This window comes from Zea mays, chromosome 1, assembly GCF_902167145.1.
Source record: "Zea mays cultivar B73 chromosome 1, Zm-B73-REFERENCE-NAM-5.0, whole genome shotgun sequence".
Taxonomy (NCBI): Eukaryota; Viridiplantae; Streptophyta; class Magnoliopsida; order Poales; family Poaceae; genus Zea; species Zea mays.
The window spans coordinates 68,039,769-68,111,328 of record NC_050096.1 but is presented as its reverse complement, the minus strand read 5'-3'; the positions used below and the strand labels follow the sequence as shown (position 1 = coordinate 68,111,328).

At 48.8% G+C, this 71,560-nt stretch overlaps 2 protein-coding genes across 2 annotated transcripts; one reads left to right on the top strand and one right to left on the bottom strand.

The window, feature by feature from the left end:
* Positions 1-34,168: 34,168 nt before the first annotated feature.
* Positions 34,169-35,384, top strand: LOC103644698 (uncharacterized). Its single transcript, XM_008667863.2, has 3 exons — positions 34,169-34,295; positions 34,375-34,755; positions 34,834-35,384. The coding sequence occupies exons 1-3, from the start codon at positions 34,187-34,189 to the stop codon at positions 35,382-35,384; spliced, it is 1,041 nt and encodes a 346-aa protein (XP_008666085.1). The 5' UTR covers positions 34,169-34,186.
* Positions 35,385-39,325: 3,941 nt separating this feature from the next.
* Positions 39,326-42,361, bottom strand: LOC100192746 (histone H3). The gene is made up of 5 exons (NM_001137945.3): positions 42,070-42,361; positions 40,676-40,747; positions 40,486-40,562; positions 40,319-40,409; positions 39,326-40,236 (listed from the first exon to the last, which is right to left on the bottom strand). The coding sequence occupies exons 2-5, from the start codon at positions 40,745-40,747 to the stop codon at positions 40,066-40,068; spliced, it is 411 nt and encodes a 136-aa protein (NP_001131417.1). The 5' UTR covers positions 42,070-42,361; the 3' UTR covers positions 39,326-40,065.
* Between the last annotated feature and the right edge of the window lie 29,199 nt (positions 42,362-71,560).

Sequence of the window (71,560 nt, the reverse complement as noted above, 5' to 3'; positions counted from 1 at the left end):
CCTCGATGCCTACTCAGGGTATCACCAAATCAGGATGAAAGAGTCCGACCAGCTCGCGACTTCTTTCATCACACTTTTCGGCATGTACTGCTATGTTACCATGCCGTTTGGTTTGAGGAATGCGGGTGCAACATACCAAAGGTGCATGAACCACGTGTTCCGCGAACACATTGGTCGAACGGTCGAGGCTTACGTCGATGACACCGTAGTCAAGATGAGGAAAGCCTCCGACCTCCTTTCCGACCTTGGAGTGACATTCCAGTGTCTCAAGGCGAAAGACATAAAACTCAATCCTAAGAAGTGTGTCTTCGGGGTCCCCCGAGGCATGCTCTTGGGGTTCATCGTCTCCGAACGAGGCATCGAGGCCAACCCAGAGAAACTCACGGCCATCACCAACATGGGGCCCATCAAGGACTTGAAAGACGTATAGTGGGTCATGGGATGCCTTGCGGCTCTGAGCCGCTTCATCTCGCGCCTCGGCGAAAGAGGCCTACCTCTGTACCGCCTCTTAAGGAAGGCCGAGTGCTTCACTTGGACCCCTGAGGCCGAGGAAGCCCTCGGGAACCTGAAGGCGCTCCTCACGAACGCGCCCATCTTGGTGCCTCCCGCTGCCGGAGAAGCCCTCTTGATCTGCGTCGCCGCTACCACTCAGGTGGTCAGCGCCGCGATCGTGGTTGAGAGACGAGAAGAGGGGCATGCATTGCCCGTCCAGAGGCCAGTCTACTTCATCAGTGAGGTACTGTCCGAGACCAAGATCCGCTACCCACAAATTCAGAAGCTGCTGTACGCGGTGATCCTGATGCGGCGGAAGTGGCGACACTACTTCGAGTCTCATCCGGTGACTATGGTGTCATCCTTCCCCTTGGGGAGATCATCCAGTACCGAGAGGCCTCAGGTAGGATTGCAAAGTGGGCGGTGGAAATCATGGGCGAGACAATCTCGTTCACCCCTCGGAAGGCCATCAAGTCCCAAGTCTTGGCGGACTTTGTGGCTGAATGGGTCGACACCCAGCTCCCAACAGCTCCGATCCAACCGGAACTCTAGACCATGTTTTTCGATGGGTCGCTGATGAAGACAGGGGCAGGCGCAGGCCTGCTCTTCATCTCGCCCCTCGGGAAGCACCTACGCTATGTGCTACGGCTCCACTTCCCGGCGTCCAACAATGTGGCCGAGTACGAGGCTCTGGTCAACGGGTTGCGCATCGCCATCGAGCTAGGGGTCCGACGCCTCGACGCTCGCGGTGACTCGCAACTCGTCATTGACCAAGTCATGAAGAACTCCCACTGCCGCGACCCGAAGATGGAAGCCTACTGCGATGAGGTTCGGCGCCTGGAGGACAAGTTCTACGGGCTCGAGCTCAACCACATCGCCCGACGATACAACGAGACTGCGGACGAGCTGGCTAAGATAGCCTCGGTGCGGACAACGGTTCCCCGGACGTCTTCTCCCGAGACCTGCATAAACCCTCCGTCAAGACCGACGACGCGCCCGAGCCCGAGAAGGCCTCGGCCCAGCCCGAGGCACCCTCGGCCCCCGAGGGTGAGGCACTGCGCGTCGAGGAGGAGCGGAGCGGGGTCACGCCTAATCGAAACTGGCAGACCCCGTACCTGCAATATCTCCACCGAGGAGAGCTACCCCTCGACCGAGCCAAAGCTCGGCGGTTGGCGCGGCGCGCCAAGTCGTTCGTCTTGCTGGGGGACGGGAAGGAGCTCTACCACCGCAGCCCCTCAGGCATCCTCCAGCGATGCATATCCATCGCCGAAGGCCAGGAGCTCTTATGAGAAATACACTCGGGGGCTTGCGGTCATAACGCAGCACCCCGAGCCCTTGTTGGAAACGCCTTCCGACAAGGTTTCTACTGGCCGACCGCGGTGGCCGACGCCACTAGAATTGTCCGCACCTGCCAAGGGTGTCAATTCTATGCGAGGCAGACACACTTGCCCGCTCAGGCTCTGCAGACCATACCCATCACCTGGCCGTTTGCTGTGTGGGGTCTGGACCTCGTCGGCCCCTTGTAGAAGGCACCCGGGGGCTACACGCACCTGTTGGTCGCCATCGACAAATTATCCAAGTGGATCGAGGTCCGACCCCTAAACAGCATCAGATCCGAACAGGCGGTGGCGTTCTTCACCAACATCATCCATCGCTTTGGGGTCCCGAACTCCATCATCACCGACAACGGCACCCAGTTCACCGGTAAAAAGTTCCTAGACTTCTGCGAGGATCACCACATCCGGGTGGACTGGGCCACCGTGGCTCACCCCATGACGAATGGGCAAGTAGAGCGTGCCAACGGGATGATCCTGCAAGGACTCAAGCCACGGATCTACAACGACCTCAACAAGTTCGGCAAGCGATTGACGAAGGAGCTCCCCTCGGTGGTCTAGAGTCTGAGGACCACGCCGAGCCGAGCCACGGGCTTCACACCGTTCTTTCTAGTCTATGGGGCCGAGGCCATCTTGCCCACAGACTTAGAATACGGTTCCCCGAGGACGAGGGCCTACGATGACCAAAGCAATCAAGCTAACCGAGAAGACTCACTGGACCAGCTGGAAGAGGCTCGGGACATGGCCTTACTACAGTCGGTGCGGTATCAGCAGTCCCTGCGACGCTACCACGCCCGAGGGGTTCGGTCCCGAGACCTCCAGGTGATCGACTTGGTGCTTCGGCTGCGACAAGACGCCCGAGGGCGGCACAAGCTCACGCCTCCCTGGGAAGGGTCGTTCGTCGTCGCCAAGGTTCTGAAGCCCGGGACGTACAAGCTGGCCAACAGTTAAGGCGAGGTCTACAGCAACGCTTGGAACATCCGACAGCTACGTCGCTTCTACCCTTAAGATGCTTTCAAGTCGTTCATACACCTCGTTCACACACAAAGTCTAATCATCAAGGAAGGGTCAGCCTTGCCTCGGCAAAGCCCGACCCTCCCTCGGGGGCTAGAAGGGAGGAACCCCCTCTCGTCAAAATTTTCCTCGAAAAAAGTCTTCCATCAAAAAGGCTTTCGCGTCTCCCAGCTATGTCAGTAGCAAAACCTCAATAAACGAATAAGGGCGCATGTAAGTGGCAAGGCCGACCGAGCCGAGGGACTCCTACGCCTCTGGGATACGGATACCTCACTCGTCGCCTACCACGAAAAATGACTCTTACTTGGGCAAGCTACCCTGCTACAGACGAACGGGCCCGGATACGCAAAACGGAAGGAAAAGGAGCACAACCTTATATTACGATAATAAAGTGTTTGGCCTCGGCGGCCGCAAAAGACACATATTCATTCAAAGAAAACTGCTTCGGCAGAGTCAGGCGTCGCCCGGAGAAGGAGCCGCGCCCTCGGCTTCGTCCCCACCTTCGGCAAGGTCCACCCCGGCCTCAGACGACGGCGCAAGCGGAAGGATCTCTGCCTCGAAGGTGGTTGCCAGCACCGCGCTTGGGCCCGCGACGGTCGCGTCGAGCCTCTGGACTTCGGCCAGGGCGGCTTCATCTTCATCGGGGAGGCAATACCCCTCGCTGACCTGCTCCAGATCCACGACATAGTGGGAAGCAAGCACGGCGAAGGCCCGCCTGACGCTGTGATGCAGCGCCTCGTGGAGTCTGCCACGCGCATGGTCACCCAAGGCCTGTAGGCGACTTTGAGGGGAGCTTCCCGAGGGGACGTCGTCGAAGCCAAAGACTCGACAGAAGGCCGAGATGGCCTCGGACATGGCCGCGTGGTCGGCCTCCCTCTGCTCGGCCGCCTGAGCGAGCGCCTTGGTGGACTTATCAAGGGCAGACTCGAGCTCTGCGGACAGCCAAAGCGGAAGACCTCAAACACAAGTTGAGGAACCGAGCTGAAACAAAAACTTAAAACAGCCAAGACATACCTCCGGCTTGGGCACGCTGTTTCGAGGATGCGGCTTGGGCCACGGCTAGGTCTGCTGCGAGGGCTCTAGCCCGATCAGACGCCTCGGCTAACTGGACTCCAAGAGCCTCAGCCCGGCTTTCGGCCTCGGCGGCCCGGCCCCGAGATTGGTCCCGCTCGCCGGTGACCCGGTCAAGCTCCGACTGCCGCCGCTGCGCCTCTGCGCGTGCCGCTGCTGCCTCTGCTCCCAGATCGACACAGAGCAACCAAAGGTCCGCCACCTCGACGCTCTGTTGGGAGAGGCGCGCGGTAGCCTTGGCAAGCGTGGTCCTCAGGGACCGCAGCGAACCCCAGACATCAACCTCGCGGTGGATGAACGACGACTTGGCAGCGCTCAGATCCGTCAGATCCTGAGGGAAGGAAGCGGGGCGTCACAAAGAATGCCTTGATCACGAGAAAGGTATGCCTGAAATCATTACCTGAAGGATCTTAGGAACGTCCCTGCAAAGGACTTCCAAGGTCGACCGGAGCGACCCCACCGTTGCCTCGGCACACTCACGAAGCCCATCCCAAGACTGCTCCTCCCGCTCATCGTCAAGAACGAAGAGAGGATCCGAGGCCCCACGGGTCCAGAACCGAAGCAACTGGCGCCGCCCCTCGGAACTGCGCCGCGCGGGGACAAGGCTGCCGCTCGATGGGATGGGCCGCGGTCCCGCGCCCCCCTCCTCCGAGGCACCAAGTAGCGATACCTCGGCCGTCTCAGCATTGGCGGCGATGGGTGGCTCCACGGCTAGAACAGCAACGGCCTCGGCAGCAGCCGGCGCCAGCGCCGGCAGCGTGTCTGGTGGGCCCAAGGCCACGGCCGCGCCAGCAGCCTCCCCCAGCGCGACGGCCGCCTCGACAGAAGAGCCACCCTCGGGAGCTCGCTCCACGGCAACTGGTGCCGCCTGAGCCCCCCGCTGTGGGGCGTCTTGCGAGGAGGTCAGCTGGCCGGCGAGGCCCGGCGCGGCACTAGCTGCGGAAGCCGACGCCGTCTTGAGGACCTTCCGGGGAGCCAGATCGGTCGAACCGTGACTCCGCTTGCTAAGGAGAAAAGGAAAATCAGGGTCGGGACATACGAAGGAGGAGCCAGAACGAAGATATCCTAAGATACTTACCCACTCTAGACCATAATCAATCGTGCCTGTGGGGAGGTCTCTCGGACCTCAACCCCCGAAGGTACCACCGAGGTCTGCCTCGCTGCCAGCCTCGGTACCATCCTCGCCTTGGGCGCCCTAGGCGCCCGAGAGACGGACTGCCCAGGCGCAGCCACGACAACCTGAGGATCGCCCTCCCGCGCAGTCGGCATGGGCAACGGTTCTCAAGGAACCGGCAGCTCGGCCTGACTCCCCGGGGTCACCTCAACTTCCCCGGTCGAGGGGTCAAGTACCCCCTCGGTCTGCCCCCGCTCTTCGGACTGGGACCCCGACGTCCCGGCCCCGGATACCGACGGCGCCAGCCCGCTCGGGGGCTGGCTTGACGACCCCTGGCCCAGCCTCAGATCCGGGCTGAGGCCAAGGTGGGCAGCCATATCGTCGTCTTCATCGTCGTCTTCATCGTCGTCGTCGTCAGGCGTCTCCGGCGACGGCTCCCTCGGGAGCCCATCCCTCTCCTACCGACGACGGAGCCTTTCCAAGGCGTCCCGAGCCCGCGTCCGCTCGCGGGCCCGAGCCTTCTTCGCGTCCTTTTTCTCCTTCCTCTTCTCCGCGGCAACTATCCGCGCAGCTCGGTCCACCGCGTCCTCCGGGACCGGTGGCAGGGAAGGCTTGTGATGCTCTACCTCCTGGAGACAGATGAAAAGTCTCGGCTGTGAGGACCAAGGGCAATCTGACGCAAGGAGAAAGAAGGAGCGGACACTCACCAGGGACACACATCCGCGGTCAGGACGCATCAAGGGCTGGGAAAGGGCGCCGGCGTCCGGCTTCCCCAACGTGACGGCTACCCGCCTGTGGAGGTCGTCGACAGGAAGGGGATCCGAGGACATCCGCAAACCCTCTAAGTCGGCCCTCGGCGTCATCTCCCAAAGCGGCAGCCGCCGCTCCGACAAGGGAAGCACCCTCCGGCGATGAATAGCGGCGACCACTCCCGCAGCGGTGAGCCCTCCTTTCCGCAACTCCTCCAGGGCCTTCAGAAGGGGCTGGAGATTCTTCTGTCCGTCGTGCGGGGTCCCGTAGCGCCAGATATCGGCGGTGGCGGTCACCACTCACTGAGAAAACGACGGGAGCCTCCCGTCGTCATTTCGGAGATAGAACCACCGGTGCTGCCACCCTTTGTTCGAGGACGCAAGGATGGCGGGGATATACTTCGGCGCCCGCGCCTGCCTCAGCTGGAGGATGCAACCACCAGCCCGCACTGCCGTGCGGACCCTTCTCTCCCCCGTCGGTGAGGCAAAAAGCTCCGCGGAGAAGAAATGAGTCCACAGGTCCCAGTGAGGGTCAATCCCCAAGTATCCTTCACAAACCGCCGCGAAGATGGCGGCTTGCGAGATGGAGTTAGGGCTGAGGTTATGCAGCTCCACCCCATAGACGTGCAGAATCGCCCGCATAAAACAGCTTGCCGGCACTCCGAACCCCCGCTCGTGAAAGGAGACGAAGCTCACGACATACCCCGGCGGCGGGGACGGGGCGGCTCCGCTCGGAGGGGCCATCCACTCCGGCTGCGGGTCACCGGAGAGAGGGCGAAGCAAACCCTCAGCAACAAGGGCCGCCAGGTCATCCGCCGTGACGGTGGAGAAAGGCCACGGGTCGCGCGGCGGAACAATGGTCACCCGGTCGGCCATCACCAAGCAGAAGAGGTGGCAGCGGAAAGGACTGGGTGAGCGGTTTCCTTTCTCTTGCTATTCCCTCGGGTTGCGAAAACCTAAGAAGGAGGCAAGTAGCAGAGTAAAAAACCGTCACTGGTCCCTCTCCCGAATATATATAAAGGCCCAGGCGAGACCCATTCAACACTTCGCCCGAACCCGCCGCGGATTCAAAACTCAAAGCGAAACGCCCGTTCCTTGAACGGCTCACGCACGCGCAACGGCCGCCCCGTGAACCACTCGTCCCGTCGCATTAACTCTGCGGCAGGACGGGCGGCACCTTTGGCGGGCGAAGCAGGCGACGCTTCACCTCTGCCGTAATGACCGCATCAAAAAAGGTGCGCCACGTCATTCGATTTTGTACCCTTTTCCTTTTCCCCTTTCTCTCTCTTACAACAAGGACCGGGAAAGGGGATACCCCGAAAGGGATCCTTCTCTGTGAAGGAAACGGGCCCCAAGCCCCCCTACTGATCAGAGGTTCGAAGGCTGGCCCCTCGGAGGGGTTCAATAGCCGCCTTAGAGCGCTCGGGCTCCGCGCCCACTACTGATCAGAGGTTCGAAGGCCAGCCCCTCAGAAGGGTTCAACGGCCGCGTCAGGCCACTCGGGCTCCGCGCCCACTACTAATCAGGGGTTCGTAGGCTGGCCCTCGAAGGGTTCGACAGTCGCCTCAGACGCAGAGCGAGGGATGACCCTAGGTACGTTCGATACATAACCAAGGCTCGGGCTACGCTCCCGAGGTACCCTAGGACATTTCTGAGACCAACGGGAACGATTTTGTAATGGAATCCCATCAGAGGGAGGCATCGAGCCCTCGGACCCCGTCAAAAGGGGACCGGGTCCGGAAAATCACCCGCAGGTACTTTTGGAGCGCGCCTCCGGGCCTCTAGCCGACCCCTAACAAATGGGGCACGGGCGTCCGCTCGGATTACCCGTCAGCAGCTCACTGGAGACACCATGTTCGGCACCCTCCAAGGGCAACATGGCGCTTTCCCCCCCCCCCCCTCCTCCTTGCGGAAAGGCGACGCAGGGGCGTATGTAAAAAAAGTCGAGTCTGTCCTTGACCGTCCTCTCGCTCTGTGCGGAGGCTCGGGGGCTGCTCTCGCAAACCCGGCTCCGGCCAAACCGTTGACAGCGTCAACATACCAGCCCGAGAACTTGGAACCCGACCGTGCACCCGGGCTACGGCCAACTCGCATGAGGGAACAACCAGACCGGCCGAAGTATCACGAAACGCATTAAGACCTCGAAGGAGTCAAACCACTCCTCCGAGGCCTCGAGGGCTACACCCGGCGGGTGCGCTCGCGCGCACCCACCGGAACAAAACGCAACCGAGAAAGGCTGGTCCCCTTGCAAAAAGTGCGACAAAAGCCTCCAAGCGAGTATTAACACTCCCTTCGAGGCTCAGGGGCTACTGTCGGGGACCATAATTAGGGGTACCCCCGAGACTCCTAATCTCAGCTGGTAACCCCCATCAGCACAAAGCTGCAAAGGCCTGATGGGTGCGATTAAGTCAAGGCTCGGTCCACTCAAGGGACACGATCTCGCCTCGCCCGAGCCCAGCCTCGGGCAAGGGCAGCCTACCCCAGAGGATTTACGTCTTGCCCGAGGACCCCCTCAAGCAACGGACACACCTTCGGCTCGCCTGAGGCCCAGTCTTCGCCAAGAAGCAACCTTGGCCAAATCGCCACGACGACCGACCGTATCGCAGGAGCATTTAATGTAAGGATGGCCTGACACCTTATCCTGACGCGCGCCCTTCAGTCGACAGAGCCGAAGTGACCGCAGTCACTTCGCCGCTCCACTGACCGGCTTGACAAGAGGACAGCGCCGCCTGCGCCGCTCCGACTGCTGTGCCACTCGACAGAGTGAGGCTGACAGCAGCCAAGTCCGGCCTCGGGCGCCATAGGAAGCTCCTCCTCGCCCGACCCTAGGGCTCGGACTTGGCCTCGGCCCCGGAAGACGACGAACTCCGCATCGCCCGAACCCAGGGCTCGGACTCGGCCTCAGCCCCGGAAGACGACGAACTCCGCCTCGCCCGACCCAGGGGCTCGGCCTCGGCCTCGAAAGACAGACTCGACCTCGACCTCGGAGGAGCCTCCGCCTCGCCCAACCCAGGGCTCGGACTGACCACGTCAGAGGAGGGGCCATCATTACCCTACCCCTAGCTAGCTCAGGCTACGGGGAACAAGACCGGCATCCCATCTGGCTCGCCCCGATAAACAAGTAATGATGGCGCCCCGCATGCTCCATGACGGCGGTGGCTCTCAGCCCCCTTATGGAAGCAAGGAGACGTCAGCAAGGACTCGACAGCCCCGACAGCTGTCCTTCCGCCAGGCTCCAGCGCTCCTCCGACGGCCACGACATCACACGAACAGGGTGCCAAAACCTCTCCGACTACCACGACGGCATGTACTTAGGACACTAGCTCCTCTCTGCTAGACACGTTAGCACACTGCTACATCTCCCATTATACACCTGGACCCTCTCCTTACGCCTATAAAAGGAAGGTCCAGGGCCCTCTTACAAAGGGTTGGCCGCGCGGGGAAGGACGGGACGGCGCGCGCAGGCCTCTCGCTCCCTCCCGCGCGGACGCTTGTAACCCCCTACTGCAAGCGCACCCGACCTGGGCGCGGGACAAACACGAAGGCCGCGGGTTTCCCCTTTTACGCCTGTCTCCCTCCGGTTTTTCCCCCCTTCGCGCTCCATCTCGCGCCGACCCATCTGGGCTGGGGCACGCGGCGACAATTTACTCGTCGGTCCAGGGACCCCCCGGGGTCGAAACGCCGACACATGTGGAAATAAGTTTGAATGTTGTCAGGTTCGCCAGACAAAATGATCTAACCGTCATTGATTATTATAAATCAATGATGGATAATATTGATGAGGTCACCGACAAGAGAGTGATGGCTTTGGGAGCAATAGGAAAGGACAAGATCATGGTAGCCAGAGCCTACAACAAGAAGGTCAAAGCAAAGTCATTTCAAGTAGGGGACCTGGTGTGGAAGACCATCCTGCCTCTAAGGAATAAAGACCGGAAGTTTGGGAAATGGTCGCCAGGCTGGGAGGGTCCTAATAAAGTAAAACAGGTAATGTCTGGTAATGCCTATTTACTACAAACATTACAAGGCAAGGATTTACCCAAGGCTTTGAATGGGCGTTTCCTCAAGCAGTACCATCCTAGTATGTGGCAAGATGCTTAAGAAAACCGATGTAATCATATCGAGTTAAGATGCTTTTGGTTTGCTCAGCTCCACCAAAAGGCAGGGGGGCATATGTTGGGCGCCAATTTGAGAGGGCGGACGGTCCGACCCTGAGGCCGAACGGTCCACGGTCCGTACGGTCCGCGCCTGTGGGTCGGACGGTCCGCGCAAGCGCAGAACAGATTAGGGTTCTGAGTTTCTTGCTATGTTTGTTGGCGAAAATCTCGAGATAAGCTCGGAATTTTGTTGGTAATGGGTTCAGCCCCACTCCTCTATAAAAGCAGAGGAATACGACCGATTTAATCAATCAATCGAACCCTCAATCAATACAATTTACATTTATTCTTAGGAGTAGTTCTAGGGTGTGTTTGGTTTGACTTTTGGCTTTGGCTTTTGCCCTCCTAAAAGCCAAAAGCCAACCAAAGGGATGGATCCAGGAAGCAGCTTTTCCTAAAAGCCGACTTTCTCGTAGTGCAAATCTGAAAGCACCTCTGTAACTGCTTTTAGTGGCTTTTCGGATGGAACTATGAAAACATATATAGAAGAATTTTTAACGACTTTTAGTGGTTTCCACCAAACGGTTTTTAGCTTTTTAACCGCTTACAGCCTACAACAGCTTTTTCCGCAGCTCACAGCCCACAACAATTTTTTCACAGCCACAGCCCAACCAAACAGACCCCTAGTCTAATTCTAGTTTAGCCTCTCAATCCCCAAATTCTCCGCTTCTCTTCGACTCTACATCGATTAGAGGAGTCTAGGTCGGTTTGCCCGAGCCTAGACATCACCTAGGATCTCTCCTCCCCGACGGGGTCCCTCCCGGGAGCGAGATCCAGGCGCCGTCGGCGATCTTCTGCGCACGCACGGACCGTCCGGCCGTCAGGCAGGAAACCCTAGCCTCGCACCAGGCCGCGAACCGTCCGGCCCCTAGCCGCGGGCCGTCCGCCCCTGTGCAGAGAGCACCACCGCTGGTTCGTGTTGAGTGATTGGCGCCCTAAAAAGGTGTCAACGCAGGGCCTTAGCAGTTGTGTACTATAGCGAACATGGTACCAACTTGTAAATTGTACTTCAACAATTGTGTTTCTCTCATCGAGACAATTAAAAGGAGGTGTTTGGTTTGAGGAATCACTCTGTCCAAAATAAGGTGGTGCATTATGGATCCATTCCTCAAAATTGGTGGGATGACCCCATTCCTTATATTAGTACTAAGTAACTAACTATGAGGAATTGGGTGGTGATGGATCAACACATTCCATTCCACAAACCAAACAAAAAAGTGAGGAATGAGAAGATGATGGACTAGCTCAATCCTCAAACCAAACACCCTAAAAATGTATATATAGAACGGCATTTCCTGATCTGACGAGAAAATTACAAGATCAAAAACCATCGAAGCCTGTTATGTTAGCCTAAAACAAAACTAGAGTTGCTTTTACACGGATTTGTAAGTTTTTTTACCACTAATGGGAATTCAAATTGTTCAATCCAATTACACAAAAGCAAGTCATTCTATTATTTTTAAGCTATCTCCGGTAGCTTACTCGTCCACATCTTTTATTTAAAATTCCATTCTATAAATAGTGCAAATAAATATGTAAGAAACAGTGTTTTTCATGACTATATATAAAATATGATGGCTATATATATAGCCTTACCCTTATTCTCTTCTTCCGACCCTGTTACATCGTTAATTCTCTAATCTAGAAGACCTATGCTTGTTGGCCGACCCACGAACTGTTTCCCCGAAATAAAATACGGCAACCTAAGAGCTGCGGGACTCTGATTAAAAACACACAGTTGTTAGAAACTTCACAGGTCTTCTCCGCAGGAGAGTTGAACTACCTAGGAAAGGTTCGATGTGTTACAGCAATGCAAGAACACAATAAATTTAAAGATTAAAATACACAAGAGTTGACTAAGATCCAGACTGCTGCGTTGACCATGGGGAGCCTATTCAATCACGCAGTTGGACATATACACTGTATGTGTTATTGCATTTTCGCTGCCTGCTAGGTACAAGTACTACGTAGTACTCAATTCAAGTATCTTATTGGCTTGGGTTTGGTTGTTATTCTAGGATGCACTAGTGCGCTTGCAATGACCTGGATACCCTTTTCTCCCCTGAAATAATGCACTCCTAACTCTGTCGGTGCGGTTTAAAATAAATAAACTCTCTGCTTCTGTATCATGCAAGATTCATAAAGCGGTCTGACACTAGCTCACGGCTACAAGAGGTCAACTGCGATCTTAGCTGCATAATTAAACGTTTTTTTGAACCTTAGCACCTTGACTTTGACTAGATGCATAATATGGTGTCAGTCTCAATGGTTCGTTGCTAAGAGCATGTACAACCCACGTAAAAATACTATGTATCTTAAGTGGTATCAAGGTGTTAAGTGTAAAAAAAGCACGAGAGACGATATCTTGGTAAATGAACGTCTATAGCACGGTTCTCTAAGGTAGTGTTTGGTTAAAGAGTCAAGTAGAACGGAGTCATTCTGTCTCAGTTTTGTTGTTGTTTGGTTACAAAGTAATTAGAACGGAATGGCTCCAATTAGAAAATATTCTCCTCAGATCTGGAACCATTCCGCTCCAAAAAATCAACCGGACGGAGCCGCTCCGTTCCCATCCCGCTCTCACAGTCACGCTCCGTTCCGTTCACTCTGCAACCAAACAAAAAACAGAGTCGCTCCGTTCCAGATTACCAAACACAGAACAGAGCGGCTCCGTTCCTAGAATCAGGGATGGAACGGCTCTGTTCTACTTGGCTCCTCTAGATGCAATTTCACCCATATAACGGCGTATTCGGTTGTTCTTCAATCCATGTGAGTTGGATGGTATTAAGTCGGTTTAAATCCACAGCATGTTAAAATCCATCTCAATCCTACTCCAATCCACATGGAATAACAATAACTGAACAAGCTCTAAATGAGTTGTATCTTAAAAGATTCTAGTGAATAAGATAAGTTGGTTTGTATGAAGGAATTTCTTAGAGTTGTTCGGTTGGGCCTGGAATGACCTGGATCAAGGCATGATCCATGGGTGTCATCCTGGCACGGATTCAATACAAGCCCGCAACGAAGTAGTCGTTCGTTTAGCCCACGCGTGTTCAGAAACCAGGCCCAATCCACGCGAAAACACTGAATCCTGGCCTGGAATTGATCCACTAATTAACAGGTGTGGAACTCCTCCTAGCGCCTGGGTGTGGAAGCGACGACGCGATGGAACCGCAAGCCCCCTTCCGCCGCCGGCCGCCGGCATCTTCACCCGCAACATTTTCTCCTGTGAGATCATTGTTCCCTTCCTTCCCTTATCTCTCGTGTCTGTGATAGTGTCCCAGACTCTCTCCCTTGCCTCCACCTCCACCGTGTCGCCTGCCATGCCCCTGTCCGCGGTCGGCGACGTGGACGTCACTATCCTCCACCTGCGTGCGGCGGATCCCGCCCTTGCCACCATTATCGGCGCACAAGTCTTCTTGCGTTCAAGTGCCTGTACCGCCGGATGCACTGGCTCGTTCGATTAATCCTATACAAGCACTGGCTCGTTCGATTTATCCTATACAAGCAGCACACCTTCAAGGTTGATGCCTCCATATACTCCTGTAGTCCCGCTTCCTGGCACTTCTTGACAGAGAGGCTAGTGTGATCCTCAGCATCGTTCTCTTTGCGTGACTTCTCTAGATCTGCTACGGTCCCTAGAAACATGTTTGTCGTTATGTAAATCTAGATTGAGGTCTTCTTGAAACGTGCTAACGGGAGCAAACCAGCTAGCAGCTATACACGTTCGAAACAGATTTTAATCGTCATATCTAGTCACCGTGATTTTAGCAGCTAGCAGATTTTAGCAACATGATTTTAGCACAGATTATGATACTACACTTTTTAGCATCTAGGAGCTAGATCAGCTAATTGATTTTAGCAGCTACATACAAATCTAGACATCGTTATTAGTTTGATACTACTGTTTGAAATAAATACTATTTTGATGGAATATGCAGCAATGCCATATGAACATTCAGTATAATACTATTGACTGAAATAAATATTCAGTCTTATTTTTTTATGAAACACAGAGCAACCCCTATACACTCCATACGCTGATCAATTTGACTAAGCACCATGGAGTTGAGTCAAGACAAAGAGTTCAGTATAATATTAGCTGATGATGAGTGGTCTATCAACATTGAATATTACTAATTTGAATATTCAACTTTTTCTTTGTAGATTTTACCCGCACCGGTTAGAGTTGGAGAAGACCAACCCCCACCATCTTGGGACCCGGTACCATCCCCGAGAGGTACATTTTGGGACCCAGTGGCCCTTATCTTTTTGCAATGAGTACAGGGTTAATGGATCGCATTAGAAGGAGGAGACAAGAGGATGATGATGATATGGTGATGTTCTTCCTTCCCGCATTACACTTGTTGCGTTCTAGCTCTCCTAGAGGGAGGAGGTTTAAGAAGCGGCGACACACATCCAAGCTAAGTGGCGAGGAGCATGTTTCGGAGTTGCTTGAAGGGCATGTGAAGAACTGCCGAGTAGCATTTAGAATGGAACCTAGAATTTTTAGAGCCCTAGCCAACTATCTTAGGAAGGAAAGGTTGGTACGTGACACAAGGATAAAAGTTGAGGAAAAGCTCGGCTTTTTTCTATACATGATAAGCCATAATGCATCGTTTGAGGACCTGCAAGAAGAGTTCGGGCATAGTGGTGACACTTTTGAAGCCTCCTTCTCCAATTCAAGTGCATCCGAAAATTGAAAGGAATCCTAGTTTTTATCCTTACTTCAAGGTGATGGCACTTCTATTCTTGCCCAATATCTATCCATTTTCTTCTAGATTTTAGAAATTCACATATAGTTTTTTTTGCAGAACTGCATCGGTGCAATTGATGGCACTCATGTGCCCATTACATTTCACCTGACAAAGCTGCTCCTTTTAGAAACAAGAAGGGAACTCTTAGCCAAAATGTGATGGTAGCTTGCGATTTTGACCTAAATATCACTTTCATATCTACTGGGTGGGAGGGATCTGCCACAGATGCTAGAGTTCTAAGATCTGCAATGAATAATGGATTCCATGTACCTCCAGAAAAGTTCTATTTGGTTGATGGTGGGTATGCCAACACCACGTCATTCCTTGCACCTTATCGTGGAGTTAGATACCATCTAAAGGAGTATGGGCAAGGTCACCGTAGACCTCATAACTACAAGGAATTATTTAACCATCACCATGCCATACTGAGGAATCATGTTGAAAGGACTTTGGGGGTTGTGAAGAAGCGCTTTCCCATCCTCAAAGCTGCCACATTTCATAAAATAAGGAATCAAGTGAAGATACTAGTAGCAGCTGCTGTACTTCACAATATTATTCGATCACTCAATGGGGATGAGATGAGGAATGGTTAGATAATCAACCAGATAATATCTCACCGCAAAACTTAGAGATGCAATAGCACAAGAAATGTGGAATAATTACCAACAAAATAGAAATTAGTGGCACATGTGTTGAATGTTGAATGATTATCATTCGTAGAAATTAGTGGCACAAGAAATGTGGATTGATTATCATTCGTAGAAACTGTCTTTGTTTAATGTTGCTTTCTAATGAAAAAACATGTTCCCCACTCATTGTTGTTCTTTTAATTTTATTCCCTGTATTAGGAAGCATAAGTTGCATAATTTAAGTTCATGTTCTTCTCAAAGAACATGTACATGCAGTTTAGGTGCTATTGTTCTCAGAGATGATGTCGTCTAATGTTGTTCAACTTTTATATGACCATTTCACTCTATTCTTTAACATTTGGTGAAAGGGAAATGTGCCCTTGGGCCAATTCTAAGTATTTTGGTGGTTTAGTGCCCAACACAAGTGCCTAAGTGTAAAGAGGTGGACAAAGTACAAATCAAGGATAAAGGTATGTTTCTCAGACTTAGTACATTGTTTTATAGACTAATGTATTGTGTCTAAGTGCTGGAAACAGGATAAATCCAATTGGAAATGTCTTGGCTCGAGCAGCCAAGAATCTGCTGAGTCTGGGAGCACCGGACTGTCCGGTGGTGCACCGGACAGTGTCGGGTGCGCCAGACTGGCTCGAGCGAAGTGGCCGCTTTCGGGAATTCGCCGACGACGTACGGCTAAAATTCACCGGACTGTCCGGTGTGCACCGGACTGTCCGGTGAGCCAACGGTCGGCCGAGCCAACGGTCGGCCGCGAAATCCGCGTGCGACACGTAGCCGAGCCAACGGTCGGAAGGGGGCACCGGACTGTCCGGTGTGCACCGGACATGTCCGGTGCGCCAACGGCTCCAAGGCCGCCAACGGTCGGCTTCGCCATTTAAGGAAGGAAATCGGGCACCGGACACTGTCCGGTGCGCACCGGACTGTCCGGTGCACCCGACGACAGAAGGCAAGAATGGCCTTCCAGAATTGCTCTCAACGGCTCCTAGCTGCCTTGGGGCTATAAAAGGGACCCCTAGGCGCATGGAGGAGATACCAAGCATTCCTACAACATTCCTAAGCACTAAAACATCGATTCCGCGCATTTGGTTCATTGTGATAGCATCTAGAGCTCTTGTTAAGTTGTGAACTCATTGAGTGGTGTTGCGAGCTCTTGTTGCGACTTGTGTGCGTGCTGTTGCTCTGATTTTGAGTCTTGTGTGCGTTGCTAGTTTCTCCCTTACTCCGTATTTCTTTGTGAATCTCAAGTGTAAGGGTGAGAGGCTCCAAGTTGTGGAGATTCCTCGCAAACGGGATATTGAAAGGCAAAGCAAAACATTGTGGTATTCAAGTTGGTCTTTGGACCACTTGAGAGGGGTTGATTGCAACCCTCGTCCGTTGGGACGCCACAACGTGGAGTAGGCAAGCGTTGGTCTTGGCCGAACCACGGGATAAACCACTGTGTCATCTCTGTGTTTGATCTCTTGTGGTATTGCGTTTTGTTGAGACTCCTCTCTAGCCACTTGGCGATTATTGTGCTAACACTTAACAAGTTTTTGTGGCGATAAGTTTAAGTTTCACAGGATCACCTATTCACCCCCCCTCTAGGTGCTCTCAATTGGTATCAGAGCCGTTCTCTTCACAAAAGGGACTAACCGCCCGAAGAGATGGATCCTAAAGGGAAGGGAATCGTGATCAACGACAAGGAGAAGGAGTCCTTCGTCAACGAGCCAAGGGATGACAAGTCCAATGACTCGGGCTCGGGCCACAGACGCAAAGATGGGAAGAAGAAGAAGACAAGACGCATCAAGGAGATCGTCTACTACGACAGCGATGAGTCTACTTCCTCCCAAAAGGACGACGACCACAACGAATACGAGAGAAAGAAACCGGTCAATTCGAACTTTTCTTTTGATTACTCTCGTATTCCTCAAAGTACTAGTGCTCATTTATTATCTATTCCACTTGGTAAACCTCCTCATTTTGATGGAGAGGACTACGGATTTTGGAGTCACAAAATGCGTAGTCACTTGTTCTCTCTCCATCCTAGCATATGGGAGATTGTAGAAAGTGGAATGCACTTTGATAGTACGGATAGTCCCATGTTTATTAATGAACAGATTCATAAAAATGCACAAGCTACTACTGTGTTGCTAGCCTCTTTGTGCAGGGACGAGTACCATAAGGTGAGCGGCTTGGACAATGCCAAGCAGATCTGGGACACCCTCAAGATCTCTCATGAGGGGAATGATGTCACCTTGCTTACCAAGATGGAGTTGGTGGAGGGCGAGCTTGGACGGTTCGCAATGATAAGGGGCGAGGAGCCAACTCAAACATACAACCGGCTCAAGACCCTTATCAACAAAATAAGGAGCTACGGAAGCACGCGATGGACGGATCACGACGTCGTCCGCCTAATGCTAAGGTCCTTTACCGTTCTTGATCCTCATTTGGTGAACAATATTCGTGAAAATCCTAGGTACACCAAGATGTCGCCCGAAGAAGTTCTGGGGAAGTTTGTAAGCGGGCGAATGATGATCAAGGAGGCAAGATATGTGGACGACGCGTTGAACGGTCCTATTCATGAGCCTCAACCCATTGCTCTCAAGGCAACGAGGAGCAAGGAGGCGCTACCAAGCAAGGTGGCGCAAGTTGAGGCGGCCGGGCTAAATAATGAGGAGATGGCCCTCATCATTAAGCGCTTCAAGACGGCGCTTAAGGGTCGCAAGGGACAGCCAAACAAGACCAAGACAAAGGAGAAGCGCTCGTGCTTCAAATGTGGTAAGATTGGTCATTTCATTGCTAACTGTCCCGATAATGAAAGTGACCAGGAAAAGGGGAACAAAAGGGAGAAGAAGAAGCATTACAAGAAGGCCAAGGGCGAGGCACATATCGGAAAGGAGTGGGATTCGGATTGCTCCTCCTCCGACTCCGACAATGAAGGACTCGCCGCCACCGCCTTCAACAAGTCATCCCTCTTCCCCAACGAGCGTCACACTTGCCTCATGGCAAGGGAGAAGAAAGTAAGCACTCATGATACTAGTACTTATGCTTCTTCAAGTGAGGATGAGTCTAGTGATGATGATGAGATAGATTACTCATGCTTATTCAAGGGATTAGATAGATCTAAAATTAATAAGATTAATGAGTTTATTGATGCTTTGAATGACAAGAATAGATTACTAGAAAAACAAGAGGATCTTTTATATGAGGAGCATGATAAATTTGTTAGTGCACAAAATTCTCTTGCTCTAGAAATTAAGAGGAATGAAATGCTCTCTAGTGAATTATCTACTTGTCATGAATCCATTTCTAAGTTAAAAAGTGTTAATGATGATTTGAATGCTAAGTTAGAAATAGCTAGTAAATCAACATCTTGTGTAGAAATTGTTGAAACTTGCAATAGGTGTAAAGATTTTGACATTAATGCTTGTAGTGAACACCTAGTTTCAATTTCCAAACTTAATGATGAATTGGCTAGTCTTAATGCTCAACTTAAGACTAGCAAGAGTAATTTTGATAAGCTAAAATTTGCAAGGGATGCCTACACAATTGGTAGACACCCCTCAATTAAGGATGGACTTGGCTACAAGAGGGAAGCCAAGAACTTGACAAGCCATAAGGCTCCCATCTCCGCCAAGGAGAAAGGGAAGGCCCCTATGGCTAGTAGTGTGCAAAAGAACCATGCCTTTATGTATCATGATAGGAGACAATCTAGAAATGCTTATAAGAGATGTAACGCACATGATGCTTTTGATTCTCATGACATGTTTGCTTCTAGTTCTTCTTATGTGCATGATAGAAATGTTGGTAGGAGAAATGTTGCTCATAATATGCCTAGAAGAAATGTTGTTGTTCCAAGGAAAGTAATGAATGAACTCTCTACAATTTATCATGCTTTAAATGCTTCCTTTGCTATTTGTAGAAAGGATAGGAAAATAGTTGCTAGGAAGTTAGGGGCAAAATGCAAGGGAGACAAAACTTGCATTTGGGTCCCTAAGAATATTTGCACTAACCTTGTAGGACCCAACATGAGTTGGGTACCTAAGACCCAAGCCTAAATTTGCCTTGCAGGTTTATGCATCCGGGGGTTCAAGCTGGATTATCGACAACGGATGCACAAACCATATGACGGGGGAGAAGAAGATGTTCACCTCCTACGTCAAGAATAAGGATTCCCAAGATTCAATTATATTCGGTGATGGGAATCAAGGCAAGGTAAAAGGGTTAGGTAAAATTGCAATTTCTAATGAGCACTCTATCTCCAATGTGTTTTTAGTTGAGTCTCTTGGTTACAATTTGCTATCTGTTAGTCAACTATGCAATATGGGATATAATTTCCTTTTTACAAATGTAGATGTGTCTGTCTTTAGAAGAAGTGATGGTTCACTAGCCTTTAAGGGTGTAATAGACAGCAAGCTTTACTTAGTTAATTTTGCAAAAGAAGAGGCCGGTCTAGATGCATGCTTAATTGCTAAGACTAGCATGGGCTGGCTGTGGCATCGCCGCTTAGCACATGTGGGGATGAAGAACCTTCACAAGCTTATAAAGGGAGAACACGTGATAGGTTTGACTAACGTACAATTCGAAAAAGATAGACCTTGTGCAGCTTGTCAGGCAGGTAAACAGGTGGGAGGAGCGCATCACAGCAAGAATGTGATGACCACATCTAGACCCCTGGAGCTGCTACATATGGACCTCTTCGGACCCGTCGCCTATCTAAGCATAGGAGGAAGTAAGTATGGTTTAGTTATTGTTGATGACTTTTCCCGCTTCACTTGGGTGTTCTTTTTGCAGGATAAGTCTGAAACCCAAGGGACCCTCAAGCGCTTCCTCAGGAGAGCTCAAAATGAGTTTGAGCTCAAAGTGAAGAAGATAAGGAGCGACAACGGGTCCGAGTTTAAGAACCTTCAAGTGGAGGAGTTCCTTGAGAAGGAAGGGATCAAGCACGAGTTCTCCGCTCCCTACACACCACAGCAAAATGGTGTGGTAGAGAGGAAGAACAGGACACTAATTGTTGGGGACTTGTTCTCAAATGCTTCGAATTAAGAACAAGGCAACACGGAAAATGTTAGGTATTAAGGTCCTTCGTCCTTCATAACGATATATCCCCTCGGGATATATAGCATCTCGGACGAAGGTTACAAAGAACATACCTTCGTAAGCATAACAATGAAGAATAAAGCATTCACATAAATCATGAAATAAACATGTAAATATTATCATAGAATTATCTATACTTGTATTAATGAATATAAATGACTTTGAAGTACAAATGTACCTTCGGTCTTGCGGAAGGCAAAAAGTACGAATGTGATGCGAAGGCAAAAAGCAGGTTCGCGTGAACAGTACAGAGGTACTGTTCATCTATTTATAGACACAGGTCGCAGCCTGTGACAAATTACAATTATGCCCCTTGCGGAAGTTTACAACATTGACTCGGACATACATGTATAAAAAGGTCATTCTGCCTCTATGTCGGTTTAAAACGCCGAAGCTCCATAAAAAGGGACCTTCGGCCATCTCTTAGAAACGACTTTGGCCGAAGCTGCTTCTTCGTGTGAGACCTTCGGCGTACCGAAGCACAACCCCAACAGTAGCCCCTTTCGCGGTGCTAGATCGTTCTTCGTAACGAGCTTGGCCCGTGAAAAAAAACCTCTTCAGCTTCGGGAAGCCGAAGGTCCAAAAAACACCTTCCCTGAGCTCGTTGCGGAGAAACGATCCGACTTCCGAGCGCGTGCCAAGCCCACTTTGTAGAGTTACTGTTTGGTCTTTGCGGTCCACTGCACAGCGGGTATGAGTTACTGCGCGCCTGGTGTAACAGTTCCACCGCTTCGCCTTCCTACCTGCAGCACTATATAAACAAACAGGTGGGTGTGAAGTTACCACAGCATTCATTGCTATTTGCACTGTTTCGCTGCCAAAATTTTTCACCATAGCCGAAGCTTAAGTCTCAGAATCGAACGAAGGTGCTTCTCAACGTCCGCTTCGTCAGAAAGAAGAGCTTCGGAGAAAAGAAAAAAGGAAAAAAGTTTTTGACTTCCCAAACTTAGAATCAAATGGCGAGAATACGATCTACTGCCAAAGTTGTACGTGAGGGAGACGAAGCCGAAGGTTCAGACACTGTGCCCATCTCCGAAGCAATGCAGCGTTCCAGTCTACTGACTACAGAAGAAATGCCTGCTGCTGAAGCAGGCCCAACAACTGCCGAAGGAAAAGAAAACATTGAAGGGACTGACTCCGAAGATGACTATCACCTTGCTACGCCCAGCAAGCCCAGTCACCTGGATTTTGGGAAATCAACTGTTTCAAAAGCTGACCTTTCGAAGATGGTGAAAGCTGGTTATTTCAATGAGGACCAGAAGAAGCTACTCCGCTTCGGGGAAGAAGAAACCACCCCGAAGCCAAGGAAGGATGAGATTGTTATTTTCAAGAGTTTTTTAAAAGCTGGGCTTAGATTCCCTCTCCACGGTATTGTTGCGGAGATACTAAGGAGGTTTGGTATCTTCTTTCATCAATTGACTCCTAACGCCATCGTTAGGCTCAATGTTTATATCTGGGCCCTCCGAAGCCAAGCTGTGGAACCATTTGCTGACAGCTTCTGCCGAGCTCACGAATTACATTACCAAACAAAAGCCAGAAAAGATGGGCTTCATGATAATTTCGGTTGCTATAATTTTGCCTACCGGAAGACAACAAAGTGTCCTGTCATCAGCTACCGAAGCAAATGGCCAGCAGGTTGGAAATCTGAGTGGTTTTATGTAAAAGTCGATGAAGACAAAGAAAAATTGGTACAAAGCCCTCTGGAGTTAATCTTCGGAGAGACAAGGCCACAATGCCACATTGGCGACCTAAAAGGTCCCACCTGGGCTGCTCTGGGTGAATTTGAAATTATCTCAGAACACATTGGCACCAGGGATCTAGTTCAAGAGTTCTTGGCATTCAGAGTTTTCCCTACTCTAAAAGAGTGGGAGATGCCGAAGCTGGAGGGAGAGAAGAAGAAGGGGGAGCTTGTCCGGCTTCCCTATTACTTCAAGTTCAAGAAGTTCTTCAAAAAACCCTGCAAAGAATGGTTAGACACTGTTGAGGTGATGTGCAACGAAATCCTGGGGAATTACTCCAAAAAAGAGGATCAACTAATGACAGCAGCCTTCGGTGCCCGACCGAAACGAAGGCTGAACCGAGTGCTTGACGCCCTAGGCTTCGAATACCCAGACTACGAACAATTGAACAAGGGTGCCGAGGGCCTCAAAAGAAAAAGAGTAGCCGAAGCTCTGATCAGGGATGAAGAAATACCAGCAAAGGAGAAGAAAGTTCTCAAGAAAAGAAAAATATCTGCTCCGAAGCGCAAATCACCCGAAGAAGAGGAGACCCCCACACCGCCTTCTACCAGCGACGTGGAGGAAATTTTAAAGGTAATGACTGAACCCATGCCTACGAAGCTAAGTCCACTAGGGCTCCAACTGACGAAGCTTTTTGAAAAGGTGGACGAGCCGGATCAACCGAAGATAAACAAACCCAAACGGCAAAGAATTATTGCGGTAACTGAGGTTATCGACAAAACTCCACCTAGGTTGTCAATTCAGAAAACGGCAGCTGCTGAAGGTAGAGCTTCGGAAGTCGCGGCTACCGAAGCTGCCACACCCGAAGATGTAAATTTAGAAACTACTCTTGAAAATATTGACAAAATTTTGACGGAAAACATTGAAGAAGCTGCCACCGTTACTGAAGAAATCCTGGCCACAGTGCCAGGGAAAGGGAAAGAAATAGTCGAAGAAACTCCGGACGACGAAGCCTATTCTTTCCAGAATCTAATTGGGCAGAAACTGACGAAGGACGAAATAGAAGAACTCAAAGACTATGCCAAATCTTGCGGCTACAAGCCAGGAGCCCTTCTATTTGGGGGTGTAGATGATGAAAAACTAGGCTGTATTCGAGACCAGACTGGAGCTAAGGTAATCAGTACTCTATCGAAGAGTATCGGTTTTCCGAAGTTAGAGACAGACATCAGCCGCTACCGACGACAACATATCGTCGGCAGCTTGTTTTATTCTAACTTCAAGGTAAACAACCTTTTTTTCTGGTTTTTATTGCCGTTAACAATGAAAATATTACTTAACATAAGTTGTTTCTGTTCAGAGCATGCTACTGAGCAAAGCTCTGAAGATGCAACAAGACTTGGAGGACAAAAAGCACGAAGCTATAATTGAAAACTTGGAAAGCAAAATAAAAGAGCAATCTGCCATCATTGAAAAGAAAGACTTCGAGCTCCAATCGACCGAAGGCTTGCTGGCTGAAACTGAGGCTAAAATATTAGAGTTAAATTCGAAGCTTATCAATCAATCAAAACAATTTGATCAGGAGAGGCTAGAACTGAATTCGAAGCTTAAAGCCGAAGTCCAGACCAGCTCAGAATTGAAGAAAGCATTAACAAGCCTTCAAGACAAATGCTTGAACTTTGGCAATAATTGTATTGGACGATTAAAGAAGATATTTTACTCTGTTGGAGCCAGCAGTGTGAAATTTAACCCTTCGGCGGAAAATTTACCCCAGGCCTTCGATCATATTGAAGCTGAAATCGAAGAGCTTGACGAAGTTATAGCCGGGCACGGCGACTTCTGTGCCTGGGTAGCTTCTCGGGGTACCGCTGCTGCATTTCTGAAGGCCGGCTGCGAACATGGAAAGGTTGTCAACAGGCCCAACTTCACCTTATCTTCATCAATCCTGGATGATATGCCCGACCTCGCCCGAAGTATCTCCAATAGATTTATAAAAATGGTATGGACAAAGGGCGGGCGAGAGAAGGCTGGAGACGAAGCCCGAAGTCATCTTGAACCAGTAAGAAATGACATTTCGTGCTTACCTTTTCCTTTGGGCTTGATTCTTATGATTCCTTGACTCATGTAGGATGACGAAGGTGAAGATGATGCCTAGGATATGTCGCCGAAGTTGTCGTCGAAGCTGAAGCTTAATGAAGACTAGCAGAAGTGTGCTTTAGAAAAACTCAGGATAATTTTGTAACAACTCTTGTAAATAGAATTAAACTGTTCTTCAAGGAACTTTGTACATACCTTGTAATATATTCTTACCCTTCGATTGAGGTGCTTTGATGTGGACGAAATCAGTTTTTTGAGCCGAAGACGAAAAAACACCTTCCCTTCTTTTCGTACACAACGAAGCATAAAAGGCCGCTTCCTCTTTTTGCCGAAGCCTTTCCTTACATAACAAAACATAAAAGACTGCTACTCTTATCTGCCGAAGCTTTTATTTACATAACAAAACATAAAAGACTGCTACTCTTATACACAACGATTCATAAAAAACCACTTCTTCGAAACCTTTCTTTTACATAACGAATCATAACAAACCATTTATCCGAAACTTTTCTCTGTGCCGAAGCAACCATTTAGGAACACAAATGCTATGAATGAATGCTTATGCATGCAAATGCCATGATGTAATGTGCAAATGAATGTCCGAAGCGTATGTCCGAAGCCACACTCATCCATCATTTTCTTAGGAGCAAACACACGTCAGCTCTGCATTCCCTTAGGAACGACTTTGGAGCATCTTTGCCTTTACTTAGGCAGTATCAGCGTTGACTTTTCGCTGTAAGCTCTGCATCCCCCTAGGGACGTCTTTGGAGCTTCTTCGTCTTTTACTTAGACGGTATAAGCTCTGCATTCCCTTAGGAACGACTTTGGAGCTTCTTCGCCTTTTACTTTCGGCGGAATCAGCGTTGACTTTTCGCTGTAAGCTCTGCATCCCCTTAGGGACGTCTTTGGAGCTTCTTCTCTTTTTTAGTTTCGGCACTCGATGGTGCGCTCTCAGCTTTTACATTTACATTCTTTGGGGGATTTTGCTCTTATAAAACTAAAAAGGAAATTACATATGATGGCCCCATTAAAAACCTTTCTCCCCCTTTAGAAAGGAAAAGGGTGCCATGAAAAAGAAAAGAAAAGTCAAAATTACATCGAGTTATACATAAAACCGCCGAAGCTCATCCGCGTTCCAAGATCTTGGAATTTCATTGCCATCCATGTCCTTCAGTCTGTACGAACCAGGCCTTGACGAAGATGCTACTAAGAAAGGCCCTTCCCATTTCAGTTGCAATTTGCCCACTGTATCCGGATTGGCCACTCTCCGAAGCACCAAGTGTCCTGGCTCAATATTTTTTAGCCGGACCTTTCTATCTCGCCATTTAACTGTTTCAGCCTGGTACTTATTGATATTCTCCACGGCCTGAAGCCTGATCCCTTCTAAGGCATCTTTTTCCACGAGACAAGTATCTTCGGGACCTGATTCTGCCGAAGCTACCACTCTTATTGATCCAGCTTTGGCTTCTTCCGGGGTTATTGCTTCGTCACCAAATAACAACTTAAATGGAGTAAAGCCTGTAGATCTTGATGTTGTTGTGTTATGGCTCCATACCACTTTGGTAAGCTGATCTGGCCACTTTCCCCTTGGTTGATTAAAGATTAGCTTCATTATTCCTGTCATTATGATGCCGTTGGCCCTTTCAACAAGCCCATTCGACTCCGGGTGCCTGACTGACGCAAAGTGGATCTTCGTGCCAATTTGATCACAAAAATTTCTGAATTCTTCGGAGTCAAATTGTGTTCCATTATCTACAGTTATAGCCTTCGGCACTCCGAAGCGACAGACAATATTCTGCCAGAAAAATTTTTGGACAGTGGCCGAAGTTATTGTAGCTAATGGCTTCGCCTCAATCCACTTGGAAAAATATTCCACAGCAACTACAACATATTTCAGATTGCCTTGAGCCGGTGGTAATGGGCCCAGCAAATCGAGGCCCCACCTTTGCAATGGCCAGATGGGTTGTATTAGCTGTGTCAAAGACGAAGGTTGTTTTTGATCTCTTGCACATTTCTGACAACCTTCGCACTTTTGAACTAACTCAGCTGCATCCGAAGCTGCCTTCGGCCAATAAAATCCTTGACGGAACACTTTTCCAAGTAACGGCCTGGATCCGATGTGGGATCCACAAAGGCCTGCATGTATCTCCTTCATCAACTCTATACCTTCGGCTCTAGACAAGCACTTGAGCAGCGGGGCACAAACTCCATGCTTGTATAACTCCCCTTCTATAATGATATACGGACGAGCTCTCGCCTCTATTCTTTTATTATAAGCTTCGTCATCTGATAGGAATTTGCCCTGAAGGTAAGAAATTATTTCAGTTCTCCAATCTTCACTGTACACAGGAGAAATAGTAAGAACTGCTCTTTCAAGTAACTCCACTGAAGGTGCCTTTATTGTTTCGAAGAAGACATCCGAAGGTAGCGGCAGCCCCTGTGCTGCAGACCTGGCTAACAAATCAGCATGTTCATTTTGCCCTCGAGGGATATTCTTAACAGAAAATCCTTCGAAAGAAGCTTCGATCCTTCGGACTGTGTCTAGGTATTTTTCCAGCTTCGGGTCTTTAGCCTTGCAACTTTTGTCAATATGACCCGAAACAATCTGAGAATCAGTTTTAAGGATCGCCCTCCTGATCCCCATCGCCTTTAGTTTCCGAAGACCCAGGAGCAGGGCTTCGTACTCAGCAATATTATTTGTGCAGCCGAAGTCCAGTCTTGCTGCATAGCAAGTTTTAACCTTGGACGGTGAAACCAAAACAGCAGCTGCTCCTGCTCCAAAGGTTCCCCAGGAGCCATCACAAAACACTGTCCATGCTTCGGCATCTTTATTCGCTTCTTCGCCCTGAGCCCCTGGCGTCCAGTCGGCAATAAAATCTGCCAATGCTTGAGACTGGATCGAGGATCTGTGCACATAATCAATGTAAAATTCATTAAGCTCCGCAGCCCATTTTCCAATTCGGCCAGTAGCTTCTTTATTTCTCATGATATCTTTCAACGGCTGCGAAGAAAGAACAATAATATTATATGCCTGAAAATAATGCCGAAGCTTCCTGGATGCCATTAGAACGGCATACAACACCTTCTCCAGTTCTGTATAATTTTTCTTTGAGACACTAAGGACCTCAGATACAAAATATACTGGGACCTGCTTCTTGATTTGTCCATCAAACTTCTCCTGCACAAGTGCCGCACTTACTGCTGAGTGCGAAGCTGCCACATACAACAACAGAGGAGCCCCTGGCATTGGTGGAGTTAATGTTGTTAGATCTATCAGGTATTGCTTGAGTTCTTCGAAAGCTTTTTGTTGAGCTGGGCCCCATTGAAAGACTTCAGCTGATTTTAGCACCTCGAAGAAGGGTAGATTTCTTTCCGCTGATCTGGATATAAATCTGTTAAGAGATGCCAGTCTTCCTGTCAATCTTTGGGCCCCCTTTCTTGTGGTTGGTGGCTCCATTCGAAGTATAGCTTCGATTTTATTTGGGTTAGCTTCAATTCCCTTTGTTGAAACCAAGCATCCAAGGAACTTACCCTTCTTTACTCCGAAGACACATTTTTCTGGATTCAGCTTCAGACCAGCTTGTCTGAAGCTGGCGAAGGTCTCCTGCAGATCAGCAATATGATCTTCTTGCTTCGTGCTTTTTACAATAATGTCATCAACATAGGTCAACACATTTCTGCCTATCTGAGATTGGAGAACCTTCGCAGTCATCCTGCTGAAACTCCCTCCAGCATTCTTAAGCCCCTCAGGCATCCGAAGATAGCAATATGTACCACTTGGGGTTATGAAACTAGTCTTCGGCTCATCCTCCTTTTTCATCCAGATTTGATGATAGCCTGAGTAACAATCCAGGAGACTCATGAGTTCCGAAGAAGCTGCTGCATCAACTAAAGAGTCTATCCTTGGCAGCGGGAACTCATCCTTCGGACAAGCCTTGTTGAGATCTGTGAAATCAATACACATTCTCCACTTTCCATTGGCCTTCTTCACCATAACAGTGTTAGCTAGCCATTCTGGATACTTCACTTCTCTGATAACTCCTGCACTTAGGAGTCTTTTTACTTCGTTGCGAGCCCCTTCGGCCTTGTCATCAGACATTTTCCGAAGCCTCTGCTTGCGGGGTCTGAAGGATGGGTCAACATTGAGCGAATGTTCAATAACATCCCGATTCACTCCACAAAGATCATTGGCTGACCATGCAAAAACATCCTTATTGTTGAATAAAAACCTTATCAAGGTTTTCTCTTGATCTTCAGATAATTGCGAGCCCAATAGCACCTTCTGCTCTGCTATATCCTCACACAGCAGCATGGGCTTCGGCTGATCAGCCGAAGCTGCTTTTTCCCTCCTGAACTTGTACTGTTCACAAGCTTCAACTCCATCTATATTATGGATTGCCTTGGAATCAGTCCAGCTTCCTTCGGCCCTTCTGGCAGCTTCCTGACTCCCATGAATAGCAATAGGCCCTTGGTCCGAAGGTATCTTCATGCAGAGATAAGCTGGGTGAAGAATTGCTTCAAAAGCATTTAGGGTACCACGACCAATGATGGCGTTGTAGGGGTATTCCATGTCAACAATATCAAACACAATTTGCTCAGTCCTTGTGTTATTAACAAATCCGAAGGTTACCGGCATGGTAATCTTCCCGAGTGCCACAATCTGCCGCCCTCCGAAGCCACAAAGAGGGTGCGTAGCATCATGAATCTTGTCTTCAGGCTCTTGCATCTGTCTGAAGGCTTTGGCAAATATAATGTCAGCTGCACTGCCTGTGTCAACTAGGACATTGTGAACCAGAAACCCTTTGATCACACAAGAAATGACCATAGCATCATTGTGAGGATAGTCCTTGAGCTGAAGATCTTCCTGAGAGAAGGTAATTGGAATGTGAGACCATTTTGACTTAATGAAGGGTCCCTGCACTCCAACATGCTGCACCCTTCTCTGAGCCTCCTTCTTCTGCTTTTTGTTAGCTGGCTCTGAGCAAGAACCGCCTGTTATCGGGAGCACCAGCTTCGAAGCCGAAGCAGCTCCAGCTTGAGTGTTGAACGAAGCCATCAGCTCAGAACGGTGGAAGTGAGTTGACCGGAGGTGGGCGCCAATGTTGGGGACTTGTTCTCAAATGCTTCGAATTAAGAACAAGGCAACACGGAAAATGTTAGGTATTAAGGTCCTTCGTCCTTCATAACGATATATCCCCTCGGGATATATAGCATCTCGGACGAAGGTTACAAAGAACATACCTTCGTAAGCATAACAATGAAGAATAAAGCATTCACATAAATCATGAAATAAACATGTAAATATTATCATAGAATTATCTATACTTGTATTAATGAATATAAATGACTTTGAAGTACAAATGTACCTTCGGTCTTGCGGAAGGCAAAAAGTACGAATGTGATGCGAAGGCAAAAAGCAGGTTCGCGTGAACAGTACAGAGGTACTGTTCATCTATTTATAGACACAGGTCGCAGCCTGTGACAAATTACAATTATGCCCCTTGCGGAAGTTTACAACATTGACTCGGACATACATGTATAAAAAGGTCATTCTGCCTCTATGTCGGTTTAAAACGCCGAAGCTCCATAAAAAGGGACCTTCGGCCATCTCTTAGAAACGACTTTGGCCGAAGCTGCTTCTTCGTGTGAGACCTTCGGCGTACCGAAGCACAACCCCAACACTAATCGATATGGCGAGGACGATGCTTGGAGAATTCAAGACCCCCGAGCGTTTTTGGTCGGAAGCCGTGAACACGGCTTGCCACGCCATCAACAGGGTCTACCTTCATCGCCTCCTCAAGAAGACTTCGTATGAGCTACTAACCGGTAACAAACCCAATGTATCTTACTTTCGTGTATTTGGGAGCAGGTGCTACATTCTAGTGAAGAAGGGTAGAAATTCTAAATTTGCTCCCAAAGCTGTAGAAGGGTTTTTGTTAGGTTATGACTCAAATACAAAGGCGTATAGAGTCTTCAACAAATCATCGGGTTTGGTTGAAGTCTCTAGCGACGTTGTATTTGATGAGACTAATGGCTCTCCAAGAGAGCAAGTTGTTGATTATGATGATGTAGATGAAGAAGATGTTCCGACGACTGCTATACGCACCATGGCGATTGGAGATGTGCGGCCACAGGAACAAAAGGAGCAAGATCAACCTTCTTCCTCAACTATGGTGCTTCCCCCAACCCAAGGTGACGAACAGGTACCTCAAATGGAGGCGCATGATCAAGGGGGAGCACAAGATGTTCAAGTTGAAGAGGAAGAAGCGCAACCGACACCTCCAACCCAAGTTCGAGCGATGATTCAAAGGGATCATCCCGTCGATCAAATTCTGGGTGATATTAGCAAGGGAGTAACTACTCGATCTCGATTAGTTAATTTTTGTGAGCATTACTCTTTTGTCTCTTCTATTGAGCCTTTCAGGGTAGAAGAGGCCTTGCTAGATCCGGACTGGGTGTTGGCCATGCAGGAGGAACTTAACAACTTCAAGCGCAATGAAGTTTGGACATTGGTGCCTCGTCCCAAGCAAAATGTTGTGGGAACCAAGTGGGTGTTCCGCAACAAACAAGACGAGCACGGAGTGGTGACAAGGAATAAGGCTCGACTTGTGGCAAAAGGTTATGCCCAAGTCGCAGGTTTGGACTTTGAGGAGACGTTTGCTCCTGTGGCGAGGCTAGAATCAATTCGTATCTTGCTAGCATATGCCGCTCACCATTCTTTCAGGTTGTACCAAATGGATGTGAAGAGCGCTTTCCTCAATGGGCCGATCAAGGAGGAGGTGTACGTGGAGCAACCCCCTGGCTTCGAGGATGAACGGTACCCCGACCATGTGTGTAAGCTCTCTAAGGCGCTCTATGGACTTAAACAAGCCCCAAGAGCATGGTATGAATGCCTTAGAGATTTCTTAATTGCTAATGCTTTCGAGGTTGGGAAAGCCGATCCAACTCTTTTCACTAAGACTTGTGACGGTGATCTTTTTGTGTGCCAAATTTATGTCGATGACATAATATTTGGTTCTACTAATAAAAAGTCTTGTGAAGAGTTTAGCAGGGTGATGACGCAGAAATTCGAGATGTCAATGATGGGCGAGTTGAACTACTTCCTTGGGTTCCAAGTGAAGCAACTCAAGGATGGCACCTTCATTTCTCAAACGAAGTACACGCAAGACTTGCTAAAGCGGTTTGGGATGAAGGACGCCAAGCCCGCAAAGACTCCGATGGGAACCGACGGACACACCGACCTCAACAAAGGATGTAAGTCCGTTGATCAAAAAGCATACCGGTCAATGATAGGGTCGTTACTTTACTTATGTGCTAGTAGACAGGATATTATGCTTAGCGTATGCATGTGTGCTAGATTTCAATCCGATCCTAAGGAGTGTCACTTAGTGGCGGTAAAGCGAATTCTTAGATATTTAGTTGCTACGCCTTGCTTCGGGATCTGGTATCCAAAGGGGTCTACCTTTGACTTAATCGGATATTCAGATTCCGACTATGCTGGATGTAAGGTCGATAGAAAGAGTACATCAGGGACGTGCCAATTCTTAGGAAGGTCCCTGGTGTCATGGAACTCTAAGAAACAAACTTCCGTTGCCCTGTCCACCGCTGAGGCCGAGTACGTTGCCGTAGGACAGTGTTGCGCGCAACTACTATGGATGAGGCAAACCCTCAGGGACTTTGGCTACAATCTGAGCAAAGTCCCACTCCTATGTGATAATGAGAGTGCTATCCGCATGGCGGAAAATCCTGTTGAGCACAGCCGCACAAAGCACATTGACATCCGGCATCACTTTTTGAGAGACCAACAGCAAAAGGGAGATATCGAAGTGTTTCATGTTAGCACCGAGAACCAGCTAGCCGATATCTTTACCAAGCCTCTAGATGAGAAGACCTTTTGCAGGCTGCGTAGTGAGCTAAATGTCTTAGATTCGCGGAACTTGGATTGAATTGTAGCATATATGTATTTATGCTTTTGATCATGTTCCTTTTTTGCATGTTGTTGTTTAGTATGGTGCTCAAGTTGTACAAACACTCCCTGGACCTCACAAGTACGTTGCAAAGTAATGCACAGTTTTAGGGGGAGATGTGTTACAACTTGACCCTTTGAGATTAACCATATACTTGAGTTTGCTTGCTTTAGTCTCCAAGGAGAATTGAAAGGGAAAAGGTGGACTTGGACCATGCAAGACTTCCACTGCACTCCGATAAAAAGAGTAACTTCTCCAGGTTCATCTTTATACTCTTATTGCCTTTGTGTTCTTATTTGAAGATCTTGGTGAGGCAATGGGGTTAAAAGGGCCAAGATTGATCCCGTTTTGGTGCTTGATGCCAAAGGGGGAGAAAATAAAGGCCAAAGCGATAAATGGATCAGCTACCACTTGAGAAATTTTGAAAATAGTAGATTAGAGCTTTTGGTTTGTCAAAACTCTTTTATTGTCTCTTAGGTCAAAAGTTGGCCTCTTGTGGGGAGAAAGTGTTGATTATGGGAAAAAGGGGGAGTTTTTGAAATCTTGAATCAATTTTTCTTAGAATGACTCTCTTTATGTCTTAACATGTGTGTTTGACTTAGAGATAGGAATTTGAGTTTGATTTGCAAAAACAAACCAAGTGGTGGCATAGAGTGATCCATATATGTCAAAATTGAATCAAAATAATTTTGAGTTCTAATTTGATTTGATTTTATACTTGTTCTACTTGCTTTATATTGTGTTGGCATAAATCACCAAAAAGGGGGAGATTGAAAGGGAAATGTGCCCTTGGGCCAATTCTAAGTATTTTGGTGGTTTAGTGCCCAACACAAGTGCCTAAGTGTAAAGAGGTGGACAAAGTACAAATCAAGGATAAATGTATGTTTCTCAGACTTAGTACATTGTTTTATAGACTAATGTATTGTGTCTAAGTGCTGGAAACAGGATAAATCCAATTGGAAATGTCTTGCTTCGAGCAGCCAAGAATTTGCTGAGTCTGGGAGCACCGGACTGTCCGGTGGTGCACCGGACAGTGTCCGGTGCGCCAGACTGGCTCGAGCGAAGTGGCCGCTTTCGGGAATTCGCCGACGACGTACGGCTAAAATTCACCGGACTGTCCGGTGTGCACCGGACTGTCCGGTGAGCCAACGGTCGGCCGCGAAATCCGCGCGCGACACGTAGCCGAGCCAACGGTCGGAAGGGGGCACCGGACTGTCCGGTGTGCACCGGACATGTCCGGTGCGCCAACGGCTCCAAGGCCGCCAACGGTCGGCTTCGCCATTTAAGGAAGGAAATCGGGCACCGGACTGTCCGGTGCACCCGACGACAGAAGGCAAGAATGGCCTTCCAGAATTGCTCTCAACGGCTCCTAGCTGCCTTGGGGCTATAAAAGGGACCCCTAGGCGCATGGAGGAGATACCAAGCATTCCTACAACATTCCTAAGCACCAAGACATTGATTCCGCGCATTTGGTTCATTGTGATAGCATCTAGAGCTCTTGTTAAGTTGTGAACTCATTGAGTGGTGTTGCGAGCTCTTGTTGCGACTTGTGTGCGTGCTGTTGCTCTGATTTTGAGTCTTGTGTGCGTTGCTAGTTTCTCCCTTACTCCGTATTTCTTTGTGAATCTCAAGTGTAAGGGCGAGAGGCTCCAAGTTGTGGAGATTCCTCGCAAACGGGATATTGAAAGGCAAAGCAAAACATCGTGGTATTCAAGTTGGTCTTTGGACCACTTGAGAGGGGTTGATTGCAACCCTCGTCCGTTGGGACGCCACAACGTGGAGTAGGCAAGCGTTGGTCTTGGCCGAACCACGGGATAAACCACTATGTCATCTCTGTGTTTGATCTCTTGTGGTATTGCGTTTTGTTGAGACTCCTCTCTAGCCACTTGGCGATTATTGTGCTAACACTTAACAAGTTTTTGTGGTGATAAGTTTAAGTTTCACAGGATCACCTATTCACCCCCCCCCCCCCTCTAGGTGCTCTCATTTGGAGAATCATTTTTTTCTGATTATCAAACTTATGCAACTTATCTGTGTAGCCATGTTTGGAAGGGGTTCTCCAAGAATCAACATGTTCTTATCAAAAAGTGCAACAAAGAAGCCTTCTCCTAAAGCTGGTGATCCAAGAAAGCATGGATGTTCTCCAAAAGGTATGCAAGTAGACAAATCAAGAGAAATTAAGAGCCTCTTGGAATTCTGCAACTGGTGTTTCTTCCTTGTCTTATGTAGAGAAATTAAGAGCCGCTTGGAACTCAACTCTAGAGAAAACTCTTGTGGACCTCTTGCATGAGCACAAAACAGCTGATTATAGGGGTCAAAATGGATGGACAACAGAAGCATGGAACAAAATTGTCAAGGAATTTCATCAGAGGGAACAATATGTCTATTTCACAAAGACACAAATACAAGATAAGGAAAGAGAGCTGAAAAGGGACTATAGGTTTCTAAAGGATGCAAAGAATCAAAGTGGAGCTCATTTTGATGAGAAGATAGGGAGGATTACGGCTGACCCAGCTTTATGGAAAAATATACTGACTTCTCATCCTAAGGCTAAAAAGTTCTGCAACAAGTCTTTTCCTCTATATGAGGCCTTGGGGGAGCTTTATGATGGTTAGTCTCATTACAATGTGCATGCTTTTCCAATATGTTATGTTGTCTACCTTTTTTTAGTAAAACTTCATTGTGCAGGGCAAACAGCTGAAGGGACCTACAACTACACCTCCACCCAACTTCCAGATCTTACTCAAGTAGGAAATGGAGATGAATTTCTCAACATAGAACATGAACAAGATGAATTGGAAGAAATCTTGCCTGCACATGAAGAAGATGATGTCCATGTAGTTAAGGCAGGAGATGCAACCAGTGAAAGACATGATCCGATGCCACAGAGAAGGACTACTGCTGCAAGAGGGAACAATGAGGAAACGAGGACAAAGAGGCATAAAAAGGGTGATAACCTAGAAGGAATAATGGGAAGATACATTGACATGAGAATGAAGCAAGCTGAGGAAGAAGCCACACATCTAGCAAAAGAGAGGGAGGAAAAGGAAGTGAGTCAAGCTGTAGACTTCTCAATCAAGAAGTGCATATCCATTCTTGGTACAATGGAAGTTACAAAGGAGGAAAAAGCAAAAGCCTACAATGCCTTCAAAGACCTTGACAATAGGCAAATTTTGTTGAGTGCCTGCGATGATGATGCTGAGTCTGCACTGATTTGGTTGAGAAACGAGATGGCTTAGCTGGTATGCTCTCTTCCTTCCTCTCTTCTCTCATTCTATGCCAGGGCATGTTGAAATCAAAGTAATTGAGCATATATGTCTCATTCTTTATGCCATGACATGTTGAATCAAAGTAATTGAGCATATCTGCCTCATGACTTAATTTATTTTTTGAAACTAAGCTAGTAAATCTCTAGAAGCTAAGAGCATCTCCAACAAGCTGACTTCAAATATTTCGATCATCCTAGGTATTTGTTCTTCTAAAATGACGCATGCATACTTTATGTGTAGTATATCTGTTAATATCCTAAGAACTAAGTATCCTCCTTCATGTTGTTCTATGGAATTGAGTATCATTAGATACAGGGGTTGCTATTCTAGGAGAAAAATAGTAAAAAAGTTGTGTTAGACTAGCTCCAACAAGAGACCCTAAAGGGTTCTGTACCCTAAATATAGAGGATCGAATGGTCCTCTACGCCCTCCAGCAGCGTCCTCTAAACGGTTCTCTAAATTTAGAGGACGCTGCTGGATTCTCTATATATAGAGTTCCTCTAAACGATCTTCTATCCATTTCAATACTTTAAATAACCGGTTTAGCAAAACTAAAATATGTACAATACATTTGAGAGTATGACAAATACGTATGTACAAAAAATAAAAATAAAAAATGTTTCTAATATAGATATTTGAGTATAGAGGACGTGATTTAGAGAACGTTGTTGGAGAGAAAGGAGATATAGAGGGTGGAATCTTTTAGAGAAGACTGTAAAGGACGGATATAGAGGATGAATATAGAGGACGTTACTGGAGACAGCCTTAGGGTCCCCTTTATTTTCTATTTTGCTTGCATGCAGTTCTTCTATTTTGCTTGCAAGAATTTCGACCCGAGCATAAAAAATTCATCTTCTATTACTCGTTATAACTTGAACAAAAACACTTGCATGCAGGACAAGGAAGTGGTGTTGATGGTGCTAGTACAAAGAAGGCACAAAAGCTGAAGCTCCAGATGCAGATGAGGATGCTGCTTTAAACTGCATTTTGTTTATGCTTTAAACTGCTTTAAACTGAAATACGTTACAGCTAGAACTAGATCAGCTGTACATGCTTCTGTTGTTCATGCTTCTGCATTGAACTACATTTTGTTGAACGTGGACTGCATTTTGCAAAAAACATGAACTTTACTATACTAGAGTGAAGCGAACATGGACTACATTTTGCAAAAAAAAAATATGGACTTCACTGTACTAGTGTCTAAGCGAACATGAACTGCATTTAAAAAAAACATGGACTTCACTATACTAGTGTGGAAGCGAACAATTCACAGCTAATACATTTGTATCCATGTGGTATAAGCGAATAGTGAAAAATAAGCCACGTATTAAATCCCAGCCGTAACGAAAACACACATGGTTTATGTGACATGACATGGATTCACTCAATCCCACCGTGTATTAGATCCTAAAGTGTATTAAATACTAGCAAGCCGAACAAGGCCTTAGGTGTATCTAGTGCATGAAGAACTGTAATATAATATATTTTTAGGTTGAGGGACAGTGAAGCATAACCGCTTACTTAATGGCTGTGCTCTTGTGTTTAGTGCTTTACTTGAGAAACGTAAACGGACACTTTCCGCAATGCTACTGCTGACGCGTGCACTCCAGCAGCGGCAGCAGGTTAACATGCATCGTCGTCAAGAAATGGCAGAAGGATTTTTTTTTTCCATGAGGCTCTACGTTTAGTATATTCCTCAAAGCAGTGGTATTATTCAATAACTCGGTTATAATTATATACAAATTAGGATTATGTATGGAGACAACTCAGCATGGAGACAAGCTAGCAACCCTGTTTCAGAATACAAAGACTGTATGCAGAACACAGGACTGGCTCTGCACAAAGACTGGGAGGGAGGACGGCAAGCAAGAGTTCCATCCGTCCCTGGAAAATGATGAGAATTAATGGAGTTGGTCAGTTGACTGGAGGAAGAAGAAGAAGAACACGCCTGCTCCGGCGAGGGTAGACGGAGAAGGAGACGGAGAAGAGCATGCGGTTCTAACTGTAGTATGTACAGGATCGCTGAAACGAACAAACACCCTTCTGATGCCTTCACCGCTGCGCGGCCGGAACGCCAGTCGAGACGTGAAAAACCTCCGGATGCCAGTCGACAGCCGCCACGTCGCCGTCGATGACGAAGCCAGCGAACGTGAGGCTGAAGTACTTGTCCACGTCGTCTTGCTCCTGCACCACCTCCCCGTTGCCAGCACCGGTAGGCAACGGCACCACCCTCCAATGGCCGTCGGGCTCGCTCACCCGCCGAGATCCCGACAACGCCCGGAGCAGCCCCGACCATCGCCGGCTCGGGCGTGCCGCCGACATTGTGCGCGGCGCTGCTGCCGACGACGCCAACGGCCCACCGCTCGGCAGCGCGGTCGACGCGCTCAGCGCTCTGCGGAGGCGCCTGGCCTCGTCGATCTCCCGCCTGAGCCTCTCCGGCAGGCGCAGCGTGAACCGGTCCTCGGCCGTCTCCGACGGCGTGGCGTCCTGTCCCGCAGCTTCTGCGGCAGGAGCAGCTGGCCCGTCCACCACGTTGACGACAACGACCGTGTCGGCGGCGAGGTCAGCGGCCAGGACGTGGCCGGCGGCGGCGACGGCCGGGTCGGAGAGATCGGCGCGGCAGACGGGGCAGGTGACGTGCGCCGCGAGCCACGCGTCGACGCACGCGGCGTGGAACACGTGGCAGCACCCGGGGAGGAGGCGGAGCTTCTCGCCGGCGGCGTCGAACGCGGAGAGGCAGACCGCGCACTCGAGCGCCCCGCGGCCGGCCCTCACCGCCCGCGCCGTCGCGTACGTGAGCACCGGCAGCGCCTCCATCGCTGCGGCGTCGAGCCCCGCGCCCGCGGCGGCGCCGGCGCTGGCGGCCAGGGAACCGACACCGCCCCCTCCCCCGCGGCCGCGCGTGTCGGCTCCGGCGCCGCAGCGGCGGCGGAGGAAGGCCGAGAAGAAGCCGAGCAGGAAGAGCGCGACGATCAGGCCGACGAAGAGGAGCGAGGTGGTGACGGCAAACCTACCGCCGACGCCGTCCACGGGTGGCGACGGCGGTGGCGAGAATGCGCTGGAGACGGTGGCGCCGGGCGGCGGCTGGAGGAGCTGCGGCGAGGCGGGGCGGACAATGGCGAGCGCGAGCGCGAGTGCCAGCGGCGGGCGGAGGATCGTGTGGTGGCGGCGAGGCCTCGTGCTGGTCGGCGGCGTGGGTGCCATGGACGTGAATAATGTGATGTCGTCTGTCTCGCGCGTGGAGAGAGAACGAAAATGCGTGGTTCCTGCTCGGCGGTGAGGACGGTAGTGGGGCGGCGTGCGCGTGACGATGACGACGGTGATGTGAAGAGGGGAGAGAAAAAAATAATATGAAGAGAAGAGGCGGAGGTGGAGTGACGTGGGAACGATCGAGTAGCAGGCTAGCAGCCGCCCCAGCCATGGAATGGAATATATAGCAAGGGAGGAGGAGGATCCATGGCACGTAGTGTGTTGTTTGGTGCACATGGCTGCTGCGTTTGACATTGTTAATGCAGGAGAACCCCCACCCCACCTAGAGAGTTGCCCAACCGTGTCTTGGGCTCTTGGCAGATGGGAAACCATTTTCCAGACACTACCCGCAGCCTGTTCCTATCGATGGCCGATGTCCTCCAGCAGCAGATGATCAAGCAAGATGGCGCTACCCAAACTCTTCTCCGACGATGATCCGCGCTTCGGTGAGGATCGCCAACAACACGATCAACACTGGAATCTTAGGACATTGCGTGGGTCAACTTAATTTGGGGAAAAAGTTGCACCCAGATGGCAAACTGTCGGGTGCACAGATGAAAGGTGGCTTCTAGTGGAGAGCAACCCTCAAGAACCTAGGAAATTACAAAAGCTTTGCAATTGTACAATTGACACATGTATGTTCTCGGAAGAGATATGGTATACGAAATAGGAGGATAAAACCTAGGCCATTACAACGATACAAGGAAATGTAGTGTTTCAGTCTTCAAGTCAATGCTATGAGCCGTCAAAACTTCCCTCCAAGTCTAGACAAGACAACACCTCATTACCCAAGCTAAAAGCAGGGCAATAGCAAGGATTTAGCATAATTCTGTAAGTTTTGAGTGCTTCTGGGAGTAGAAATTCAAAGTGCAGAAAACAGACACTGGATCTAAAGATGAACATGATGTATCCAGACCTTAAGCTCAGCCAAGACCTCGGGGGCAGTCCTACCAGAGGCACACATCATGAACACGAAGCCAAACTTCTCCCTGTACCTGGCGTTCCACAAATCATGAACCGACTTGGAGACGGATGGAGAGGTAGAAGACGCGAAGGGAGCAGGTGACGAAACATCAGCTTAAAACAATTCTCAAAAATAAAAATGCGGCGACACACATATATACACGCACTGTAACACAATTCTTGACATTAACGAACAAATCGGCCACAGCATTGCGCGCAAGGTCCAGCAGCGCACATAACACTGCTAGTCCAGACTGTCAGCGCATAGTTAACTTAAGTATTCGACCCTAGCAATAACACCAGCAAAGGTAGCAGCAACAGTAGCAGAAGAGAAACTTGCGATCCACAAAACAAACCCTACTCATATGTCCTTACAATGGCACCAGATTAACAATAACCCCAGGACTTCATGTTTTTGTCACGATGTTTGAGGTGGCGATTAGGCCCTCTCGCCGCGGATCCTCCTTGCCAGCTGAATGTCCTTTGGCATGATGGTCACACGCTTAGCATGGATGGCGCACAGGTTGGTGTCCTCAAACAGGCCAACAAGGTATGCCTCAGCAGCCTCCTGGAGGGCAAGCACCGCATGGCTCTGGAAACGCAAATCAGTCTGCAAAACAATATGTTCCATCAACAACTTGACACAATGATATAAATGTACTTCTAGAAGTTGAATTGAGATATGTGTATACTTTGAAGTCCTGTGCAATTTCCCTGACGAGCCTCTGGAAGGGCAGCTTCCTGATCAGCAGCTCAGTGCTCTTCTGATACTTGCGGATCTCACTGATAAATTACATTCATGTCAGTAGTGCAGCATAACAGCATATTCAACGGAAGAATCCAATGATGTTCTACTCACCGGAGGGCAACAGTTCCAGGGCGGTAGCGGTGAGGCTTCTTCACTCCACCAGTGGTGGGGGCAGACTTACGGGCAGCCTATATATGAATAGCCAAAAGGGCAAATTCAGTCATATCTTGATCCAATATCAGGGTCAAATCAAAAAAAACAAATTAAGGACAATATGGTACCATTATCTAAAGAACCTTACCTTGGTGGCAAGCTGCTTCCTGGGAGCCTTCCCTCCCGTGGACTTGCGAGCAGTCTGCTTGGTACGAGCCATCTGCACTAATCGAGGGGGCAAAACATCACAATGTATTCAGGGGCCCAAAATCTAACCAAAAACAGCTAGTAACCTTCTGTTCTCATATCAGCAAATGCACAGATTTCTTAATTTCTGCTGTGTAAAACAAACTACTAATAATACTGGATACAATAACTCTCAGCTATAATCATTTCCAATCGGTCACCTTGGTTATCATTATTTCATTATTTATAAATGAAATATAAGATAGTTCAGGTACAATAGAACAACAAGCATTTTGTTCAAACATATTTCTAATACTATATAATAGAATTTGAAGATATTTGTTGACTGAACAACTAGCACTATAACTGGACCGCCCTATAGAACAGTACTCCAAATAACACCATGACTAGTAACAAATGTTTAAGAAACAAAAACCATTAAATCATACTCAACGACCTGATTAATAAAATGTTCGATTAGCAGACAACCTGTCGGCTATTATCATGAGCTGACTTGGTGGATTGAAATAAAAAAAGCGTCAGCTGTGTGACAGGGGCAAGTAAATTAACCAAGTCCACTAAATCAAACAGAATTACAGAAAACAAAAAATATATAATCGGTATTACATAACAAATCACTTACAGACCATTAAATACAATCCAAATTAGCTACCATAACATCCATGTGTCGAATTCATAAATTAACCTACCTAAATTCCTGAGAGTGAGTGAACTATGTGAATAAGCACTAAAGCCCTAAATTCACCTACCTACAATCAAGATGGAGGATGCAATTCCACGAGAGAATAAAAGCATGGATCGCTACAACTAAATGGAAGAACAATAGCCGAGTCCATAAATCAGAAGTTCTAATATACGAACTTCCGAGTAGCATCCAATGTGTGAACCACTTAAATCTCCAATAACAACAAAATCCAAAGGGCGCTAGAGCCATGAGTACAACCACCCTTACATTCACCTACAAAACCTAGCAGCACCACGATCCTGCAAGAGATCGTAATAGCTCTGCCAAGATCACCTCCATAATCGCTACAGTACCCAACCAGTAGACCCAAACCCAGTTGGAAGTACCCCTACCGACGCGTGACAAGCAGTATCCGCGCAAGTCGAAGGAGACCGAAAGGCAACCCTAGCACACCATAGCCGCCGGCCGCTGCAGTGCATCCAGCGGAAGCCCCAACTCGGCCGATCCCCAAAACGCACGAGTCGAGTCAAAAAAAAATAAAAAATAAAACATGCAAAATTCACACGATCGCAAGAACCACCACGGAACGCCGCCTTCTCGAATTAACGAAACCGCCGAAAGAGGGAAGAGGGAACGGGCTCGAGTCATACCTCTCCCGCTTCTTCGGTCTCTCCGCACGCTTCGAATCGGGTGGTCGCCGCGCGAGGAATGGGAGGCCGGAAAAGTACAGTAGGCTGGCCGCGGGGTCTTATTTATAGAGCGGCATCCGTGTGGTATATCCGGTTCGCGCTGGGTGGGCCGTCTGGATCGGTTGTGAGTGTGTTTCTTTGATGCTATCGGACGGCCAGGAGCGCTTTAGGCTCGTGGCGAGGATCGCCAGCTTGGAATGCTGCGCTCCGATTGGTTATGACCTATGCTCGCGGATCGAGGATTCGCTTGTGTGCTGGGAGCCCGTGAGAGCAAACACACTATAATGGCTGTATGTCTACTTAAGTCATGTATAATGTGTGTATTGAGTTATATTTTTGAATGTGCACAGAGAGATGATTGAATGTGTATATAGGGATGAATGTAAAAATCTCAAGACATGTATCTTGACGAAGACACAGTGTCTTAGCTCTATGTTCGAGATAGTAGACTAGCTAATTGGTCGCTTTAATTTATTAAATACTATGATTGGTTAAATGAATATGGTAAGACATATGTTTTATACATGCCCACTATATTATGTTGTGTTTTAGTTATGTATTATACTTAAAGTACCGTGTAACAGTGTCTAGGACTCTAGGTTGTACATGTCCTTAGAGCACGTACAACCTTAAATAGTACTTTAAATATAAGACACAGCTAAAACATAATATAATACAGTAGATGTGTCTAAAACATATGTCTTACTATATCCATTATATCAATCAGAGCATTCAATAAATTAAATTGACCAATAAGCTAGTCTCTTGTCTCGAGCATAGAGTCAAGTCACGGTGTCTTTGTCAAAATACATGTCTTGAGTTTTTTTAAATTTTTCTCCTTAGACACTCGAACATATAGCTAAAGACACCCTTTGTATATGCTCTTACATGACATTTTTTATTATCTGGAGGAGAGACATCAAAAAAAAAAGAGGGTAAGCTCTTCTGCAAGAGATAAGTGTTACACGGGCTTCAAGATAAAAGGGCGAAAGAGAAACAGACAAAGAATTAATCTAAAACCCAACCTAAGAGCCAGTTTTATTATATAAATGCTCTCACGTGAAGTTGCGGTGTCGGAGAGACAGCCGGAGGGCGCGGGAGGTTGCCGCGTCGCTGTACCCCTGTAGCAGCCGTTGGATTTGGTGGGACCCAAGGAGGATGGGTGACCTGTGTGTTTCGTCATGTGCTACTTTCCAATCATGCGTTAGAGCTAGTGATGGATGCGAATTTCCAAATATCCGAAACATACAATATCTGAATTTATTTGCTGTAGTGTTAATATAGATACATATTTATGTCTGATTTAATTATAAGTATTACATAGATGTATCTGAGTCCATTTTTAAATATTACTCTCTATCTGGTTCTAAATATTCGATAACATGTATATGTAAAATACAAATTATATTGAAACATCTAGGTCGTATAATTATAACTATTTAAATATAAATAAATTAAATATGACAAATCACATATATTATTATTTTAAATTTATCTATAATGTTGGAGACTTGTTATCAAATGCTAAGAGTTAAGAACAAGGCAACACAGAAAATATTAAACCTTAAAGTCCTTCGTCCTTCAAAGCATTATTTTACTTGGGATATAATGATTTTCGGACGAAGGTTATGAAGGACATACCTTCATAAACATTACATATCATAATGAAGAAGGAATTACATGGAATATAAAAGATAACATAAACAGTTATGTGTTATTATCAACTCATTTCTACTTTATTGCTATGGAAAAATAGGAATGACATCGGGTTACAAATGTACCTTTGACTTAAGAGAAGGTAAAAGTACAAGCGTGACGCAAAAGCAAATGCCAAGTCAGCGTGAACAGTACAGGGTTATTGTTCATCTATTTATAGGCACGGGACGTAACCCATGTAAAATTACACCTATGCCCTTTACATCAGCTAATAACTCTATAATAATTCATCAAGGTCTAAATAGCCTTTTCATCTTTAAGTCGGTTTCTCTTTCCGCTATTATGCTGAAGCTCTTCTCCACACAGCTTCGGCTCTGCGCCATCCTTCGTACCCCTTCTGTGCTTCTTCACGTTGTGGTTTTAACTCATGTCCGAAGATACCTGTTCACATATTGTACTCCAGAAACATTGTTAAATCATGTTTTTGAGGACCTTCGGAAGCCGAAGGCCCCCAACAGTAGCCCCTCGCAATATTAATTTGTTAGAATGATAAATTCATATTGCGATATGGACGAAGACCCCGAGCCGAAGGCCCGAAAAAACACCTTCCCTTTGCTAGAATAGCAACAACCACTGACAAGCGGGACCCTTCAGTTCTCAATGCGCCAGATGTATAAATAAGAGCACACCGCAATGTCATTTGGTACGCTTTCTTTGCCATCTGCTCTTGCTTACTCAGTTTTTAGCTCTTGCGCAACAAGACTTGCTTAATTTGTAAGTTTTTTAAGCTTCGGCTTTAAAAGCGGTTTTTAGCATTTCTGAAGATGTCTGAAGATAAGAAAGTTGTTGCTGAAACAAAGCTGAGCCTTCTTGAGGAGAAGAATCTTGGCTTTCTTGAATCAATATCAAAGACAAATACAGAAAAGATTACAAGGGAAATTTTGGAAAGTTTATCTGAAGATACTGGTGATAGTGACAGTTATGATGCGGAAAGTGGGGGACAAGACTCGGAAGATCGACCCTGGCGGCCAAGCCATGCAGTTTTTGGAAAATCAACCATTAAACAAAGCCATCTTGCCAATATGAGAGGTAGATATTTTCGGGATTTGTCTATTGTGAGGGCTGGCGAAGGAGAGAAGACTTGTCCTACTCCCGAGGAAAATGAAGTCGTGATCTTCCGAAGCTTCTTCAAGGCTGGGCTTCGGTTTCCTCTAAGCAGTTTCGTGGTTGAAGTTTTGAAGATATTTGAAATCTGCCTTCATCAAATTACTCCCGAAGCAATCATAAGGATGAGAATCTTCGTATGGGCCGTGAAGAGCCAAGGTTTGGAGCCAAATGCAAAGAGTTTCTGCAATATGCATGAGCTATTATATGAGACGAAACCCTGGAGTAAAAAACAATATCATAACAATTTTGGCTGTTATAGCTTCGGTGCTCGATCTGGGTCAAGCTGTCTCGTGCCAACCTTTCGAAAGAGATGGCCCGGAGACTGGATGAAGGAATGGTTCTATGTGAAAAATGATTTGAAGGCCCGAGAAGATATTAAAGATATCATCATGCGCCCTGTCTGGCAGCGTTTCGGCCTCTGGAAACCAAAGGTGGAAATGGATGAAGCAGCCGAAGAATGCCAGAGGGCCTTCGGCATAGTCTGCTCTTTCATCGGGACTAGGGACTTAGTTCAAGAGCACGTGGCCTACAGGATATGGCCATTGGTAGCTAACTGGGAAATGCCGAAGGAAACCATCAACAACCCACACGAAGGTGGCCTGGTTCGACTAAAATATACCTTCAGGTTCGTAGACCAATTTATCGAGCCAGACGACGATTGGTTGAAATGTGTTGAAGCTACAAGTGATGAAGTGCTCGGACCATACTCAAAGGCAGAAGATACTGCGCTATCAGCGGCCTTCGGAGGCCGGAAAAAGAAGAGGCTGAACAGAGTTTTCGATGCTATCGGGTTCGTCTATCCTGACTACCGTTACCCAATACGGGGTCAAAAAAGAAAAGGTGCAGCTTCTGTGAAGGAAGTTACTTTGGCCGCTCCTAGTGAGCCAACGTCGAAGAGAAAAAAGATGAAGGTTCTTACGCACCGGCCACGCTATATTGAGCCGGCCACAGTGCCCGAGTTTGTCGGCGAGGCTTCTTCGGCTACTGAAGCCAAAAACCCTGTACCTGCGCAGGAAGCTGAAGAGTTGTCTGCAGCACCGAAGGTTGAAAGAACTGAAGAGTCGAAAGCTGAAGGGACAAAAATATCAGAAGTTTTAAGCCCTTCGGCAGAAGTTGGAGTGCCACAAGCTCAGAAGGGTCCGGCTGTGACCCCCAAAAGGAAAAGGATGGTTAATGTTTTGGATGTACTAGAGACAATAAAGTCTTCAAGCTCTATGCCGAAAAAAGTTGTCGAAGCTCAAAAAGCACAAATTGAAACAACAGCCTCTCGAGGCGAAACTACAAAGCGCCAGGCTGAAATCAAAACTGGACCTTCAGAGTCTGCCAAAGAAAAATCCTTAGAAACCGAAGGAGAAAGTAGAAAGGAAACTTTAAAGCAAATTCTGTCTAAAAAAATTCTTTCTTCAACTCTCGAAGCACCTTCCAAATTGCCTGATTATATTGTGCGACATGCTTCGGGCAAAATACTATCTGAAGAAGAAAAACGAGGAGCTCATCATTATGCCCAGAAATTAAAATATCTGAAAGGGGCGTTGATATTCAACGGCAGCGGAGAAGAAGACTTCTTGTATTGTCTCCCAGACAGCAAGGAGATATCTGTCTGCTGGGAGATGGCACGAAGCTTCAGATTCCCAACTCTAGAAGATGGACTTTTAGTTTTGTCAAAAGATGAGTTGGCCGACAGCTTAGCATATAACAGCTTAAAGGTGAGAAAATACACTTTTTTGCGTGGTTAGAAATTCGTGTGTTTATTTATTAATATCACATTTCTTTTGCAGAGCCTTATTCTCAGCAATGCCCTTAGAGCGCAAAAAAGTGCCAAAGATGGGGTGCACCATGGCTTTAAACAACCTTCGTTCCGAAGTAATTGAGCTAAGGAACGAAGGTCTTGAGAAAGATAAAATATTAAATTCATTGGTGAGTAAAATAAAAGAAGACGAGGCTGCTTCCAAAGCCCAAGCTGAGGCCCAGAAGCGCGAAATTGAAGATCTTCGGAAACAGCTAGCTGAAGCTAAAGAAAAATGCGTAGTTGCAGAAGCTAAACGAGAAATTAGTGAACAATGGACAAATCATTTAGAGAAAAACGTTGAAGAGCTTCGTGCATCCAAGGAAAGGTGTTATGAAAGGTCTATAAAGTGTGTTAAGAAAATAAAAACTAGCTTCGCCAATGTTGGCGCACTCTCTAACGAAGACAACTTCGTAAGAGGTGATCTTGAAGGCCCGATTGATTGGATCAGCAACGAAGCTGAAGCTTTTGAGGAAGTTTTGAGTGGTCGCGGGGATATCTGCGCTTTCTCAGGTGCCCGAGGAATCATGGCTATTTTGGAGAAATCAGGCTGCGACCATGTGAAAACTTTGGCTCAATCCGAAGCTACTTTTAGTATTGAAGATTCAAAAGACCCTTCAGCCGAAGCCAACTTAGTGGGCGGAAAATTCTTTACTGACATCTGGGAGAACGGCGGCCGAAAGATGGCGCACGAGATAATAAAAAAGAGTGAAAACGATTCTCATGATGCAAAAGAAGCGATGAAGGCAGCTGAAAAAACCGCGGAACTAGAAAAGAGGATAGGTATTGCTTAATAGCTTCTAACTTTATGTTTTATTTTTGCGACTTCGAACTTATTTACATTTTCTATCGCAGCTGAGCTATATCCTTCCCCAGAGCCCTTCGAGTCAACGGCCGACCCAAAAGCAAAGAGAGAGGAAGAAATCACTAAAATGGCCGAAGCTATTTTAGATGAAGTTGTTTCTCGACTGTTGAACGAAGCTGCGGAAGCAGTTTTGAAAGAAGAGTAGTTGTTATTGTAAAAACATTTGGAATGTAATATTTGCTGAACAAAGTGTTTAATATTTTTATAATTTTTAATGTAATATATAAGTTGCTTGTAACTTAATTATTTACGATGCATGAAACTTTACATACATACCATTTTTGAGCCTTCGGCGAAAAAAACACCTTCCCTTCTTTTCATGCTTCATGAAGAATATCCATATTTCATAAAAACATCCATCCGTCGTAAAATCAGTAAGCAATAGATCTTTTCATTGTAGAGTTTGACGAAGATATGCTTCTTTAATAATTATTTTGTGTCTTGGCACTGCTTCTTTGAGACAATCTCCGAAGATCGACATTGAACCCCCTTCTTGCACTATTGATGCAATATGATGTATGATGTTATGCTATGCAAATGATGTGATGATGTGATGTTATGCAAAATGATATTTGTGCCGAAGATCAGCGCTGACTTTTTGCTGCAAGCCTCCCTTAGGAGCTTCTTCGCCTTCTATTTCGGTGGTATCAGCGTTTATTTTTCACTGTAAGCCTCCCTTAGGAGCTTCTTCGCCTTCTACTTCGGCGGTATCAGCGTTTATTTTTCGATGTAAGCCTCCCTTAGGAGCTTCTTCGCCTTCTACTTCAGCGGTATCAGCGTTTATTTTTCGTTGTAGGCTCTGCATTCCCTTTGGAACGACTTTTGAGCAGAAAACTTACGCTGCGCTCCCTTAGGAACGACTTTTTGTTGCTTCGGGAAACTTACGCTGCGCTCCTTAGAACGACTTTTTGTTATTTCAGAGGTTTTCCTTGTAACCATAAGTTCTTTTGCTTCGGCAACTCCGTTATTCTGTGGAGAAGGTATATTTTTACTATGACAAAAACGAAACTATTACAAGAAATTGAAAACGACAAAAAACACTTAGGCTTTCAATAATTGTTCCTTATTAAAAAGAAAATGATACTGAATGCAAAAACTGTTGCCGAGGTAGGATATATGTTAGTAGATATGCTTCGATTCTGGCACAGTACTATTGACTGTGCGAGCTTCGGACTCCTCTCTAAAGTCTCGTTGGTGGTGAGTGTGCTGACTCCCTTCTGGCTGCTGGCCTCGTTGCATTGGCGGTGGAGGTGGAGGCTGTTGCCAAGATGCCTGAGGTTGGCTTGCCGAAGCAACAAAAGCTGCAGGGTGGTTACCCACATACTCTGGAATATACGGTGAGTGGTACGAAGCAGTATGCATAACTTGCTTCGGCTGGCTCTGTTGAGCCGCAACTTCTGCTATCTCTTTCTGTTTCTGGATGGTGACATGGCACATCCTGGTATTGTGGCCCTTGTCCTCACCACAGAATAGGCAATAAATTTTTCTGGGCTGATCCCCAAACCTTCCTCCGAAGCCCCTCGCGCCTCTGTCCCTTAGAGCTGGGGGCCGAGGATAGCTCTGTTGCTGCCCCGAAGCCTGAGAGGAATATTGCGGCCTCTGCTGCTGACTTCCCCTGTCGTCATTTTGAGTGGAATGAATTGATCTGACATGCCTAGGATGGATTCTCCATCCGAAGCCCCTGGCCATTTCGGAGAACCTGTAAGCTTCCTCCCTTCTCTGTCGAAAGTCATTGTCAGCGCGGATGTATTCATCCATCTTCTGAAGCAGTTTCTCCAGAGTCTGAGGGGCTTGAGCAATAACTGGCTTCGTCTGAAATACACTTGGAGGTATTCTTCTTGATCTTGTGTGCACTGGAACAAAGCTTGAGCAATAACTGGCTTCGTCTGAAACCCTTGAAAACTGGTGACCAACATGTCCTTCAGCTTTTGTCATGATGTGATTGTTCCTGGCCGAAGAGAGGAGTACCAGGTTTGTGCAACATTTTTGACTGCCATGACGAAAGATTTCGCCATGACCGCTGTGTTGCCGCCATAGGAAGATATTGTTGCTTCGTAACTCATCAGAAACTGCTTCGGATCTGAGTGTCCGTCATACATGGGGAGCTGGGGTGGCTTGTAAGACGGAGGCCAAGGTGTAGCCTGCAGTTCTGCTGACAGAGGAGAAGCGTCATCAAAAGCAAAATTTCCATGATGGAAATCCTCATACCAGTCATCCTTGTTGAAAAAGCCCTCTTGATGAAACTCTCTGTGCTGAGGCCTTCGGTTTTGCTCATTTTGAGCAAGATGACGAACTTCTTCAGAGGCTTCGTCTATCTGCCTTTGTAGATCAGCTAGCCGAGCCATCTTTTCCTTCTTCCTTTGTACTTGCTGATGGAGCATCTCTATATTCCTGATCTCTTGGTCCAAGTCGTCCTCCTGGGGCGTTGGACTGGTGGTCTTCCTCTTCTGGCTTTGGGCCTCTCGAAGAGAAAGAGTCTCCTGGTTTGGGTCCAGCGGCTGCAGAGCTGCAGCCCCTGTTGCTGAAGCTTTCTTTGGCGGCATGACGAAGGTCGATGCTTGCCGAAGGTGTTCGAAACTCAAAAAGTGGAAGTGAGTTCACCGGAGGTGGGCGACAATGTTGGGGACTTGTTCTCAAATGCTAAGAGTTAAGAACAAGGCAACACAGAAAATGTTAAACGTTAAAGTCCTTCGTCCTTCAAAGCATTATTTCACTTGGGATATAATGATTTTCGGACGAAGGTTATGAAGGACATACCTTCATAAACATTACATATCATAATGAAGAAGGAATTACATGGAATATAAAAGATAACATAAACAATTATGTGTTATTATCAACTCATTTCTATTTTATTGCTATGGAAAAATAGGAATGACATCAGGTTACAAATGTACCTTTGACTTGAGAGAAGGTAAAAGTACAAGCGTGACACAAAAGCAAATGTCAAGTCAGCGTGAACAGTACAGGGTTACTGTTCATCTATTTATAGGCACGGGACATAACCCATGTAAAATTACACCTATGCCCTTTACATCTGCTAATAACTCTATAATAATTCATCAAGGTCTAAATAACATTTTCATCTTTAAGTCGGTTTCCCTTTCCGCTATTATGCCGAAGCTCTTCTCTACACAGCTTCGGCTCCGCGCCATCCTTCGTACCCCTTCTGTGCTTCTTCACGTTGTGGTTTTAACTCATGTCCGAAGATACCTGTTCACACATTGTACTCCAGAAACATTGTTAAATCATGTTTTTGAAGACCTTCGGAAGCCGAAGGCCCCCAACATATACCGAATGTAATTTTATCGTTTTAAACGATATATGAATCTCAAGTTAAATTGACTTAAATGTGGATAATCATATTATTTATTGTTTTATTTTATTTTAAAATTTTTGGAATTTATTTTAGATCAATTAATATTAGTAATGAATATATATATATTTGTTGTTGAAATACAACGTTGGGTAAGCAAGGTATCGAGAGGAGATATTTAGAAGAGGCGGGAGCCTAGATGGATGCTATGTTGAACCCAGTAATGGCTGATAGGTAGGTTCGGACCTGTAATATATATCACTCATCGATCACTGAATATAAAGATGAAGAAGGTTACGAACTCAACAAAACTAAGCATTAAGTTCTATTAGCTCCCTTCGTCTCTTGTTTATGGTTGGATTTCTAGCCTAATAGTCTTAATCTACCTTTATGTATATTCCTTATATAAAGTAAACTTTTATGTAAGAGAACATCATAGCTAACTTGGGCGTAACAACTAAACATCAAGATCTCCTAGCTCTGTTCGTCTCTTGTTTATGGTTGGAGTTCTAGCCTAATAGTCTTAATCTACTTTATGTATTGTTGGAAACTTGTTCTTAAGTGCTATAAGTTAAGAACAAGGCAACACAAAATAGTAATGATTAAAGCTCTTCGTCCTCCGAAAGATTATCTCCCTCAGGATATAATGATCTTCAGACGAAGGTCATGAAGGACGTACCTTCATCATCCCAGTTTATATTAATGAAAGAAAAAACATATAAAACATGAGAGACAACATAATAATCATACAACATCTTTAATATATCTTTATGAAATCATCATAAATAAATATGAACAATATTGAATTACATTTGTACATTCGTCTTGACAGAAAGCGAAAGTACAAGCGTGACGCACGAGTGAATACAAGTCAGCGTTAATAGTCGGGGTACTGTTCATCTATTTATAGGCACATGGCGTAGCCTGTGTAAAATTACATCCATACCCTTTATGTTTACTATTGACTTAAGGACAATCCAACAAGGACTAGATAGTCTTTTCCCCTTTAAGTTGGTTCCTTTTTCTGCCGCTGAGCCGAAGCTCCGTTGCGCGTAGCTTCGGAGCTGCATCAACCTTCCTCTCGGCCATGCTTTTCATATAGTGTACAGTTTTATTCCGAATCCGAAGGTACCTGTATATATATTACACTTGGGGAACATTGTTAAATCATGTTTTTGAGGACCTTCGGAAGACAAAGGCCCCCAACAGTAGCCTCTCGCAGTATTAATTTGTTATAACAACAAATTCAGACCGCGACATGAACGAAAGCCTTAAGTCGAAGGTCCGAAAAAACACCTTCCCTTTGCTAGAATATGTAAGGCCCAAAATCTGTATAAGAAAAAAAAATTATTATTATTAATAAAATAAATACATGAAGAAATAAAATATTGAATTCAAATATCTCTAATTATCCTTGAGTGTTAACAATTGAGAATTGAATTTTGAAAACCAAGAAATATTTTAGAAAAGAAGTAATATAAAGTTTTCTATTCACCTAAAAGATTATGCATAATATCAAATGATGCATCATAAGCCATCATTTACATGAATATCTAATTTTGAAGTAATTTTTACTTCTCACTCCACATTCAAAATACTAATCCTCTAAATAGAAAGAAAACCATATGAGAGAGCTTCATATTTCAAACATTTATAGAACAAGGTAATTAGAATAAATATATACTTAATGCATCATGTTGGAGTTTATTGGAATGTGCATTAAATAATAACATTAGTACCAATAAAAAATATAATAATGATTGAGATTTGAATTAGACCCCAAATTGAAATTTGGAATTTAAAATAGAGGGAGAAGAGCACTAGTACCACAAAATAGATATCGAAATAAATAAATAAGTAAACTCCTTCATACCATGTATAAGATGTACATTTTATGAAAAAAATAAATGTACCAAAAAGTTTGGATTCGAAATTGGAATTTAAATTTGAAAGCAAAAGAAAGGAAAGTGAAATTATAAAAGAAAAATAAAAAGAAAAACGAATAGGAAGCATGATTGGGCCCTGATATTGATTTCAGCCCATCTCCACTTATCTCCTTGCGGCCGGCCCATTTTCTTTTTCCCTTCTTCACCGTGTGCTCCCTCCCGAGTCCACGCTACTGGCAGGTGGGACCCGACGGGTCAGCTTCATCTTCAACTGGTGACCGATCCATCCGGGCGGCCGACTGGTCTCTGCGTCGTTCTCCTGCTCTGGGGGGATCCTAACCAAACTATGCGCCCGATCTCACTGCCCTGGGGGGAGGCCCATCTTGTCAGCGCATTCTTCTCCCTCTCTACTGAAGCCGAAAACACCGTGCGATGCCGCCGTTTCCGTTGGGGTTGTTGGGATCGATCGGGCTCCTCTCATGTGCGGACTCAGCTCGCTGGGGGTATAAAACCTATGCAATGCCCCCTCCTCCATCGGCATCAAATTCGCTAGAAGAAATCGCCACCGAGATTGGGAGGGGGATCTCCGCCACAACACCGTCGCTCGCCGTGGTTGCTTCGCTGCCGCGGCGCCGCGGAACACCGTCACTGCTCGATCCGTCTGCCGGTAAGAAGCCCGTGACCACGTTCGTCAAGCTACTCCTATTTGAATAGCACCATAGGATTTCGTTGTGGGGCACTGGAACCCGGAATCGCTGCGCGCCGGCGGCTAGCGCCATCGTGGGATGCCTGCGCGTCTTAGAGGATTTGGCCGGAGGTCGGTGATGGCCTCTTGGCCGTTCGTTCGGCAGTGGATGGCTAGGATTGAATCTGGTGAGGGAGACGACCCTGGCATCGTTGGATTGCAAAGGGGTGGTCACGATTAAAGTTAGTAGTGACCTGTTGGCCCCTCCGATCCTAGCCGCCAATCAAGCCATCAACGACCAAGTTTAGACGACCCTGTACCGTTTCATCCGGGCGATCTTGGGCCATTGGATCGAAATCCAGTGACCCCGGGTGCGTACCGATTCATCATCTAATCTGGGCCGTTTATTGTAATCTGTGCGGCCGAGATCCCACGATACCCTTTCGGCTGCGTAATATTGCAAAAGAGTCCCTGATTAGTTTAAAAATAAACCCGCCGTCCTATGCGGCTGTACACTGAGTCTTGAAATATTTGCGACGTAGTCCCTGTGTTTTCTGTAAATGGTGCGCTCGGTCCAGAGAACAGAAAATCAAAGGAATTCATTTAGAAAATACATTTTTGTGTGAGAATAATTATAGGAACTCAATTAACTCCTAAAAAATGCATTTTAACCCCTTTTAATCTATCCCAGTCCCTATAATTTTGTATTAATATTGTTTAATACTTAGTGTCTCTGTTTTAACACGAAAATGGTATTAAAATTCATTTCTTAGCTAATCTCGTATCAAATACATAAAACCTCAAGAAATTCGTATCTCCTCCGTTTTAACTCCGATTTGATCCGTTCGAGTTGCGTTAGTCTCGTAGAAACGCGTAGATCATCCTTATTCAGTTTGTTCTTATGTTTGGTGTGATGTTAATTTTAGCTATACCATGTTTGTTTGTATTGCTACGACTAGCGCGGGGCACGTGTCATCTGTAAAGCAAGTTGGTACCTGGAATCTCAAGTGCCAGGCAAGTTGTGCCCTTGATCACTTCTTTTTACCCACTCATGTTCTAATTAATCATAATGTTCTGCATAGGTTAATTTTGATGGGTCCCAATAGGATACCCTAGTTTGTCTATCTTTATACCTTGTTTACCACTGAACTTTCTGGGTAGTACTTGCTAGTGCTATATGTGGTTTTGGGTATGGAGATACCTTTTATTCATGATTATATCTTTGTTATCAGTTGTTATTTACTGTTCATGATAAGATCATTATGTTAATTGGAACATGGAGAACCACCCGGGAAAACAGTGCTACCACAAGGGTTTATGGACGCCCTTGGCTGATTAATTAGGAAAGCTAGTGGAGGACTACCTTACCCGAAAGGGGCAAGGGCAGTAAGGGAGTGGTCAGTGTAGGGAGGTCCTTGGTTGATTTTGCTGCGATGGCGGTCAGGCAAGAACCCTGCACTGGAGCTTCCTATAAACTGTAGCGGGTTTTCTGAAGCTAGTGGAACTTTGTAAAGGCCTCGTAGTGGTACTCTGCCTCGCTTCCTTGGTAGAGGTGTATGGAGTCTGATCAACTCTGTGGCAAATGGGTAACACGACTTGTGGGTAAAGATGCGCAACCTCTGCAGAGTGTAAAACTGGTATACTAGCCGTGCTCACGGTCATGAGCGGCTCGGACACTCACATGATTAAATTATGGAACTTAAACTCAATTTGTCATATGCATTGCATCGCAGGTGAGGTTGTTACTTTTGTTCTACTACTTAATTGGGTTGGTATTTACTTATACTTAGTAATTGCTAATAAAATTTTGACCAACTTTAAAAGCAATGCTCAGCTCTAACCATTCTCTTTGGTAAGCCTTACACTTCACGTGAGCTCCCACCTTTGGCGAGTTCATGCACATTATTCCCCACAACTTGTTGAGCGATGAACGTATGTGAGCTCACTCTTGCTGTCTCACACCCCCCCACAGGTCAAGAACAGGTACCACAGGATGAGGCGCATGAAGGATGCTGTGACGAGTTCGTGAGAGGTCTAGGTCGTCGTCTCCCAGTCAACTTTGGGTTGCTGGACCGTTGTCTCCTTATAATGTAATTATTTATTTATTTTGTACAGAACTCCTGTTATGTAGTAAAGATGTGACATTCGATCCTGTGCCATGATTCATCATATGTGTGAGACTTGGTCCCAGCACACCTGGTGATTGTGTTCGCGCCCGGGTTTTGGACCCTAAAATCCGGGTGTGACAGAAGTGGTATCAGAGGAATGTTGACTGTAGGACGAAACCTAGATAGAACTGGACAACCATTCTTTACTTACCCTTGCTACTCTGATTCTTTTCTAAACTTTTCTTAATCTTTTCTCATCTATTTCCGCTTTACTCTGATTATTCTTACCTTTTCATTCTAAAGACAAATGTGGATTTCACACTTTGAAATCCTGTGCCTAAAGTGACTTTAGGAATAGGAGACCTACTCTTAGGAACAAAAACAAAACTATTTTTATAGGTATTTGTATGCTTGAATGTTTGTTCTTATGATACTTGTTTGATTGGATCTTTGATTGAGTGTGATTAGTTGTGGAGTAATGTCCACAATCACATCTGCATATACATATAGAAAAAAACGGTTATAAAAATATCTAAATGAACTAGGTTATCCCTCATCAAAGAATCTAGCCTAGCAAAATCCATCTTATCTTGAAAAAGTCTATCCTACACTCATAGATCCATCTTATCCTAAAAAAATAGATTCTCGTCTTATCTTGAAAAGATTTATCTTATCCTAATAGATCTATCTGACCTCAAAAGATTCTACCTTATCCTTATGGATTCATCTTACCCCAATAAGCATATTTATCCCACGCTAGTGTAACAACCATGATCTAGCCTAAAACAAATAAGATCTTATCTAGTCAAACTAGTCACACCAATCTAACCTAGATCTGATCTAATCTAAAGTGACTTATCAAACATGTTAGATAATACTGATGAAATAGATTAGACTCTACTCCTATAGAACGGGTCTTAACTTAGTCCACCCTGCACTAAATTAAGAATGACAGATCGACTTGGCCATATGCAACTACCTTAACCATCCAATAGTTGCATAACCCCACAATTTTAACCTAGCAAGAGATTCTAACCTACCTACACCATACAATCCATCCTACTCACATATGTCCTAGCCATATGTCCTTAACTCGGATGACAACTCCAAGAAATAAAGGCCAAAGAAGACCAACCATGTCAAAAAAGGATAAGCATCAACTCAAGACTTCAAAGATCAAGTTGAATCGCCAGCGGAATCAAGATCCATAGTTTAGGATGAAGTCTTTCCTTATTATACCCTTGCCACAACCCCTACTTGCCATAATCGTACCCCATCTGACCTAATAGATGGCTAGACATACAATATCCATGTGTTCCAAATCGTCTACTAACCGTTATGTAAAAACTTGAACAAAACTTTGATTTCCAAAACCCAAATGAGAAACTAAAATTCTAGACCAAACTTATTGTACCCCTTTTCTTACAAATCTCGAGGACGAGATTTCTGTTAAGGGGGGTAGGATTTGTAAGGCCCAAAATCTGTATAAGAAAAAAAATTATTAATAATAATAAAATAAATACATGAAGAAATAAAATATTGAATTCAAATATCTCTAATTATCCTTGAGTGTTAACAATTGAGAATTGAATTTTGAAAACCAAGAAATATTTTAGAAAAGAAGTAATATAAAGTTTTCTATTCACCTAAAAGATTATGCATAATATCAAATGATGCATCATAAGCCATCATTTACATGAATATCTAATTTTGAAGTAATTTTTACTTCTCACTCCACATTCAAAATACTAATCCTCTAAATAGAAAGAAAACCATATGAAAGAGCTTCATATTTCAAACATTTATAGAACAAGGTAATTAGAATAAATATATACTTAATGCATCATGTTGGAGTTTATTGGAATGTGCATTAAATAATAACATTAGTACCAATAAAAAAATATAATAATGATTGAGATTTGAATTAGACCCCAAATTGAAATTTGGAATTTAAAATAGAGGGAGAAGAGCACTAGTACCACAAAATAGATATCGAAATAAATAAATAAGTAAACTCCTTCATACCATGTATAAGATGTACATTTTATGAAAAAAATAAATGTACCAAAAAGTTTGGATTCGAAATTGGAATTTAAATTTGAAAGCAAAAGAAAGGAAAGTGAAATTATAAAAGAAAAATAAAAAGAAAAACGAATAGGAAGCATGATTGGGCCCTGATATTGATTTCGGCCCATCTCCACTTATCTCCTTGCGGCCGGCCCATTTTCTTTTTCCCTTCTTCACCGTGTGCTCCCTCCCGAGTCCACGCTACTGGCAGGTGGGACCCGACGGGTCAGCTTCATCTTCAACTGGTGACCGATCCGTCCGGGCGGCCGACTGGTCTCTGCGTCGTTCTCCTGCTCTGGGGGGGATCCTAACCAAACTATGCGCCCGATCTCACTGCCCTGGGGGGGAGGCCCATCTTGTCAACGCATTCTTCTCCCTCTCTACTGAAGCCGAAAACACCGTGCGATGCCGTCGTTTCCGTTGGGGTTGTTGGGATCGATCGGGCTCCTCTCATGTGCGGACTCGGCTCGCTGGGGGTATAAAACCTATGCAATGCCCCCTCCTCCATCGGCATCAAATTCGCTAGAAGAAATCGCCACCGAGATTGGGAGGGGGATCTCCGCCACAACACCGTCGCTCGCCGTGGTTGCTTCGCTGCCGCGGCGCCGCGGAACACCGTCACTGCTCGATCCGTCTGCCGGTAAGAAGCCCGTGACCACGTTCGTCAAGCTACTCCTATTCGAATAGCACCATAGGATTTTGTTGTGGGGCACTGGAACCCGGAATCGCTGCGCGCCGGCGGCTAGCGCCATCGTGGGATGCCTGCGCGTCTTAGAGGATTTGGCCGGAGGTCGGTGATGGCCTCTTGGCCGTTCGGTCGGCAGTGGATGGCTAGGATTGAATCTGGTGAGGGAGACGACCCTGGCATCGTTGGATTGCAAAGGGGTGGTCACGATTAAAGTTAGTAGTGACCTGTTGGCCCCTCCGATCCTAGCCGCCGATCAAGCCATCAACGACCAAGTTTAGACGGCCCTGTACCGTTTCATCCGGGCGATCTTGGGCCATTGGATCGAAATCCAGTGACCCCGGGTGCGTACCGATTCATCATTTAATCTGGGCCGTTTATTGTAATCTGTGCGGCCGAGATCCCACGATACCCTTTCGTCTGCGTAATATTGCAAAAGAGTCCCTGATTAATTTAAAAATAAACCCGCCGTCCTATGCGGCTGTACACTGAGTCTTGAAATATTTGCGACGTAGTCCCTGTGTTTTCTGTAAATGGTGCGCTCGGTCCAGAGAACAGAAAATCAAAGGAATTCATTTAGAAAATACATTTTTGTGTGAGAATAATTATAGGAACTCAATTAACTCCTAAAAAATGCATTTTAACCCCTTTTAATCTATCCCAGTCCCTATAATTTTGTATTAATATTGTTTAATACTTAGTGTCTCTGTTTTAACACGAAAATGGTATTAAAATTCATTTCTTAGCTAATCTCGTATCAAATACATAAAACCTCAAGAAATTCGTATCTCCTCCGTTTTAACTCCGATTTGATCCGTTCGAGTTGCGTTAGTCTCGTAGAAACGCGTAGATCATCCTTATTCAGTTTGTTCTTATGTTTGGTGTGATGTTAATTTTAGCTATACCATGTTTGTTTGTATTGCTACGACTAGCGCGGGGCACGTGTCATCTGTAAAGCAAGTTGGTACCTGGAATCTCAAGTGCCAGGCAAGTTGTGCCCTTGATCACTTCTTTTTACCCACTCATGTTCTAATTAATCATAATGATCTGCATAGGTTAATTTTGATGGGTCCCAATAGGATACCCTAGTTTGTCTATCTTTATACCTTGTTTACCACTGAACTTTCTGGGTAGTACTTGCTAGTGCTATATGTGGTTTTGGGTATGGAGATACCTTTTATTCATGATTATATCTTTGTTATCAGTTGTTATTTACTGTTCAAGATAAGATCATTATGTTAATTGGAACATGGAGAACCACCCGGGAAAACAGTGCTACCACAAGGGTTTATGGACGCCCTTGGCTGATTAATTAGGAAAGCTAGTGGAGGACTACCTTACCCGAAAGGGGCAAGGGCAGTAAGGGAGTGGTCAGTGTAGGGAGGTCCTTGGTTGATTTTGCTGCGATGGCGGTCAGGCAAGAACCCTACACTGGAGCTTCCTATAAACTGTAGCGGGTTTTCTGAAGCTAGTGGAACTTTGTAAAGGCCTCGTAGTGGTACCCTGCCTCGCTTCCTTGGTAGAGGTGTATGGAGTCTGATCAACTCTGTGGCAAATGGGTAACACGACTTGTGGGTAAAGATGCGCAACCTCTGCAGAGTGTAAAACTGGTATACTAGCCGTGCTCACGGTCATGAGCGGCTCGGACACTCACATGATTAAATTATGGAACTTAAACTCAATTTGTCATATGCATTGCATCGCAGGTGAGGTTGTTACTTTTGTTCTACTACTTAATTGAGTTGGTATTTACTTATACTTAGTAATTGCTAATAAAATTTTGACCAACTTTAAAAGCAATGCTCAGCTCTAACCATCCTCTTTGGTAAGCCTTACACTTCACGTGAGCTCCCACCTTTGGCGAGTTCATGCACATTATTCCCCACAACTTGTTGAGCGATGAACGTATGTGAGCTCACTCTTGCTGTCTCACACCCCCCCACAGGTCAAGAACAGGTACCACAGGATGAGGCGCATGAAGGATGCTGTGATGAGTTCGTGAGAGGTCTAGGTCGTCGTCTCCCAGTCAACTTTCGGTTGCTGGACCGTTGTCTCCTTATAATGTAATTATTTATTTATTTTGTACAAAACTCCTGTTATGTAGTAAAGATGTGACATTCGATCCTGTGCCATGATTCATCATATGTGTGAGACTTGGTCCCAGCACACCTGGTGATTATGTTCGCGCCCGGGTTTTGGACCCTAAAATCCGGGTGTGACAAAATAGCAATAGTCAATGACAGATAGGGTCCACCAAGTTGCAAAGCACTAGGCGTATAAATATGAACCCGCACCGGCAACATTTGATACGCCATTTTCACCATTTGCGTTATTTCCTCAAGCTTTTTAGCTCTTGCTCACTAGTTCTCGCCTAATTTTCAAGCTTTTCGAGCTTCGGTTTAAGGACGTGTTTTCACCATGTCTGGGGAAAAGATGACTGAGGAAATGAAGATAACTAAGGAGATGAAGTTGTTTGAAGAAAAGAAAAGTGTGGATCCTTTTATCGTCGGGTTTGTTGAGTATATGTAAAAAACAAACACAAAGAAGATTACTAAAGAGATACTGGAAGGTTTGTCTGAAGATACTGATGACAGTGATAGTTATGATGTGGAAAGTGGAGACGAAGATTCTGAAGATCGGCCCTGGCGACCAAGCCATACTGTCTTCGGAAAATCGACTATTAAACAGAGTCATCTTGTCGGGGACCATAATTAGGGGTACCCTCAAGACTCCTAATTCTCAGCTGGTAACCCCCATCAGCATAAAGCTGCTAAGGCCTGATGGGTGCGATTAAGTCAGGGATCAGTCCATTCGAGCGACTCGATCATGCCTCGCCCGAGCCTAGCCTCGGACAAGGGCAGTCGGCCCCGGAGGATTTCCGTCTCGCCCGAGGCCCACCTCCGACGGCGTACATATTTCGGCTCGCCCGAGGCCCTGCCTTCGCTAAGAAGCAGCCCTGACTAAGTCGCCGCACCAACCGACCAAATCGCAGGAGCATTTAACGCAAAGGTGGCCTGACACCTTTATCCTGACGCGCGCCCCCCGGCAGAGCCGAAGTGACCGCCGTCACTTCGCCGCTTCGCTGACCGGCCTGACAGAAGGACAGCGCCACCTGCGCCACTCCGTCTGCAGTGTCACTTGACAGAGTAAGACTGACAGGCAGTCAGGCCCTGCCAAAGGCACCATAGGAAGCTCCGCTCCGCCCGACCCAGGGCTCGGACTCGGGCTAAGTCCCGGAAGACGGCGAACTCCGCTCCGCCCGACCCAGGGCTCGGACTCGGGCTAAGTCCCGGAAGACGACGAACTCCGCTCCGCCCGACCCAGGGCTCGGACTCGGGCTAAGTCCCAGAAGACGGCGAACTCCGCTCCGCCCGACCCAGGGCTCGAACTCGGGCTCAGCCCCAGAAGACGACGAACTCCGCTCCGCCCGACCCAGGGCTCGGACTCAGGCTCAGCCCCAGAAGACGACGAACTCCGCTTCACCCGACCCTAGGGCTCGGGCTCCGCCTTGGCCTCTGCCGACGACCTCCGCCTCGCCCGACCCAGGGGCTCGGACTCGGCCTCGGCCATGGAAGACAGACTCGACCTCGGCTTCGGAGGAGCCTCCACATCGCCCAACCTAGGGCACAGGCCAGCCACGTCAACAGGAGGCGCCATCATCACCCTACCCCGAGCTGACTCGGGCCGCAGGGAACAAGACCGGTGTCCCATCTGGCTGAGCTCCGCCAGATAGGCAATGATGGCGCCCCACATGCTCCGTGACGACGACGGCTCTCAGCCCCCTTACGGAAGCAAGAGGACGTCAGCAAGGACCCAACCGCTCCGACAGCTGTCCCTCCACCAGGCTCCGTCGCTCCTCCGACGGCCACGACATCACACCAGCTGGGTGCCAAAATCTCTCCGGCTGCCACATCGGCATGTACTTAGGGCGCTAGCTCTCCCCCGCTAGACACGTAGCACTCTGCTACACCCCCCATTGTACACCTGGATCCTCTCCTTACGCCTATAAAAGGAAGGACCAGGGCCCTCTTAGAGAGGGTTGGCCGCGCAGGGACGAGGACGAGACAGGCGCTCTCTTAGGGGCCGCTCGCTTCCCTCTCCCGCGTGGACGCTTGTAACCCCCTACTGCAAGCGCACCCGACCTAGGCGCGGGACGAACACGAAGGCCGCGGGATTCCCACCTCTCTCACGCCGGCCTCCGGCCGCCTCGCTTTCTCCCCCCTTCGCGCTCGCCCTCGCGCTCGACCCATCTGGGCTGGGGCACGCGGCGACACTCACTCGTCGGCCCAAGGGACCCCCCGGTCTCGGAACGCCGACAGTTGGCGCGCCAGGTAGGGGCCTGCTGCGTGTTGACGAACAGCTTCCCGTCAAGCTCCAGATGGGCAGTCTTCAGCAACCTCTCCAACCCGAGACGGTGCTCCGTTTCGGGAGTCTTGAGTTCATGTCCCTCGACGGCAGCTACGACATGATACTCCTTCCACCGCCGCTCGACAACGACAATGGCGGCCGACAGCCCGTCCGCCGGCGGCGGAATCGACGACGTCTTCCCCGCATGGTGGAAGAACAACCTCCGAGCTCGTCCTGCTTTCTTCCCCGCCGATGGAGGGGAAGGCGGGGCAGCCAAGGCCAAGCAGGAGGCAGCGCTTCGTCGGCTGTTGAGCAAGCCGACAGCACCGGCACCCCAACGAGGGGCGCACCGGGTATCGACTTCGCGCCTGAGACGAAGACGAGCGCTGTCTCCCCGCGATACGCCAATCCCGAGCAAGCGGACGACACCAGCGCGCTCGCGGAGAGCTTGCTGGGCGTCGCCCTCGTACCTGAGACGATGGTGCAGTCAGTCCTCGATGTGACTTCATCGCCACTCGTCGACCAAAAGGTACCGGCCGATTCCCATCCTACGTCATTTGGATTCAGCCTCAACCCGCCTAGCGACCTCGCTTTGGCGGACGCTCTCGTAGAGGCGGGTTCAAACCCTCTGGGGTTTCACATGAGGTCGCCTTGGGACCGGCTGACGGACGTCTCGACCTACGGGCCCTCTGGGTCCGAGGAAGACGACGGGCCCAGCATCTGTTGGGATTTCTCTGGACTTGGCAACCCCAGTGCCATGCGGGACTTCATGACCGCGTGTAACTACTGCCTCTCTGATTGTTCCGACGGTAGCCACAGCCTCGACGACGAGGACTGCGGTCCAAGCCGCGAATGTTTCCACGTCGATCTAGGGGGTCCCTCCGAAGGCAATCATCTCGGTATGCCGGAGGATGGTGATCCCCCTAGGCCGGTGCCCCGCGTTGACATCCCACGGGAGCTAGCTGTGGTCCCCGTTCAGGCGGGGGGCCACGACCCACAGCTCGAGCAAATCCGCGGGGTGCAGGCCAGGCTCGATGAGGGAACAGGAGCGCTTGAGCCGATCCGCCGGGACGTCGGGCAGGCATGGGCGGGCCAACCCTCGGCCGGAGGAATACGTCACCTGCCCCAGGGCTTCCAGCACCGCGTCGCCGATGACGTCAGGGTCAGGCCACCACCCGCATCCAGTGGGGTCGGTCAGAACCTGGCTGCAGCAGCGATGCTTCTCCGCGCGATGCCGGAGCCATCAACCACCGAGGGTCGGCGAATTCAGGGGGAGCTCAAAAATCTCCTGGAAGGCGCTGCGGTCCGACGGGCCGAGAGCTCTGCCTCCCGAAGGCAAGGATACCCCTCGGAACCTCATGCCGCGACTTCCCGATTCATGCGGGAAGCCTCGGTCTACACCGGGCGCACGCGCAACACCGCGCCTGCAGCCCCGAGCCGCCTCGGCAACAAGCACCATCATCGCGACCGTCGGGCCCACCTCGACGAGAGGGTGCACCGAGGCTATCACCCCAGGCGTGGGGGACGCTATGACAGCGGGGAGGATCGAAGTCCCTCGCCCGAGCCACCCGGTCCGCAGGCCTTCAACCGGGCCATCCGACGGGCACCGTTCCCGACCCGGTTCCGACCCCCGACTACTATCGCAAAGTACTCGGGGGAGACGAGACCGGAACTGTGGCTCGTGGACTACCGTCTGGCCTGCCAACTGGGTGGAACGGACGACGACAACCTCATCATCCGCAACCTCCCCCTGTTCCTCTCCGACACCGCTCGCGCCTGGTTGGAGCACCTGCCTCCGGGGCAGATCTCCAACTGGGACGACCTAGTCCAAGCCTTCGCCGGCAATTTCCAGGGCACATACGTGCGCCCCGGGAATTCCTGGGATCTCCGAAGCTGCCGACAGCAGCTGGGAGAGTCCCTCCGTGACTACATCCGACGATTTTCGAAGCAGCGCACCGAGCTGCCCAACATCACCGACTCGGATGTCATCGGCGCGTTCCTCGCCGGCACCACCTGCCGTGACCTGGTGAGCAAGTTGGGTCGCAAGACCCCCACCAGGGCGAGCGAGCTGATGGACATCGCCACTAAGTTCGCCTCTGGCCAGGAGGCGGTCGAGGCTATCTTCCGGAAGGACAAGCAGCCCCAGGGCCGCCCATCGGAAGATGCTCCCGATGCGTCTACTCAGCGCGACGCCAAGAAGAAAGGCAGGAAGAAGTCGCAAGCGAAACGCGACGCCGCCGACGCGGACCTTGTCGCTGCCGCCGAGTACAAGAACCCTCGGAAACCCCCCGGAGGTGCCAACCTCTTCGACAAGATGCTCAAGGAGCCGTGCCCCTATCATCAGGGGCCTGTCAAGCACACCCTTGAGGAGTGCGTCATGCTTCGGCGCCACTTCCACAGGGCCGGGCCACCTGCGGAGGGTGGCAGGGCCCGCGACGACGACAAGAAGAAGATCACCAAGCAGGAGAGTTCCCCGAGGTCCGCGACTGCTTCATGATCTACGGTGGGCATGCGGCGAATGCCTCGACTCGGCATCGCAAGCAAGAGCGCCGGGAGGTCTGCTCTGTGAAGGTGGCGGTGCCAGTCTACCTAGACTGGTCCGACAAGCCCATCACCTTCGACCAGGCCGACCACCCCGACCAAGTGCCGAGCCCAGGGAAATACCCGCTCGTCGTCGACCCCGTCATCGGCGACGTCAGGCTCACCAAGGTCCTTATGGACGGAGGCAGCAGCCTCAACATCATCTACGCCGAGACCCTCGGGCTCCTGCGCGTCGACCTGTCCTCCGTCCGAGCAGGCGCTGCGCCCTTCCACGGGATCATTCCCGGGAAGCGCGTCCAGCCCCTCGGACGGCTCGACCTTCCCGTCTGCTTCGGAACGCCCTCCAACTTCCGAAGGGAGACTCTGACGTTCGAGGTGGTCGGGTTCCGAGGAACCTACCACGCGGTTCTGGGAAGGCCATGCTACGCGAAGTTCATGGCCGTCCCCAACTACACCTACCTGAAGCTCAAGATGCCGGGCCCCAACGAGGTCATCACCGTCGGCCCCACGTACAAACACGCGTTCGAATGCGACGTGGAGTGCGTGGAGTACGCCGAGGCCCTCGCCGAGTCCGAGGCCCTCATCGCCGACCTGGAAAGCCTCTCCAAAGAGGTGCCAGACGTGAAGCGTCATGCCGGCAACTTCGAGCCAGTGGAGACGGTCAAGGCCGTCCCCCTCGACCCCAGCGGCGACGCCTCCAAGCAGATCCGGATCGGCTCCGGGCTCGACCCCAAATAGGAAGCAGTGCTCATCGACTTCCTCCGCGCGAACGTCGACGTCTTCGCGTGGAGTCCCTCGGACATGCCCGACATACCGAGGGATGTCGCCGAGCACTCGCTAGATGTTCGGGCCGGAGCCCGACCGGTCAAGCAGCCTCTACGCCAATTCGACGAGGAGAAGCGCAGAGCGATAGGCGAGGAGATCCACAAGCTAATGGCGGTAGGGTTCATCAAAGAGGTATTCCATCCCGAATGGCTTGCCAACCCTGTGCTTGTGAGAAAGAAAGGGGGGAAATGGCGGATGTGTGTAGACTACACTGGTCTCAACAAAGCATGTCCGAAGGTTCCCTACCCTCTGCCTTGCATCGATCAAATCGTGGATTCCACCGCTGGCTGCGAAACCCTGTCTTTCCTCGATGCCTACTCAGGGTATCATCAAATCAGGATGAAAGAGTCCGACCAGCTCGCGACTTCTTTCATCACGCCCTTCGGCATGTACTGCTATGTCACCATGCTGTTCGGCTTGAGGAATGCGGGCGCGACGTACCAGCGGTGCATGAACCATGTGTTCGGCGAGCACATCGGTTGCACGGTCGAGGCCTACGTCGATGACATCGTAGTCAAGACGAGGAAAGCTTTCGACCTCCTTTCCGACCTTGAAGTGACATTCCGATGTCTCAAGGCGAAAGGCGTCAAGCTCAATCCCGAGAAGTGTGTCTTCGGGGTGCCTCGAGGCATGCTCTTGGGGTTCATCGTCTCCGAGCGGGGCATCGAAGCCAACCCGGAGAAGATCGCGGCCATCACCAGCATGGGGCCCATCAAGGACTTAAAAGGCGTATAGAGGGTCATGGGATGTCTCGCGGCTCTGAGCCGCTTCATCTCACGCCTCGGCGAAAGAGGTCTGCCTCTGTACCGCGTCTTAAGGAAGGCCGAGTGCTTCACTTGGACCCCTGAGGCCGAGGAAGCTCTCGGGAATTTGAAGGCGCTCCTCACAAAGGTGCCTATCTTGGTGCCTCCAGCTGACGGAGAAGCCCTCTTGGTCTACGTCGCCGCTACCACTCAGGTGGTTAGCGCCGCGATTGTGGTCGAGAGGCAAGAAGAGGGGCATGCATTGCCCATTCAGAGGCCAGTTTACTTCGTCAGCGAGGTACTGTCCGAAACCAAGATCCGCTACCCACAAGTTCAGAAGCTGCTGTATGCAGTGATCCTGACACGGCGGAAGTTGCGACACTACTTCGAGTCTCATCCGGTGACTGTGGTGTCATCCCTTCCCCTGGGGGAGATCATCCAGTGCCGAGAGGCCTCGGGCAGGATTGCAAAGTGGGCGGTGGAAATCATGGGCGAGACAATCTCGTTCGCCCCTCAGAAGGCCATCAAGTCCCAGGTCTTGGCGGACTTCGTGGCCGAATGGGTCGATACCCAGCTACCGACGGCTCCGATCCAACCGGAGCTTTGGACCATGTTTTTCGACGGGTCGCTGATGAAGACGGGAGCCGGCGCGGGCCTAGTCTTCATCTCGCCCCTCGGGAAACACCTACGCTATGTGCTACGCCTCCATTTCCCAGCGTCCAACAATGTGGCTGAGTACGAGGCTCTGGTCAACAGGTTGCGGATCGCCATCGAGCTAGGGGTCCGGTGCCTCGACGCCCGCGGTGACTCGCAGCTCGTCATCGACCAAGTCATGAAAAACTCCCACTGCCGCGACCCGAAGATGGAGGCCTACTGCGATGAGGTTCGGCGCCTGGAAGACAAGTTCCACGGGCTCGAGCTTAACCACATCGCTCGGCGCTACAACGAGACTGCGGACGAGCTGGCTAAAATAGCCTCGGGGCGAACAACGGTTCCCCCAGACGTCTTCTCCCGGGATCTGCATCAACCCTCCATCAAGATCGACGACACGCCCGAGCCTGAGGCGCCCTCGACCCAGTCCGAGGTACCCTCGGCCCCGTCCGAGGTATCCTCGACATAGCCCGAGGCACCCTCGGTTCAGCCCGAGGTACCCTCGGCCACCGAGGGTGAGGCACTGCGCATCGAGGAGGAGCGAAGCGGGGCCACGCCTTATCAAAACTGGCAGACCCCGTGCCTGCAATATCTCCACCAAGGAGAGCTACCCCTCGACCGAGCCGAGGCTCGGCGGGTGGCGCGACGCGCCAAGTCGTTCGTTTTGCTGGGCGATGAGAAGGAGCTCTACCACCGCAGTCCCTCGGGCATCCTCCAGCGATGCATCTCCGTCACCGAGGGTCAGGAACTCCTGCGAGAGATACACTCGGGGGCTTGCGGCCATCACGCAGCGCCTCGGGCCCTTGTCGGGAATGCTTTCCGACAAGGCTTCTACTGGCCAACGGCGGTGGCTGACGCCACTAGAATTGTCCGCACCTGCGAAGGGTGTCAATTCTATGCGAAGCAGACCCACTTGCCCGCTCAGGCTCTGCAGACGATACCCATCACCTGGCCCTTTGCCGTGTGGGGTCTGGACCTCGTCGGCCCCTTGCAGAAGGCGCCCGGGGGCTACACGCACCTGCTGGTCGCCATCGACAAATTCTCCAAGTGGATCGAGGTCCGACCTCTGAACAACATTAGGTCCGAGCAGGCGGTGGCGTTCTTCACCGACATCATCCATTGCTTCGGGGTCCCGAACTCCATCATCACCGACAACGGCACCCAGTTCACCGGTAGAAAGTTCTTGGACTTCTGTGAGGATCACCACATCAGGGTGGACTGGGCCGCCGTGGCTCATCCCATGTCGAATGGGCAAGTAGAGCGTGCCAACGACATGATTCTACAAGGGCTCAAGCCTCGGATTTACAACAACCTCAACAAGTTCGGCAAGCGATGGATGAAGGAACTCCCCTCGGTGGTCTGGAGCCTGAGGACGACGCCGAGCCGAGCCACGGGCTTCACGCCGTTCTTCCTAGTCTACGGGGCCGAGGCCGTCTTGCCCACAGACCTGGAATACGGCTCCCCGAGGACGAGGGCCTACAGCGATCAAAGCAACCAAGCTAGCCGAGAAGACTCGCTGGACCAGCTGGAAGAGGCTCGGGACAAGGCCTTACTACACTCGGCGCGGTACCAGCAGTCCCTGCGACGCTACCACGCCTGAGGGGTCCGGCCCCGAGACCTCCAGGTGGGCGACCTGGTACTTCGGCTGCGACAAGATGCCCGAGGAAGGCACAAGCCCACGCCCCCCTGGGAGGGGCCATTCGTCATCGCCAAAGTTCTGAAGCCCGGAACGTACAAGCTGGCCAACAGTCAAGGCGAGGTCTACGGCAACACTTGGAACATCCAACAACTACGTCGCTTCTACCCTTAAGATGTTTTCAAGTTGTTCATATACCTCGCACCCACACAAAGTTTAGTCATCAAGGAAGGGTCGGCCTCGCCTCGGCAAAGCCCGACCCTCCCTCGAGGGCTAAAAGGGGGGGGGGGGAACCCCCTCTGCGTTGGAATTTTCCTCGGAAAAAGATCTCTTCTGCCAGAATATCTTTCGTGCTTTTTGACTACTTCGAAAAGTGGATCCTGAAAACGACGGAGTACACGTAAGAAGCCAAGGCTGACCGAGCCGAGGGACTCCTACGCCTCCGGGATACGGATACCTCACTCATCACCTTCTGCGATAAGTAACTCGCGTTCGGATAAAGTAAGTCCGCGGACCGAACAAGTCTTCACGTTCGGAAGCTCTTCTGCCGAAGCGATCCTTCGAGCTTTCTCGACTGAGTCGGTGATAGAGCCTCATGGACGGGTGAAAGCGCGCGTAAGCGACAAGGCCGACCGAGCCGAGGGACTCCCACGCCTCCGGGATACGGATACCTCACTCATCACCTTCCGCGAGAAGCAACTCTCGCTCGCACAAACATCCCTGTTACCGACAAAAAAGTCCAGATACTCGAAACAAGAGGGAAAGAGACGCAGCTTTACAACACAGCGAGGGTGTGTGTTCTGGCCTCGACGGCCGCAGAAGGCACACGCTACAAGACGCTCTGATCCTGCAGGCTCGGGTCTTGGCGCTGGAAGGGGGCAGCAGCACCCTCGGCATCGACGACACCTTCAGCGAGGTCCGACCTAGCCTCGAACGGCGACGCGGTCCGAGGATCTCCGCTCCGAAGGACGACGTCACCGCCACGCCCGGGCAATCGCTGCCAGGGACTTCTACGGGAATCCGGCCCGAGCAGGCGGCTCGGCCGGTCACCCCTGGGGCCTCAGCCAACCATCTTCCAAAGGCGCCAGCCCGGCCCGAAGCCTCGGCTGGTCAACTCCGGCGTCGGTCCCGCTAACGGACAACCCGGCTAGGCTCCGGCCAACCAGGTTTCATTTTCGAGCCAACTCCGCCTCTGTTCATGCTGATATCGCTACCCCTGGCCTCGGCTCGTCGAAGAGCGGCCAAGGGGTCCCTTTAACTAAGCTAGAGGAGCCTCAGACAGCAAGGCCGACCGAGCCGAGGGACTCCTACGCCTCCAGGATACGGATACCTCACTCATCACCTTGATACGGGGCGACTCATGCTTGGTGAAGCAGTTCAGATAATCAACAGGCGAGTCTTAGTGCTCGAAAATGAGGAAAAACATGGCTCCGTGCCAAAATTACATACATGTTCAGGCCTCGACAGCCATAATGGACAAAAACACTGGCATTCAAAGTGCCGTTACAAACAGAACTCCGGTTCCTCCTCCGCAGGTACGAACAACCCCACTCGATGGGGGAGGGCCTGCGGAGCAACAGAAGACCGACGAACGGCACGCCGTCGCCCGCTCCAGCAGTAGCGACGACGACGACTTCTGCTCTGGGGGGCCGAACAGCGGCAGCACTGACCTCAGGGCGGATGCTGCTGCCAAGAGGCCCCCGCCCATGCCCAAACTCGTGAGGCAAGGACGGGCAGAAGGCCGTAGAGTTGGAGGTCGGTCCGTGGCCGGCCCTGGCTACCTCGCCGGTGGAAGAACCTCTTCCAGCTGCCGTGGCAGACGTCGGCGCCGCGAGCGGCTCCAAAGCCACTCGCGTCCGAAAGCCAGGCATGGTGTAGCTGCCGGCGCCACGGACGACGACCGCCCTTCCCTCCGATCACTGAGTGAAGGAGCGGGCCACCGCCCACGCAGGGGCCGACCCCAACTCGGCACACTCCCCTCCCCAGCCCTGGTGATGAAAATCCTTGAGGCTGAGGGAGGGGTAGAGGCCGCAGCCCGGCTCGCTTTCCCCCACCATCAAGCTGGAGGTCACCATTTTGGGCGACCGCCGACGGAGGGGTGCAGCTGGGTTGCATGATGAAAATCCTTGAAGCCGAACGATGGCTGAAAGGTACCAACTCCCACGGAGTTGCGTACCTCCAACGATGAGGCGAAAAGATGGCGGGTATCCCCCATCCGGGGGCTTGGAAGGTGGAAAGACACGATGCATAAGGGAGCGCGAAGACATGGTCGCCTTCCGAAGGGGGTCACCCTCCTTTTAAAGGCAACTCTCCCTACTTGCGCCCCCAGCCGTCACAGGCCGAGTCTTCTCCAACACGCTCCAAGGCCCTCCCATGCGGCGCGGGGGCCGGGTCCCGCATGTCATGCAAGCCGGCTCAGAGCAGAAGAAGCCAAACCACCGCGCGCGGTGCACACGACCGCCCAGCGGTTACAAGTGACCCTCCACTT

What these genes read in the sequence shown, in the direction of transcription:
- LOC103644698 (XM_008667863.2), top strand. Translation starts at nt 34,187, where the DNA reads ATGTTTGGAAGGGGTTCTCCAAGAATCAACATGTTCTTATCAAAAAGT. An exon ending in GCATGGATGTTCTCCAAAAG is followed by an intron (nt 34,296 to 34,374) that starts GTATGCAAGTAG and finishes TGTCTTATGTAG; the next exon opens with AGAAATTAAGAGCCGCTTGG. An exon ending in CTTGGGGGAGCTTTATGATG is followed by an intron (nt 34,756 to 34,833) that starts GTTAGTCTCATT and finishes TTCATTGTGCAG; the next exon opens with GGCAAACAGCTGAAGGGACC.
- LOC100192746 (NM_001137945.3), bottom strand. Translation starts at nt 40,747, where the DNA reads ATGGCTCGTACCAAGCAGACTGCTCGCAAGTCCACGGGAGGGAAGGCT. An exon ending in GGAAGCAGCTTGCCACCAAG is followed by an intron (nt 40,563 to 40,675) that starts GTAAGGTTCTTT and finishes ATTCATATATAG; the next exon opens with GCTGCCCGTAAGTCTGCCCC. An exon ending in AAATTGCACAGGACTTCAAA is followed by an intron (nt 40,237 to 40,318) that starts GTATACACATAT and finishes ATTGTTTTGCAG; the next exon opens with ACTGATTTGCGTTTCCAGAG.